Raw genomic sequence first — 67,817 nt, 5'->3', positions numbered from 1 at the left:
AGTAGATGGTGGGGGCCAGGGGCTGGGGGAGGGGTGGGGAGTCAGTGTTTCATGGGGACAGAGCTTCAGTTTGGGAAGATGGAAGACTCCAGGAGATGGATGGTGGGGACAGTCGCACGACAATGTGAGTGTGCTTAATGTCCCCGAGCTGTGCACTTAAAAATGATACATTTTATATTTTACCACATAAAATTTTTTTTCTCTCTAAATGCATCCCTACAAGCAAGCATTTCCCGTACCGTGTGGGATGCTTCCTGGTGTGTTCACTATTCGCATCAGAGGGCGACCGACACCCCGCCAGGAACATGACCCCGTCGTGGCCCCCCTTCAGTTCTCCTGTCGCTGCGTCCTCCACTCCACGGAGATCCCCGGCGTCCCCAGACCAGGAAAGGGCGGTGCGCTGCAGTGTCTCTTCAACAAAGAGTCAAGGATTAGGCCCCGTTGAGTTTCCATCCTGTTTGCCTTTGATTTTTTTAAAAAAGCCTTTCATTTTAACTATTAGGCATTTCAGGGCAGGCTGCACAGTGTCATCTGCATTTCAAAAAAGCGCCGCTGTGAGGATTTGTTTTCTTCCTTTTTTCTGTTTCCTTGTTCTTCTCCCAGACGTCGGTAATCTACAACCGTCTTTTGTTTTCTTCAAGGTCCTCTATCATATTATCTCACATTGTTCCAGGCAGTAACTTTCTTCTTTGTCTGCAACTCGTCCACAGGACACAGCGCTGACCGCCCCACCCCCCCCCACCCACCCCCGTCCAGTCCCCCCAGGGTCCAAGCCAGCACTCAATGTGGCACCGAGAACCCAAATTTCTCAGGGTCACCCCAGCCCCGTTTCGGGTCCACGCAAGACACACTGAGCGGAAATAAGGATTCTGCCTTTCTAAGTCCCCGAGAAGCTCGGCAGCCACTCTCGGCCGCCAGCTGCAGGAGGACCCCAGAACTGAAACACCGGGCTGGCTCCTGGCTCCAGGCTGGGCCCCAGCGGGAATCGGGCTGCACACCAGAGGCACAGTGACTGTCGCCTGCGTCTCACTGGGCGGGTGCCCCTCAGTTCCACCGTGTGGATTCGAAGGATTGTTTATTTCTGTGTCTAATTGTCACACGGGGGCAGTTTTCAAAAATTGTGGTAAAACACACATAATCTAAAATTACCATCTAAGCGCACAGCTCAGCGGCACTAAGCACATTCACACTGTCGTGCAGCCATCCCCACCCTCCATCCCCAGAACGTTCCATCTTCCCAAACTGAAAGCCCGTCCCCGTGAAACCCTGACTGCCGTCCGCCACCCCCGCCGGCAACACTGGGGCCGTTTTGAAGCTTGGGTTCAACTTTCCATGTCCACACACGTCTGTCGTTGGACAGAATAGGCCGTCATGGATCTGGTTAAGAGATAAAAACTGCAAGCATGTAGTGTTTTAGTTGAGTCACATTTTATATTCGCCACGGTTCACGGGTCAGCTTACGACACGAACCGTGGTATATTTAGGCTTTTAATTCTTTGGAGAAGGAGCAGACGACTTCTCTGTACAATCTTACTAAAACAAAGTGGGACGACGCCGGGAGGTGTCGGTCTCTCTACCATCCAGAATTCCATTCTGTAGAATGTGAAACTGATCGATAAAAATTGAAAACCCCACGACTGCATGTCAGAGCGACAAGAGCTGGAGAATGGTCGAGTTTCCAGCTGATGACGAGCACATCTGGAAGACGGACGCGCTGCTGCCCTGTTCGCGCCCCCGAGTGCACCCCTCTCCCAGGCTGCCCAGGTCTGTGCGTCTCCCACCGTTTGGGACATCAATTGCCGACGCCCTCGGCCTGGCCGCTGAACGGCCCCACGTCACCCATCAGCGCTCACCAGGACACACTGCCTCGGTGGTACAATATAGCTGTGAACGTTTCCGTAAACAGTCCCTTTGTTCTTTCTTTTCTTTTTTTTCTTTTTGTATGAAAATCCTAGGCTCTGATACCTGCTTTCAACAGCGCCATACATCAGAATATAAGGGAGTGAGGGAAACAGAGGAAAGATAATAGAAATAAACTTTTGTTTGGATACAGAGTGCGTTTGCTGTATTCTCAATCATGCTGCCACCCGCTCAGTAATTTGCCTCGTCCTCGGGGGCGCGCGAGGTGGCAGCAGTAGCTCTCAGGATGGAGAGACGGCCTGGCCGAGGGCGGGCCTGTGGTGGGGGCCTGTGTCCTTCTGTAACTTGACCGCAGGAGCTGTGATTCACATCTGCACGTGTAACCGAATGGCAGGGAAACACAGACAGAGGCACACGTGGAACTGGCAGGATCCGAATGGGCTCCTGGGTTGTGCTGGCAGCAGTGGCCTGGATTTGATGCTCTTCTGTCTGGTTACCCTAGTGTCTGGGATCTAGCTACTCTCTGGTATCTAGGTGCTGTATTATCTCGGTGCCATGGTTACAAGATGTCACCGCTGGGGAGGCTGGAGCAAGGGTGCTCTAGTACATACAGAACTGCCTGTACATTTCTTTGCACCTTTCTGTGACTCTAGAGTTACTTCAAGTAAAAAGTTTGAAACTGCATTTAAAAAAATGAAGGCAGTGCTCCAGAAATCAGTTCTCTCCCCAGGCCGGCGGGGCTGCAGGTGGACAGAGGCGAGTGGACACCTGTGTGACCACACGCCATGGAGAAGGCCTTTGAGCCCGCACGGCGGGGTGGGAAGCAGGAGGCCTGGGGATACGGGCAGGTCCTTCCTCTCGGGGGCTGCGCTCTCCTGATTCTGCGTCCCCCTCACACTCAAGTCAGGACCGGTTCCCATCTGTCCAGGAGACTTGGGGGCCTCTGAGCAGCCCTGGCTACCCCCAACCCCAGGTTCCTCCCAAGCTCAGCGTTCGCAGGATGTCCGCCTGTGCCCAGACCCACGAGCGGGCAGCTCAGAGGGCCCGGACTGTGGGGTGTCCCTGATGGGGCCCAGCTCCGTGGGGACAGAGCCCTGTAATGCATCTAACACCCCGCAGCACGTTGTGTTTCTGCAAACCCGTGTCAAGGTCGGCGTCCCCTAGTTGGAGACAGTGCGCTGCACGTGTCCTTCTTAGGATAAAGGAGGGCGTTAACATTCTACTAGCAACCGGAGGTTCTGGAAGCAACAGGAAAGCGCCGTCCTGAAAACGCAGCCATGGTGGAACCCACAGGACTCCAGGTGAGAGGGAGGCCACCGCTGTGCCCCTCAGGAGGGCAGTGGCTTAAAAGGAAGTGCCCCACCGCCACAGTGACCCCGACACCCCCATGCTGGCTCTGGGTGCCTGGAAATTGCAAGGACTCCCTGAAAGTACCTGTCCCATCGGGGCACCGTCTCTGGAATCGGGGAGGCTGTCGCGGCGCGACGGTGCCCTCAGAGCTCTCCAAAAACAGTGCCTGTCCCCAGGATGGAGGTGGCGAGTTGAAAGGAAGCTTTTAAGTGCTGTTCCCATCTCCTGAAGCCAACGGTCCCAACACAAAGGTGCCGGCAAGGACAGGACTGGAATCCCAACGACCTTGACAAGATAAAGACACCCTTCAGCAGTGGTGAGTCCAGTGTACAAAGAGAAAGCGGGTGTGGGGCTTGAATCGGACCTCCAAGTCCACGTGTGAAGACCTGAGCCTCAGGACCTCAGACCGAGACCTTGTTTGGATATAAGGTCGTTGCAGGTGTAATCAGGGGGCCCTGATCCAACACGATGGTGTCCTTACAAAAAGGGAACATGTGGACACAGATGCGCACAGGGGAGCGCTCTGTCAGCCTAGGGCAGGGTCTCCGCCCCCCCCCCCACTGCTGCATCTGCGGTCACTGTGGGGTGTGGGGCAGCCTCGCTGACCTCCACCCACTCAATGCCAGGAGCCCCGCCGTGTGACAGCCACAGATGTCCCCAGACGTCGCACAGTGTCCCCTGGGGGCAGGACTGCCCCAGTGAGACCCATGACTGTGGGTAAATCTCTATTAAAGGTGTCTCAGGTGATGTGCTGCCTTGTTCAGTTTAAAAGAACATACAGTTTCCTTTAAAATGGTCCTAGAGAGACGCCACCAGCGATTAAAAGAAGTATTTCCTTCTGAAATCCAAGGAAAGGCACATACTTTTTTTTTTAATATGAATGACCAAACATTTGAGTATTTTTTTTAAGGACACAGAAATGTTACTTTTTGTTTTCAGATCCTGAGATCTGAGGTTTTCCTTTAATTTTTTTTTTTTTCAGAGTATGATTCCCGTTAAAGTTCAAAATCAGGACAAAGTAGACATTTCATTTAGGATTGCAGACACAAGTGGTATCCTTTCATTTTTAAAGGTCATAAAATATGAGTAAAACATACATAACGCCAAAACGAAATAATTTTAGGAAACAGAAGAGCCCGGTTATCAGTGATGTGAAATATGCCAGAGGTGCTGACCCGAGGAGATCTGAACAAAGCATGGGTGTCAGTTCATCACGTCTCGAGTTCGTTGTTTGTGACAAATGTACTGCACAAGGGGAACCAGGTGTGGGGCTCCCAGTTCCTATCATTATTTTATCGTAAATCTAAAACCCCTCTGAAATCTACAACTTATTCCGAAGCAACAAGGAAAGTGAGTTTGGTTTTGAGAAATGGGCGCAGAGGTGTGGGGACAGTGGGCTCAAGGGGAGACTGGGTGGCCATGGGCTGATGGACGGTGTCCAGGTGCCCTGTGTGCGAGGGCAGAGCACCGGGGAGAGGCTGGGGTCAGCTCTCCGTTCCAGGAACCACTCAAGCCAGTGCCTGGTCCTTCCGAGGGTGGTGGCCTTTACGATACCTCGTGACTGCGGCGGAGGGAGCCATTGCTCCCAGGGTGGGTTTAGCGCCCGCAGGGCAGGGACAAGGCCCGACTGTGGGGGGCGGGGGGAGGAGCCAGCAGCAGACGTGGGGTCGGCCAGGTCCCAGACCCCGTGCAGCCCAGCCCCGTGGCCACCTGGGGAAGGCACACACCGAGCCGATGACAGTGCCTACCCCGGGCTCTCCCCTGACCCGGTGAGGGAAGGACGTGGACAACGGGCATGTCTTCTGCAATAATAGTAAAAATCAATGCCTGTGTTCGGTTAAAGGGCAGCCGTAACAAAGCACCACGAACAGGGAGGCTTAAACAACACCTGAGATCGGGGTCCCAGGATGGCTCCCGCCGAGGGACCACCTGCACCCCACCCCCATCCCCGCTCTCTCCCGGCTTCCGGGGGACACGGCGCCTCCCAGTGTGTCTGTGTCCAAACGTCCCCCCTCATAAGGACACCAGTCCTGCTGCGTTAGGACCACCTGCTTCCGTGTGACCTCCCCTTAACTAACTACTCCTGCAAAGACCCCGTTCCCACACAGGTCCCACTCTGAGGTGCCGGGTCAGGACTTCAACTTCTGAGTTATTTTCGGGGGGCACAGTTCAGTCGATAACAAAACCCGAACTCTAAGGACGCGAGTCCACATGCGACCGAAGCCAGCGCCGGCGCCCAGACCGTTCTCTCCCCTCCTTCCTGGGCACGCGGCATGAGGCCCCGTTGTCCTGGCAGCCCCACGTGGCCACGTGACCTCTCACGTCGGGACAAGGCACAAGGGCATCTCGCTTGGGATCTCAAGGGCCGGCCGGGCACTTGCGCGCTCCTTCCCGCTGCCTGGACCTGGCTCGGCGCCCATCCTCACCTCCCGTGCTGGGATACCTGCTCTACGCCTGCTCCCCCGCAGCTGCCCCGTGGATTTGAGGGCGCCGCTGGGACAGCTTTGCTCTCCCATGGGGGCCCCACCCCTGGCTGTGCGCATGACAGTGATGCCGAGGCCCCAGGTCCACCTTGACCCCCAGAGCCCAGCCAGGGGTCCCGCCCCTTGGTTGTCAGCTTCTGTGGCAATGACCCCATTTCCAAACGGCAGAGAGGCTGGGGCAGCTCAAAGATAGACCTGAAACCACATGCCAGGACCAGGAGAGAGGCTTGCGTGGGCCCAGAGGCTCCCAAACCCCAGGCCCTGCACTGCAGGGACTGATACCGCTGCAGTGCCCGCTCCCCGGTCCTCCAGCTCGGGCACCAGGATGCAGCCCCTCTCTCGGCAGGATTCTCAGAGCCAGCCTGCAGGGGCCCAGGTGGCTCCCTGCCCCATCTAGTCTCCCAGGGCCCATGCTCTGAGGCCCGGGCCTTGGTCTGGGTCCCTGAGGGAGGCTTAGGGGTGGAGGGGCTCTCTGTGTCTACCCCCTGGCCACGCCCAGCATTCCCCAGCTCACAAAAGCTTTGTATACAGTTTGTCTCAAGGCCACGGAGATGGCTGCTGAGAGCCCAGACAGAACATTCACAATTTCCAGAGCAGGTGTTAGAACACAGCTCCCAGAGGTGTCCCTACCCTGGTTCCAGGACCTGTGGACATGTCATCTCACATCGTGAGGGTCCTCATAAGAGGGAAGAAGGAGGGTCAGACGCAGGGAGAGACGGGAGATGCTGTGCTGCTGGCCGTGAGGATGCAGGAGGGGCCGCGAGCCAGGGATGCGGTGCCTCTGGAAGCTGGAAAAGGCGGGAACAGATGCTGCCCTGGAGCCTCCGGAAGGACCAGCCCTGCCCACACCTGGATTCAGCCCCGTGAGACCCGAGTCGGACTCCTGATGTCAGCACTGTGAGAGAACCAAGCTGTGTGGTTTTCAGCCACCAAGATTGTGGTGACTTGTTCCAGCCGCCATCGGAAATGCCCTACAGTGAGAAGCCCCAGAAAATCAGCCTCAGGGTCACGCAGAGCTCCCTCTGGCTCCAAGGACCTAATGCTTCAATGACAGCCTGTCCTAAACAATAAAAACACAGTATGCTTATCAAAACGCTTTACATGTTCCTGCCCTAGTGGGGGCACCAGGAGGTGCTGCAAAAGTGCCAAGCAGCCATTTGAGGAGGACGCCACGAGTGCAGGACCCCGGGTGGGGGACTGAGAACCACCATCCGGCCGGTTCCCACGCGGCCGCCGCACACAAGCAGGTGTAGCTCTCAGCCCAACAGGAAACTAACAATGCTTCTTGTCCAAGCGTTCCCAAGTTGTTCTGTTAACCATCCTCTCAACAGCTCCCAGAGTACTTGGAAGTAGACCATGAACTGAAACCCTGACCTACTTCCTAGGACCGGGAGCCAGGCTGCAGTGCAGAGGACGGAGACACAGGCAGTGCTGTCGCCCAGGAAGGGTGTTTGCAGAGCTTTGCTGGGAAAGGGCTTCATCACCCTATTGCAGAGAATCATCAGGTCCCCAAGAAAAAGGGGCGTTCCGTAAAGATGAGCGGGAGGCCGATAAGAAAAGAATTACAAATGGCCAATAAACTTGTGAGAAAGGTATTGTTACCCTGCGTGGGAAAGTAAAAATAGGGACTAACTCCAAATAGTCAATTTTCAAAAATAATACCAAGAATTGGTGCCGATGCAAGTGGTTAAAATGGCATTTTATGTTAAATATATTTAACACGCTTTTTTAAAATATTGATAATGTAATATTCCAGAAACCATTGAATCGTACACTCTAAGTACGTGAATTGTATATGTGAATTATGTCTCAATAAAGCTGTTTTGTTTTGTTTTAAAAGCAGTATTATGCTATGGTCTCAACCTTTTAATTTATATATTTTATTTTTAAAATATATACATATCCATTTTATATTTACACATGTTTGTATATGTGTAATTAGTTTAGTGAATATTTTCTGCTCTCTTTTCTGAGTTCTCTCCAAAGTTTCTACCACTTAAAAACTTTGTAATTTAAAAAGTGATTTTATGAAACCTACAATAACAAATGCTGGAGAAGGTGTGGAGAAAAGGGAACCCTCCTACACTGTTGGTGGGAATGTAAGTTGGAGAAAACTCTAATTCAAAAAGATATATGGGGGTTTCCCTGCTGGCGCAGTGGTTAAGAATCCACCTGTCAATGCAGGGTACACGGGTTTGAGCCCTGGTCCGGGAAGATCCCACATGCCACGGAGCAACTAAGCCCACGCGCCACAACTACTGAGCCTGTGCTCTAGAGCCCATGAGCTACAACTACTGAGCCCGCATGCTACAACTGCTGAAGCCCGCGCACCTAGAGCCCGTGCTCTGCAACAAGAGAAGCCACTGCAATGAGAAGCCTGTGCACTGCTACAAAGAGTAGCCCCCGCTCGCCGCAACTAGAGGAAGCCCACGCGCAGCAACGAAGACCCGACAGCCAAAAATAAATCAATAAAAATTTTAAAAGAAAGATACATGCACCCCTATGTTCACAGCAGCACTATTTACAGTAGGCAAGACAGGGAAACAACCCAAATGTCCATCGACAGATGAATAAAGAAGATGTGGTACATATACACAATGGAATACTACTCAGCCATAAAAATGAACAAAATAACGCCATTTGCAGCAACATGGATGGACCTAGAGATTATCACTAAGTGAAGTAAGTCAGACAGAGAAAGACAAATACCATATGATGTCACTTATATGGTGGTATCTAAAATATGATACAAATGAACGTATTTACAACAGAGAAATAGACTCACAGACATGGAAAACAGATTTGTCGTTGCCGTGGGGGAGGGAGGGATTGGGAGTTTGGGGTTAGCAGATGCAAACTATTATGCATAGGATGGATAAACAACAAGGTCTTACTGTATAGCACAGGGAACTATATTCAATATCCTGTGATAGAATATATAAAAGAATATAAAGAAAATAATATAAAAAAGAATGTATATATGTGTATAAATGAATCACTTTGCTGTACAGCAGAAATTAACACAACATTGTAAATCAACTATACTTCAATAAAAAATAAATTTAAAAAAAATTGCTTTTATGGACCCTTGGTACGTATGATGCGTTGATCTTCCTCCCAAAAAGCCATCACCCCAGTCTGACCATGAAAAACATACCAGCAAACCCCAAGAGAGGGGCGTCCACATAACTCCTGACCCGTTCCCCTCACGAATGCCCAGGGCTCCAAACAAGGCACATCTGAGAAACTGTCACAGCCCAGAGGGGCCCAGGAGACGGGAGGCCTGGGCGTCTCGGGGGACCCTGCAGGGTCCTGGGGCAGAGAGCATGTGGGCTTCAACGAACCCTGACACAGCAGTCAGTGTGGGATTGTTAGTTGTGAGCGACGGACGTACCAGGACACGGTAAGATGCTGTCTACAAATGGGGGGCACTGGGGGCAGGGCACATGGCAACTGTGCACCGTCTTTGCAACTTTTCTGTGACCTAAGACTGTCTGAAAAAATAAAGTCTATTAGTAATAGTAAGAACAATAATAAAAGGTCCAGAAAATTCTTTACAAGCATGGCGTTCCTTGGCCTGTGAAGCAGTCAGCCCGGTTTGTCCTGGGGGCGGCCAAGGGATCGTTCTCTCATGGGCAGTGGGCGCCCGGCTAAGGCCTGCGCTGCACGCTGCACATCCGGTCCCCTAGAGCCACTAATCCTTCCACCCTGGACCAGGGCCCGCCCTGACCTGGGGCTGGGAGTCGGGGGTCCCTTGTACCCGTAGGCATCCACACGCCCCCACTCCCACCCCGCCCCAGCCCCAGGCGGCACACGGAGGCGTCCGTCTCCCGCAGTTTTGAAACTATTTACATTTTCACCTCCCGGCAGATGATGGGTTTCACTCGTGTTTGGAAGCAGGTTTCTGTGATGCAATTTGCGTACCTGGTGCGCTCCTGGGGGCCAGGAGCCCGGTCCTTCCCGCCCAGGCCTGTGCAAAAGCTCTGCTGTACGTCCCGAGATTCCCACGCCCGCAGCTGCTCCAGGGTCCGGCCTCCCGGGCTCAGGGTCTCCCGGTGCGGCGGGCCCTCCCGCGTGCGCACCACGGCCTCACCCGCGCCTCTTCGCTGGGCCCTGCAGGAGCGCAGATGACCCCCTGCGGCCGGCAGTGCTGCACACAGATGTGTGTGTGTGCCAGAGGGGCTCTGTCCGGAGAGGCTGCAGGTGCAGCGAGTAGGAACCCAGGCTGTCGGGCGAAAGGGGGTTTCAGAGAGACGACCGGTAACTTTAGTGAAAGCGTGAGCCGCAGCACCTGGGGCCCGCTCACCAAGAACCTGCAGCCATCCAGCGTGCGACCCCACTGATGGGAAACGTCCAGGACAGGCAGGACAGGCAGATCCACAGGGACAGGGAGCGGGTTCCTGGTTGTCAGGGGCTGGGGAGGGGGTGGGGGTCACTGCTGATGGGGACGTGGGGGGGGGCCTTCCTTTGGGGTGATGGAATGTTCTGGAATTAGATAGAGGTGATACTTGTACAACAAATGCCACTGAACTGTTCCCTTGAAAATGGTTACTTTCACTTTCTGCAAGTTTCACTTCAATGGAAAAAAAAGAACTGCAGGCACCACTTCGGGGTGGGGGCGGGGGCGGCAATTTGTCCCGTAAGCCGGGGCATCCGAGACGGGCCCTGCTCTGCCGGTCGGAAGATGTTCTCCATAGGCGGGGCCGTGACATCCCCACCCAGGGCTTCACAGAGACAGGGACCACCCGCCCCGCCCCCCAGTGGGAACAGACACCACCTCTCAGCCCAGAAAGCCGTTCTGTGTGCAAGCGGGACCCAGACATCCAGATTCTTCCCCCACCTGCAGCCCCAGTTAAGGAAATACAGACCCCGGGTGGGGGTGAGGATATATTAGGAGACTGGGACTGACATACACACACTGCTATGCATAAAATAGATAACCTGCTGTAGAGCACAGGGAACGGTACTGAGTAGGCTGTAATGACCCATATGGGAAAAGAATCTTAAAAAGACTGGGTATATGGATATACGTATAACTGATTATTTTTGCTGCACACCTGAAACTAACACAACACTGTAAATCAACTATACTGCAATAAAAGTTAATTAAAAAAAAAAAGGAATACAGACCACAGTGAGGAAGGGGGTGCAGCCTGGCCCTGAGGGGGCACGTGGTGGCCAGGTGCCTAATGCACACCTCGGACCCCCGGTCCCCAGAGGTGCACCAGAGCAAGGACCAGCCGGCGAGGCAATCAGCCCTCTGGTGTGAATCATTGCTAGTCGCTGGGGTGCGGACCCTCCACGCACAGCCCCACGTCCCTGCTGTTTTGCACTAATTATGCATTCGCCGGAGGAGAGGAAACGCCAACGCCCGGCCTCGTGTTTTATTCATGGTTCCTGGCTCTGTGTAACCATTACAGGATTTTAGCAGGGAGGCCAGGCCAGCACAAGGAGCTGTGGTCCCCACGCCGCCGCCAGGCTTCTCTGGAGGTCAGGGGAGGGACAGCTGGCACCTCCAGGCTGCAACCCCACCGCGGGTTCTGCCCCGACAACTGGAGGCTCTGGTTGGAAATGTGCAGTGCCTGGTAACTTCTGGAACAGGCTGATGGGGGACAGAGGGCTGCTTATTAAAAAAAAAATAAGACTCACCGCTTCCTGTGAGTCTGCTCTCCAAGCATCTCGGAAGTTGGGTCTGCCCTCATTTCTTTTCAGCGCCTTTCTGTAATTTTGCATTTTCTATAATTTTGCACCAGGCAGCTCGGAGGGTTGGCCTGAGCTGGACTGGGGGTTCCAGAGCCCCCCTCCCACCTGGTCCCCCAGATCGGAGCTACGATCCTTGGTGGTCAGATAATCGCCCCCTGCCCTCAGCCCAAGCCCACCCTGCTGCCAGCCCCTGTCACAGCTGGTCACTGCCTGCACCGTCCCTGTCACTGTGCATGGAGGGAGACCCCGTGCCCCCGAGGGAAACACACCAATCAAGGGTCAGGACGCTGCTGGGCAGGGGTGTGCCCAGTACCCACAGAGCTGGCCGGAGGGGCTGCGAGGACCCCTCCCCCGCTGCTCCCCTGAGAGCCCCCCAGTGCCTGGACGACAAGGGTCTCACTGTGACCACCATCGGCCAAGAGCTGTCACCCCGCCTTGTTCAGAGGGTGGAAAGGAAGGTGTCCCATATTGTCTCCCCCAAGCGACGCACAGATCAGCGACAAAGACAGCCAGCCAGGAAGGGCCCTGGGTCCCCGCTTTCCACAACGGCTGCAGGGATGGCAGACAGCAGGCGGGGACGGCAGAAAACTCGGGACGACAGTCCGCATTGTGCGCCCTTCTCCTCACCGCGCCACAGGCCGCAGCTTTCTGCAACCGTGTCCATCCGATTTCGGGAGAACCGGACACCGGGGGAGGGTTCAGCGGCCCATTGTGCCCCCGCCTCCCCTCCACACCCCCCCACGCCTGGGGTCCCGCTGAGCATTGGCCCGCACGGCGTGTCCGGGGTTGGACGCCCAGGCCTGGGCCTTGTCCCCTTGTCACACGACAAGCTGAGCAGCGGCGGGTCACCCCCTCCTCCCAGCAGGTCACTCGGTCCCTCCCGGCCCACCTCATCCCCTCTCAGCCCACCAGGGTCCCCCTCCAGGTGCCAGTCTGCCCTCCCTTCCACATCGGATCAGGGAGCTCTGCCTGCTTGCTGTGGGTCAATGTTCAGGGGCTGTTCAGGGAGGATTGAATGTAATCTGCAGGAAAAGTTCCAGAAGGTTAAAGGAAGCAACATTCTGCTTGCAGCCAAAGGGAAACAAACTCAGAACCCGGCACGGAATTTCCTGCCTGGAGCAGTGGGCAGGGGGGCTGCTGGGGTGGGGGGGGCGGGGAGCAGCGGCTCTCAGGCCTGCACATGGGGCTTCCTGGGCAGGGGAACGGGGTGGGCAGCCAACCTGCACAGCCCCATTCATTCGTCCCCTTCACTTTGCAGATACGGACCACCTCTGCCCGCAGGGCCCAGGGCCATCCTGGGGCCATCGAGAAAGGAGACAGAATGTCCCGCCAACCCCAAACCACACCGCTCAGCACCACCACACCTCTCTCCCACCATCCAAGCCAGACAGGAGAGCTAAGCCCTGGCCAGAAGGAAGGAGACAGAGACCCAGAGGAAAAAATGGACCAGAGACAAGGCAGCAGGTGTCAAAAGACACACAACCATTAAAGATACCCAGCGGGGGGCGGAGAAAAAAGGATCGCATCGCCCGTGATCGCACACAAGTTAGAGTAACCACCCACCTCTGGGCTTTTAAAATAGGCCAAGATGAAAAAGGAGGTCCACCCGGCCTTGCCCGGCCAGCAGGCATGCGGACCTGAGCCGCCCTCCTAGAGGGCAATTAGGTGACATCTGTCCAGAGCCCTCGGGGGGCGGGGGCTGCCCCCTGGGAAAAGTCCCAGCGAGCGTCAAGCCACGGCCCTGACCGGAAGGAGGACGGTGCAGACACCGTAAGTTCTGTCCCAGGAGAACAATCCACGTGGGGAAAGGGCCATGATGGTGAAACACTGTTACGCTTTAAACGGGTTACAGATCAGCAGGCAAAACACCTCTGATCGGGAAAAGAAAAGTGGATAAGCATGTGCACACAGGCGCTCAGATACACACACACGCACACGCACGCACACACACACGGACATGGCGGGGCCAGGGGCTCACACCCCACGGTGCCAGTGTGGGTCCTGGTAGGAGAACTTTGGGTGAGTTTGTGGCTTCGTCCGGAGTGCTTTTCTGTGCTTTTCACGCCTTCTCCGATGCTGGTGTGCCATTGTCACAAGCAGTAAGGAGACAAGAAGTGTCTGTAATGGGCAACGAGCCACAGGGAGACCCGGGAGTTGGCCAGCCTGCAGGCGAAAGGGCAGGCATCCAGGAGCCAGCTTTGCACCCCGGCCTGGCACTGACACTAACTCCCTGTCAGAGCAGGGGTTATCACTGCCCTTGCATGACCCTCCTCTGGGAAACGGTGACAACTGTAAAATCACAGACTGTCGGGTCTGCGGAGACCACGTATAATGACGGCTTCCAGTCATCCATCCGGGCGCTGAAGGACGTGACACACAGGCACAGGCTGCCCAAAATATAGGCGTGTATTTTCCAAAAATTAAAAACTGCTTTTTTTGTTGTTTGTTTGTATGGTAAAAATACCTCCTGTGTAAAAACTTTGTAAACATTCAGAAAAAGGAGAAAGGAGACACTCCCCCAGACCGGATGGATGTCACCATCTCGGGAACACTCCATCAGGGAGTCTGTGTGTTTTTATAAGAACAGGATCGTATTTTTTATGCTGCTTTATTTTTTTTTCTACTGTTTATTTGGAGCTAATGACAGAATCACATCAACGTGCACAGACAGCACGGAGAGGCCCGTCTACCCATCACCCAGCTTCCCTCCAAGGTCAAAACCAGGAATCTGATGTTAAGATGCTACATAATGTCGAGCATGTGTAGACTTCTTTGTATCAGTTGTATCACTGCATCTCCTGTGTAGATTCCTGTAACCATCACCCCAGTCAAGATCCATGCCTCACCGCCCCCCCCCCCGCCCCCAGCACCACGATTGTTCTCCGTCTCTGTCATCCTGAGAATGTTCTATAGATGCAACCATGCAGCTTGGAGCCTTTGGAGCTTAGCGCAGTACCCAGGAGAGGCCTGCACCCATCCCCATGGCCGAGGAACGTTCCATGCCGTGCATGTCCCAGCCGGCACGGCCAGTCACTTCTTTAGGGCATCTGGGTTGGTTCCCACTGGGGGCTTTCGAAAATAAGCTGCCCTGCGCATTTGTACACAGATAGTGTGCAGGACGTGAATGTTCATTTCTCTGGGATGAACGCCAGGGATAAACACAGCAATTGCTGGGGCGCGTCCTAAGTGTTTTACATGCTGTTTGGCGAGCTTGACACCAGCATATCAAGGACAATATCCCTCACCGCTGGATACTCTCGTTTACAGTGGCTGCTCGGGATCCCCTCCACACAGAGGTGAGTTCCTGGGTTCCTTGGAGCTGAACATGCAGGTCGCTGGCGGGGATGCAGCCCCAGACACACGGTGCCCACTGACTGCTGTGACTCTCGGACTACGCTTTTCTAGAAGTGGAACCACTGGGTCAAGGACTGGTGCTCGTGTTGTTATGTGGGGCCACGTGCCCTCCAGCGCATTGAAACTTTTTCTATGTTGCCTTTTTTTTTTTTTTTTTTGGTAAATGGAGATATAATTGACATAAAACATTGTGCTAATTTCAGATGTACAACCTAATGATTCCATAAATATTGGTGCATATTACGAAATGATCACCACGATGTCTAGTTCACCTCCTTCCACACGTAGTTACAAATGATTTTTTCTTGCTTTTTTTGGCCATGCTGTGCCACATGCAGGATCTTAGTTCCCCCTACCAGGGATTTAACTCTCGCCCCCTGCAGTGGAAGCTTGGAGTCTTAACCACTGGACTACCAGGGAAGTCCCAAATTATTTTTTTCTTGTGATGAGCACTTTAAATACCTCTATCAGCAACTTGCAAACACAGGATACAGTGTTAACTACAGTCAGCAAGCTGTAAGTTACCTATCTTGTAACTAGAAGTTTGTACTTTCTGACCCCCTTCACCCAATTCTCCACCACACCCCCTCTGACACCCACCCATCGGTTCTCTGCATCTATGAGCTTGGGGGTTTTTTTTAATTTATTTATTTTATTTATTTATTTATGGCTGTGTTGGGTCTTCGTTGCTGCGCGTGGGCTTTCTCCAGTTGCGGCGAGCGGGGGCTACTCTTTGTTGCGGTGCACAGGCTTCTCACTGCGGTGGCTTTTCCTGTCGCAGAGCACGGGCCCTAGGCGTGTGGGCTTCAGTAGTTGTGGCATGCAGGCTCATGCAACTAAGCCCGTGTGGCGCACGGGCTTAGTTGCTCCGCGGCATGTGGGATCTTCCCGGACCAGGGCACGAACCCGTGTCCCCCGCATCGGCAGGCGGATTCTCAACCACTGCTCCACCAGGGAAGCCCTAAATCCTATTGTTTGAAGCCACCCAGTTTGTGGTCATTTGCCACGGCTGCCCCAGAAAACCATACACCCAGTCACCTGCAGAGCTCTGGACGCACAGTGCAGGAGGACGACTGGGCCAGGGCCAGGGGACGCCGAGTGGCTGCAGCACGTGGGGGCACCCTCCAAAATGCCGCTTCAGAGCTCCCCCCGACAGGGAGCCCGCACGCAGGCCTCTCTCCAAACCGGCTCTCCTACAGAGGGAGACACCACAGAGGCCGGTGCCCCACATCTGCATTTATTATGAAAACAGCAGATAAGAGCTCAGTGACCAAATGTAGCATCTCTGCCACAACGCAGGGCAGCCAGGCTGGCTGGGTGCTGGCGCACGGCTGGTGGAGCATGACACGGGCAGCCGCTGTGCAAAACAGGATGGCGGGCCCCCAAAATTAAACATTGACTCACCACGTGAACCAGCAGTCCCACTTCTGGGTCACCTTTGGGTGTATGCCCAATAGAACTGCAAGCAGGGTCTCAAAAAGATATTTGCACACCCATGTTCACAACAGCGTGCTTTACGACACCCAAGAGGTGGAAAGAACCCAAGCGTTCATCAATGGATGATGGATAAACAGATGTGGTCCATACACACAGTGGAATATTATTCAGCCTTAAAAAGGATGGAGATTCTGGGGATTTCCCCGGTGGTCCAGTGGGTAGGACTCCATGCTCCCAATGCAGGGGGCCTGGGTTCGATCTCTGGTCAGGGAACTAGATCCCACATGAATGCCGCAACTAAGGAGCCCGCCTGCAACAACTAAAGGAGCTGGTGAGCCACAACTAAGGAGCACGGCTGCCTCGACTAAGACCTGGCACAACTAAATAAATTTAAAAAAAAAAAGATGGAGATTCTGACACCTGCTACAACGTAGATGGACCCTGAGGACACGATGCTCAGTGAGAGAAGCCAGACACAGGAGGACCCACAGGGTGTGATTCCACTGATGGGAAACGTCCAGAACAGGCCGATCCACAGACACAGAGAGTGGCTTCGTGGTTGTCAGGGGCTGGGGAGGGGTTGGGGGTTGACTGCTGATGGGGACGGGGCTTCCTTTGGGATGATGGAATGTTCTGAAGTTAGAGGTGATGGTTGCACAACCTTGTGAATGTACAAAATCCCACTGAATTTTTTGCCTTAAATGATTAATTTTATGTTGTGTGAAGTTCATCTCAATTAAAAGGTTGCCTTCCTAATTTCTGTTCTTTGTATCGCAGAAGTCAGGCATGGTCACTGCTAACTAAAGCCATCGTAAAAGTCTGTAGCCCGCCAGGAAGCTCGCACCTGTGTTCAAAGTTCTCTCCGGGGAGAGAGGTCTGTGCAGACAATGCCGTTTTTTTTTTTGTTTTTTTTTTTGTTTTTGCGGTACGCGGGCCTCTCACTGTTGTGGCCTCTCCCGTTGCGGAGCACAGGCTCCGGACGCGCAGGCTCAGTGGCCATGGCTCACGGGCCCAGCCGCTCTGCAGCATGTGGGATCTTCCCGGACCCGCGTCCCCTGCATCGGCAGGCGGACTCTCAACCACTGCGCCACCAGGGAAGCCCGACAATGCCGCTTTTATGTGACAGTGAAAAAGTAATGTCAGTCACGGCTGTGGTCCCCAAGCTGAGGGCAGCTCACGTCCACCCCTGCTGGCTGCGAAGGACCTCAGAGCCCACAGAGTCAAAAGTGGCTGCTGCTGAGGGTCCCAGGCCCACCCATCCTTCTGGGGGGGCCTTCTCCAGCGGGATCGCTGCTCTCGCGTTTGCAAATCTTAGCCTCGCATCTGCTTCAGACCCAGAGGGGCTGCTGGGTCCCTGCCCCAGGCCCGAGAAGGGGAGAAGGAGACCCGTGGCCTCTCCCAAGCCCCAGCTCATCCCCCTGGGCACTGCCCAGACATGAGGCACTCGTGGGAGACTGGGACGCCAGCCAAGCCCCAGGCCCTGACCGCTGTGTCTGAGCCGCTGCAGGGCTCGGGACTCTGCAAGTGACTCCATACCAGCCCAGGCCGGGGAGGGTGTGTGTGTCCCACTTCACAGCCAAGAACACCGAGGCTCACGGAGGTCTCAGCAGGCCCCAGCCCCAGCCAGGGCGGGGCTGAGATCTTCTCTGTCCCCACGTTCCTCCCAGGGCCCCCATGCCCCACCTCGCTGTGCTCAAGCCCACAGCCTCCCGAGGCCCCCTGCCCCCAGAGCTCGCAGCCAGGGCCCTCGCACGGGGCACCTCGGGGAGGGGAATCGTCTGTTCTCCTTAAGCCTCCATCTTTAAGCCGGCCGTTGCCTTGGCAACGGTCTGTGGCTGACCTTTGTGCAGGAAGAAAGGGTGACCCTCCCAACGCAGCCCCCCTCCCTGCCATCCCCACCTCCCGCCCCGCCATGGTTTAAAGGCATCTGTCTAAACAATACATTATAGATTTCTCTGCCGGTGCTCACGGCCTGAGAATTTCAATCTAGGTGCTCCACCGTGTCCCAAACTTGAGGAGGAAACGGTGTCCTGGGAGAGGGCGTTAGAAATGCATGCTCTGGGCTGGGGTGGGCCTGGGAATCAGCAGACGCCGCCCGGACGGCCCAAGACACAGTCGGGCCAAGATCGGCGCCCCAGCCTCAGTCTCCCCGTCTGTACACTGGACACGGCAGGACCCAGCAGGTGGAGGTGACTGGCTGGCCGTGCTGGAGCCCGTAAGGGGCAGTTCCCCGAGCAGAGCCACTGCCACGCCAGGCACAGGGACGCGCTGGTCAGTGTGCAAACCAGGCCCCCCTCTATTGCCCAGGACAGGGCTGCAGCCGGTCAAGGCCCGGGGTCATCACTGGGCCCGGTGCTCCCTCAGCGGTCACACAAGGGCTGAGGGCGGGAAGGGGCGGCTGGCTCAGCTGGGCCACCCCCACACACAATGGAGAGTGGCTTCGGGTACCAGGACCCTCGCCACCAGGCACAGGAACCAACCCCCAGGCCCCTCCCTCCAATTCCTTAAACAGTGAGGGAAACAAGGAAACGAGGTCAGGGAGGAAAAATTTTCCTCCAAGTTCCTGTTGGCAGGATTTCTGCCCTGGGCTCCTGCCCCCAGCTCCAGACAGCCCTGTGTGCCTGGCCCTCCTGATGGGCCCACCATCGGATCACGTCCCTCCCCTGCTCCAAACTCTGCCATGGCTCCCCAGGGACCTCGGGGGGAAACCAAACTCCTCCCTGAGGTCCCCCAAGCCCTCACTGGCCTCCCCACACCAGCCTCCCCCGCTGCCCATCACACCAGCTGCCCAGAAGACCTGCAAACACACCTGGCTGTCCCCCACCTCAGGGCCTTTGCACTTGCTGTGTCTTCTGCCTAAAGTCACCTCAAGACACTCCTCTCCTTTCAGCTCAAATGACACTTCCTCTCAGAAGGCCTCCCGTTCCTTCCCTTAGAGCTTGTTGACACAGACAGGGAGAGATTGAGGCAGAGAGAGATCCAGGCAGCTTTTGGAGCTCATAGACTGCCGGCTCCCTGAGGACAGGCACCAGCTCTGTCTTCATTTTTATCGTATTATCTTTTAAAATTTCATTTCATGTTCAGACACGATGCACGTGGATTCTGTGCCACACACTTTTCCAGGCGCTTTACAAATACAGACTCACTGGACCCATAACCACCCAGTTACCCCAATGTCTGAAGGTGGAAACTGAGGCCAAGGGAACAGGTCTCTCTTTTCCTGCCGCTCCCCTACACCCAGAGCACACAGTTGGTGCTCAATGAATGCACACGTATTATGTGTTATGATACCAGTCACTGGATGAGGGGTCACTCTATTGACCTCATCTTCACTTGATCACATCTGCAAGGACCCTATTTCCATACACGGTTCCATTCCACGGGTTGGGACTTGGACACATCTCTCTGGGGACACGATTCCACTCATAACAGCACGTCAGTAGCTGTGGGCCCTCCCTCCTCCGCCCCACTCTGCACCGAACCCTCAGCCTCTCAGCCTTCCCTGCGAGGTCTGGGGAGATGCCGTGAGCGTGCCGAGGGCAGTGCCTGGGGCTCCACCGTCTGAAATATTGGGACCTGACATTAAGAGGGGCCCCTCTTAGGGACTACCCTGGCGGTCCAGTGGTTAGGACTCCTCACTTTCACTGTCGAGGGCACAGGTTCAATCCCCGGTCGGGGAACTAAGATCCTGCATGGTGCAGCCCAAAAACAAAATAGAAGGCTCCCCCTTAGATCCAGAGTCAGGCCAGGAAGCCCTTCCTGGGGGCCTGGGACGCTTGGGGCCAGCAGAACCCAAGGGTGTCTGAGCCCTTTCCTGAGTCCCTACGGCCACTCCTGGCATATGGCAGGCGCTCACAGATGGGGCCGCCCCCGAGCTTCGGGACACTGGGAGCAGACATGAGGCAGCCCCTAGGCCCCCGGGGGTCCTGATCTGGTAGCATCAGCTCACCCTCAACCCCAGACTCCGAGGAGTCATGCGGCTGCCCGCCCAAGGCCACAGAATGGAGCCATCCGAACAGCCAGAGCGTGGGGTTCGGGCAGCTGCTGGGCTCAGGGGGCCCGGGAGTGAGGCCGCTGGCCTGGCAACATCGTCCCCAGCCCCGGCTCCTCCTGTGTCCCTCTGTGTCTGTCCCCCTCTGGGTCTCTGTGTCTCCCACCCATTGTGTGGCCTTTGGCCCCCGTCCTCTCTGGCCTCTGTCCAGCAGTCTCCACTCTGTCTCTGAGATCTCCTTCAGGAAAAGAAGGAGATGGATGCAAGGGCAGGGACTTATGCAACCCCTCCTCCTTGAGGACTGGAACGCAGGTCACCTGGTGCCCCAGGCAGAGCGGGGCAGCTTCCAGGGAGGGCCTGGAACCTGCCAGCTGCCTAGCCAACGGACAATGGGGCTTTAGTGGCCCCACCTTTAGGCATCAGGTGGGTGCTACCCACCCCCAGGCCGGGCTCAGGGACTCCATCCCCTGCCATCCCCACCTCTGAACAGCAGGTGCGAACTCACTCCTCTGGGACCACCCCTCCAAGGTCGGGGACCAGAGGAGGAGAGTGGCATTCCTGGACTTCTGGACAGAAAACCGAGGGGTCGTGGACGCTGGGACACCCCCTCCACATGCCCAGCTTGCCCTCCAACAAGAGCGGTGGTGAGACCCCCATCTGCGGGAGCATGCAAGCCAGGACCCCCTGCGCAGTTGCCTTTAAGTGAAAAGCAGGTCCGGGCACAGGTGCCGTCCCGGCGTGACGTGAACACATTAGGTGCTGTTAAAGCCCTTTGGCCAATGGAGACACCGGGGTCAGGGCAGGGTCACCCGGAGAGACTCGGGGTCCATGCCCCTGACCCCGCATGAGGCTTTTTCCCGGAGCTGCAGATGCCCTGACCCGCACTATGCTTTTGGCCTTGGTGGGCCTTGACCTTGTGTGAGGGTTTCATGCACAAGGCAAGGGATGATTAAAGGGTTTTCAAGAACAGCATCCCCTAGGGCTTCCCTGGTGGTGCAGTGGTTAAGAATCCGCCTGCCGATGCAGGGGACACGGGTTCGAGCCCCGGTCCGGGAAGATCCCACATGCCGCGGAGCAACTAAGCCCGTGCACCACAACTACTGAGCCTGCGCTCTAGAGGCCGCGAGCCACAACTACTGAGCCCACGTGCCACAACTACTGAAGCCCAGGCACCTAGAGCCCGTGCTCCGCAACAAGAGAAGCCACCGCAATGAGAAGCCTGCGCACCGCAAAGAAGAGTAGCCCCCACTCGCCGCAACTAGAGAAAGTACGTGCACAGCAACGAGGACCCAACGCAGCCAAAAATAAATAAATAAATAGATAAATAAATTAAATTAAAAAAAAAAAAAGAACAGCTTCCCCGTCATAAACTCCAACAGAGTGGGAAACAGCCCAAGTGTCTCTCAGTGGTGAAGAGATAAACACCATGTGGTCCCTCCACACACGGGAACATCACTCAGCCATGTAAAGGAGAGAAGCCCTGACACTCGCTACCACGTGGACGGACCTTGAGAACACGATGCTGTGAGAGAAGCCAGACACAGAAGGACGCACAGTGTGTGATACCACTGACTGATGGGAAACGTCCAGAACAGGTAAATCCACAGAGACAGAGAGTGGGTTCCTGGCTGTCAGGGGCTGGGGTGACTGCTGATGGGGACGGGGCTTCTGGAAGGATGAAAATGTTCTAGAATCGACTGTGTTGATGGACACATAACCTTGTGAATATAGTAAAACAAATGAGTCATACACTTTAAATGAATGAACTGTAAGGTACATATCTCAATAATGTTGTTAAAACCGTGACATGCCCTCCTGCCCTGTGTCCCATTCCTCCCGGACTTTGGAAGTCCACCCCAGGTAAGGCACAACTTCGCCCTCACCCAGGGCCACATGCAAGGAGGCCTTGTCTGGAAGCCTTGCAAGCTAGTGAGCTTCCCGTCTCCAGAGGCATGCAAGCAGGGAGCAGCAAGCTGCGGGCAGGGCTCCCTGCCCTTGGTGATGAATGGCCTCTGACTCAGGCCCAGCATTGAAAACCCTGGAACTCCTGGCTGCTAAAACTACCTGGGATCTCAGACACTGTGCCTGGTGTAGGGGCCCCAGGGGTGAGCCCTCTGCTGAGATGGCACCTCAGGGACGTAGCCTCAGGGCCTGGTGGGGCCGCTGCCACTGCACATACATACATGTACGTTCACATGCACACATATAACTGTTTGGGGATTTTCCCCTTCTTTTCTTCAAGTGAAGGAGCCTGTCATGGTCACGGGGCAATGGTGACACCATGGATTTCACGGCGCTTTCATCATCGCCGGCCTGGCTCACAAAGGCCCCTCTAAGCCGTCTCCTCTATTCTCTACGTGGGAGCCTCCTCGTTTCCTATTAACTACAAAAGTCTCAATCCCATTAGGGTGGGGGCAGAGGGACAGCAGGCCGGCCGGGGGCCCTGGGGACCCTCATTAGGCCAGCGGTGTTCCCGCAGGTCTGAGGGTCTCTGACAACCCCCCTCCCCACCTCAGCACCTCCGGAAGCAACAGTAGGACGCTGAGCCACCCACAAGGGCCACTCCTTCCGGGCAGGAATGCCGGGCGGGGGGCAGAGGGTTCTGGGCATCTAGGGGTTCAGCTGACATCATTTCGTGCAGCTGAGAAGTGTCTCTGGACCCCGACTTATGCCGCATCCCCTGAACCTCCGTCTCCTTACTCGGAAAATGGGGCCAATGCCACATCCCCCAGCTGTCGCCCACCCTACCCTTCCTATCCGAGCCGGGACCCTCCTGAGGATCAACTGGCCTCGCCGTGTGGCCGCGGGAATGTCCGGCCATGCCCTGGAATTCGGATTAACCCTGAGGGCAGTGGGGAGCCTTGGATAGAGGCAGGGGAGGGTCACGGTTTGACTTGGGGTTTTGAAAAGTGCCCTGGTTGCCCCAGGAAGCAGGCAGTGTGGGGTAGTTAACCGCCCTGACCCAGAGCAGAGTCGTGGATGAGGGAAGGGGCAGATGCCGTGTGTGTTGTACAAGATGGGGACAGACGCGGGGGTCAGGGAGGGGGCGGATCCCTGTGGGACCCCGGCCTGGGTGTGCTGGCCCACAGGGAGGAAGGAACGAATCGGGCTGCCTACATACGATATTCAGACACGAATCTCATCAGCGCTCTGACCAACACGGAGAAAAGGACAGGACAAAATGGGAATATCCACGCACGGGAACGTCACTCAGCCACGAAACGGGGTGAAGCCCTGACACTCGCTACCACATGGACAGACCCTGAGGACACGACGCTCAGTGAGAGAAGCCAGACACAGAAGGACACACAGGGTGTGATTCCACTGATGGGAAACGTCCAGAACGGGCCGATCCACAGACACAGAGCGTGGGTTCCTGGTTGTCAGGGGCTGGGGGAGGGTGGGGGGGTGACTGCTTATGCGGACAGGGTTTCTTTTGGGGTGATGGAATTTTCTGGAATTAGACAGAAGTCATGGTTGCACCACACTGTGAATGGACTTGAAAACACCGAACTGCACACTTTGAATGGATGAAGTACGTGGTACGTGAATCACACCTCAATTAGAAACAAGAGAATCACTGGGTCTTCTGGGTAAGAATGTACCGCTCACGCCATCAGTGTATGAAGCCGTCCTTTTGCAAACACATTTGCCTCCCGTACTCGACCGTAACTTTCTGGAGGCAGTGGGGCACAATCCCCCAGCCTCTTTGTAATAAATATTGTTGAACTGAAAGTGAGAATGGGGTCGACACATGGGGGAGGGTGTGCCCAGTGGGGCTGCCCTTCACCTGATTGGCCAAGGGATGTCACACACGGGAAGGGAACAGGCCTGTGCAAAGGCCCTGAGGCAGGCACAAGATTCATTTGTTTCAAAGAACAGGATGGCTGGGTCGGAGTAAGCAAGGAGGAGGGGCGGCCTGTGGGGCCAGATTCCTTACTCTCAGTGCCGTGAACCCGTATAGAGAAGCGCCTGGGGAGAAGGTTCAGGGGCGGAGCAGGGCGGCTGAAAGACGCTGGAACCCCAGTGCCACCCCACAGCAGACGGCATGCTGGGGAGGGATAGAAGCCAGTGCTTTGGCGGGGACACCTCCCCACAATGAAAACAAGAATGGCTGCCAGGGCAATGTGGCCTTCCTGGGGCCCAGGACATGGGAAATGGCCACTAGATGGGCTAATCATACCGAAGGAGGGACCCAGGTGTGCTCATTACACAGAAGGGGACCACAATGTGCTAACTTCACAGAGGGAGCACCGCAAACGTGCCAATTGTACAGAAGAGGAATCCCAGATGTGCTAATTACACAGAGGGAGCGCCATATGTGCTAATTACACAGAAGGGGACTCACATGTGCTAATTACATAAAAGGGGTGGCAAAAGTGCTAATTACACAAAAGCGGGTCCCACATGAGCTAATCACACAGAGGGAGCCCCACGTGTGCTGAGAATGACCAAACCCTCTGTGCCTCAGTTTCTTTTTCTGAGACATGGGTCTTCCAAGAGGAAGAAGCTGTACAGCAGAAACTAACAGCATCGTAAACAACATGGTAAAGCAACTATATTCCAAAAAAAAAAAAAAAAAGAGGATGAAGCCAGAAGCCACTCCTCAGGCGGCAGGTGGAGCTGGCAGAGGCAGGAGGTGGGCACGGGGCAGGCTTGGGGTTCCAGCCGAGGGTCAGATCCGACCCTGAGGCTCTGGAAGACAGGGGACAGCCTGGGGCCGGTGGCTGACACCTGAGCCCACTCTGGTTGTCCACAGCTTGAACCCTGCGGCTCCGTCCCTGCCAGGCCCCACCTGGACCCCACCCAGCTTCCCCCCTGGCCCTGCTGGGCCCCCACTCCTGCCTGTGCCCAGGCAGCTGGAGGGAGCTGGGAAACAAAGTAACTTAGACCATATCACTCTCCTGCCCTCACCCACCATGGCTCCCCAGTGCTCTCTGCACAAAATTCAAGTCCCTCCTACCCTTCGTAGCCTACAAAGGCCTGGGGTGGAGGCAGCCCTGCTCTGCCTCTGACGCCCAGCCTGTGGTCCACCGTGGGGCGGGGAGAAGCTGCGCGCTCTGTGCAGGACACTCACTCTGCCCAGTATCCCTCATGCCCCAGGTTTCAGCTGCAACGCCACCTCCTCAGAGAAGCCAACCTGGGTCCTTGCCTGGGCGTGAGGAGGGGGTCCTGAGGACCTGAGAAGACCCACCCAGCCTCAGCAGCGCCCTAACTCAAAAGGACCCTCGCAGCCCCTGCACGCTGACGGGCACCGCGCCGCTGCCAGGCTGCGGGCATTCGCTGTGAGCTGCCGAGTCTGAACTGTGCGGCCGGTTTACACACCGGCATCCGCGCGGCGGCCGGGTCAGGGGGTCAGGGGTCAAGGTCGGACGGGTCCTCACCGCGCACGCGCTCTGGACCCCGCCCCTTCTGCTCCCGCGCTTACCCCTCGCAGGCTGTCCGGGCCGCGCTTCCCTCTCAGGGCCTCTGTTTGCAGGGCAGGGGGCTCGAGCGCGGAGTGGTCGCGGGCGTCCACCCAGCAGCGTCCGCTCAGGGCCTCCGCAGCTCCGGACCGCGTGTCCGCCCGCGCCGCGTCTCCACCGGCCTCCTTGCTCCACCTAGCGGCGGCCGGAGCCGGAGCCACGCGGGGCCCAGGAAGGGCGCGGGCCGCCAGGCGCACAGCCGGGGACGGGGCCCACGGGGCGCGCGGGGCCCCGGGTGCACAGCTGGTGTCGGGGCCCAGGGAGGGCGTGGGGCCGCCAGATGCACAGCAGGGTCGGGGCCCAGGGGGGTCCCCGGGGCACACAGTGGGGGTCGCCCCCTGCCAGGTGCACAGGCCGGAGCAGGACTGCGAGGGTGGGGGGCGGGGTTCACAGCCAGGAGAGGTGGAGCTTCATACCCCACCCCTTACTCTGAGAGGGAAGAGTCTCCCACAGTCTCTTGTTACAAGGTGGGGAAACCGAGGCACGAAAGGGACAGGCATGCCCCAAGGTCACCCAGACCTTTGGTTCAAACCAAAGTCCACCGACTCCGGACCCCATTTATGTCCTTCCTCACCCCAGAAATTGTGGGGGCCCTGGAGTCCCCAAATAGTGGGGTGAGGAGAGGGGTACGTGGATGGGGGTGCGGAGGTGGTGGCTGAGAGTCCACTGCACAGGGACGGACGATCCCCACCACCGTCCTGCCTGGGACAGTAGGACAGATCTGAGCTGGGACCAAACCCCAGCTCTGCGCCGTCAGTAAACTTGGCCAGCAGCCCCCACCTCTCATGGCCTCAGTTTCCGGATCATAGGGTAGTTGATCATCGTGTAGTTGTGAGGGAGATGAGGCACATAGTAGGCACTAAATAAATGTTGGCTGTTGATTAGCATTGAGTCATACTGTCACCAGGCTCATCCACGCTCCCTCTGCTCCCCGCTCCTTACCTGCTCCTGCCACACGGGTCTCCTCTTGCTCTTCCAAGGCCCTATGCTCCTGCTGCCTCAGGGCCTTTGCACGTGCTCCACCCCCGCCCAATGCCTGAGAGTCCCCTTACCCTGATTAACTCCAGCTCAGTTTTGTCTACTTTGGTTCCCACTATGTCCCCAGTGTTCCGCCTGGGATCAGGCACACAGTTGGCACTCAAGAAATGCAGGAGGTCTGATGGCCCCAGGCTCCCTCCCCCCATTTCATTATTCCCGGGAAACCGAGGCCCAGAAAGGGGCAGCAACTGCAGAGCCCTCTTGGCACCAGGCGCAGGTGCCCGGGACCTGGTGGGGCAGGCTGAGGAAGCCACCACATCCCCCACCCCGACCCCAGCCCCCGAGGAGGGCCAGGCTGCAGAGGCAGAGACCAGGCCAAATTGAAATTGATCGTGGGGAACAGCTCGGCAGGGTGGAACAGACACGCGGCCACTGGGGAGCCCAGGGGCGCCCGGGCGTGCGAACGCATCCCAGCCAGCGGTGGAGAATCGTTTAATCTTCACTGAAGGCTCCTAGCGGCGGCCTCCAAGGAGCCGGAAGGCTAAGTCGCCACAGCTGCCAGAAGCGGGGACACCCCCCTCTCCTCATGCCTTCACCCCGTTCTTCCTCAAGCATTTAACAAGCATCTGGTTATTCAGTGTCTTAGTTTCTCCTCAGCCAGCCCTGCCGGGTCAGTAGAAGCAGAAAGAGGCAAAATGCTCCTCCATGGTGGCCCAAGGTCAGGACTGGAGCCAGGGCTGAAGTCAGCAACGTCCTGAGCTGCATCTATTGAGCGCCTGCTGTATGCCTAGCCCTGGGCTCAGCCTGACTACTGCGGTTCCTCATTTTATCTTCACAACAACCCTGGTGTTACTATCCCCGGTAACCACCGGGGGAGGCCCAGAAAGGAAGACGGCTCACCCACACCCACGCCCACGGAGTGGGACTCACCCTGGGGGGTGGGGAACTGAGATTTGAACCCAGGTCACAGAGCTCAATGGCCAAAGCGTTTGCCACTGTTTCTGTGGCCCTTGTCCAGGTGGGGAAACTGTCTTAAAGACAGTGGGAGTTATGGAGGAGTCTAGAGCAGGGTACGGCAGTCCGGTCAGAAAGCCCCTCCCACACTCCAGGCCAGGGTCTCCTGGGGCCATCCCAGAGGGGACACGGGAGCCACCCTTAGCCATCCCCCAGCCATCCTTAGCCATCCCCCAGCCATCCTTAGCCATCCCCCCCCCCGAGGCACAGAGCCAGTTAGGAGCCCAACACCCAGCATGGCTGTGGGATGCCTTCCAATATGCCCAAGCTGCCTGTGACCTTCCTATTTTCAGGCTCAGAGAGGGCAGCTGCTGGCCTCTGGTCACCAGCCTGGAGGCAGCAGGGCCTGGGGGCTTCCAAGGGCTCTGCCTGCCCTCAGTTTCTCCCACGGGCCTCTGTGGTGTGGTGACCAGACACGTGGCCAATGAGGCAGCCGTGTTCCCTGAAGCCCCTGTGACCCTGACCCGGAAGCCCCCCCTTGGTGCCTGGGGCGGGGGTCACACCCTGGCCCATCTCTCAGGGTCGCTCCCAGTGAGGGCCTCAACCCTGGGATTAGGGGGCCGGGGTCAGAGGTCAACAGCATTTGCCTCAGCCCCTTTCAGGCCTCGAGCAGATCCGTTCTCCCTGCCACCTCGAATTTCCTGGACAAAGGCTCGGTGGAGGGACTGGCCAGAGGGCCGGGCCGAGCACCCCTGGGAAAACTGCGGCAGCTCAGGGAGGGTGTCTGCCCCCCAGCCGCTTCTGCCCACACGGCCCCCGTCGATCCCCAAATGACCCATGAGCAGCCCGGCGGGCGTGCCCATGCTACAGATGAGGAAACTGAGGCTGGGAAGGGACTCAGCTGGGCCACTGGGCCGGAAGCCTCTCTGCTGAGGGTCTGGTGGGGTTTTGTGCCGGCCTCACCCGGCAGGAGCCACAGCTCTAGTGCGGCACTAGAGACGGCGTCCGGGCCGGCGCGCGGGCGGGGCCTGTGGCGGACAAAGCCCGGCAGGCCGGGCCCGCGGGGGAGCGTTCCGCTCGTCAGCAACGGTTCCACTTGAGTCCATCCTGGACAGGCTGGAATAATCCCTCCCGCGACCGCTGCTGGGCCGTGAAGACTTGAAGGGGCCCCGCGGGCCTGACTGACGGCCAGGCCGGTGCAGGGGGGCGCCGGGAGCCCGCCAACAGCCCCCAGTGCTGGGAACAGCACCAAACCACCACTGATGATGATGTGGGGAAACTGAGTCACGGGAGGTGCACACAACCTCTCACATCACACAGCCTCGCCGGGACCCCCCCCCCCGCCCCCACCAGCAACACAGCCTCACCTGTGACGTGGAGGAATTTGGGGGCCTGGGCCCTGCTGAGTCATGGGAACCACCCGCCTCCTGTTCATTCCCGAGCACCTGGGTGGCAGGTACACACAGGTGGCTGGACTGGAGCCAGGCCAGGGTACCAGGGAAGGCCCCGCTGGCTGCTGCCGAGGCCGGTAGACAAGGCTACCTGCCACGTGCCTCCGACTCTCTGGCTCAGGCCTGGAAGGGTTTGTGCAGGAGGGGACAGATCCTGGGAGGAGGAAGCAGCTGGAGGAAGGCCCAGGGGCAGGATAATTAGCAGACTCGTGGAGCGTGAGGGTCGGATGGGGTCTGCGGGAGTGTGGGGACCAGGCTGGGGAAACTGAGCCTAGGGGGAGGTGTCCTTGGGGGTCAAGGTTCCGCAAAGAATGCTGGGAGGGGGATGGGGACCAGTTGGGCTAAAATCCCTCACGGGGCTCCCTTGTCACCCTCAGAAGGAAAGACGAACTCCCTTTCCGTCAACCTCCTGCCACACCACCCTCGGGCCTTCCTGGGCTCCGGCCTTTACTGCTTCTACCCAGAGTGACTTCCGCATTGGCCTCCTCCCTCTTTGGTCCCCAGAGCTGCTCCCCAGTGGGCATTTCTCTCCCACCAGACCCCTGGCTGCACGGGCCCCAGTCTCCTTCCCTCCTGTTCACTCTTTGGCCTCAGCACTGGGCTTGGCAAACAGTAGGTGCTCAATAAAGCCATTCTGAAACCACAAAGGAATAGGAGCCGCTTAAAAAGGCCTGGGTTCCAGGGACCCTGGACTCATAGCCCTGGGATCCGGCTCCTCCCCTTATGCCCTGAGAGGCTCCCTTCACTCTGGGTCTCTGGTCTATCTGGGCCTCAGTTTCCCTTGCTGAAAATGGGTCCTGGCTTCTGCAGAGGAAGACCTCTCTCTCTCTGCCTGCCCCGCCCCCCGCCCCCCAGGAATAGCTCCCTTGCAACCCTCGAGGGGCCTCGCTCCGCTAATCCACCAGCCAGCCTGCGCCTCGGTTTCCCCTCCCGGCTGCCTAATCCCAGGATTGTCGGAGGCCGGTTTTACATACATTTAGAGGCTTTTCATAATAGATTTACTGGGCCCCAGAACGGCCCTCGCTGGGTGATTAGCTTCTCCTTAATTGAAAACTCCCTTCCCGCTCCCCCTGCCCCTTTGGGCCGAGCTCAGGCAGAGGGGTGGGGCCAGGGGGCACCCCACAGCTGTGCGGGCCCCACGGGGGCCTCCCCCTGTGCTCAAATGGGGTCTCCCTGGTATCCACCTTGACGGGGGCTGCCAGTACTGCTGCCACCCCCGCCCAGGGGGGCTGAGCCTGGATTCAAACCTGTTCTGTCCCAGCCCCACGTCCATTGCTACCATGGCTTGCGGGGGGTGGTCTCCCCAGTGCGGATGGGGGGGGGTCTCACTCAAACCTGGGCCTGTAGGACCAGGTCGTGGGCGCCCACCCTAGGGCTCAGAATTCAGGTCTTGGACCCAGATCTCGCTCCCTGAGTTTCCCAGGATGCGCCCCACCCCACCCCGCCCAGGTCCGCAGCAGGCTCCAGGGGCGCCAGAATGTTCACAGATAGAATGAGGGATGGTCAAGGGGCAAGAGCCAATGACGCATCCCCACCCCCCACCCCAGCCGGGTGACTTAATGCCGCCTGTCACGAGGCTGTGGGCCGGGTTATTTATCTGGTGTATATATGCATTTTAATGTAAAGATCTGCCAGCCAGCACAGCTGACTCCTGCGGTGCTCCCACTGCCCCCCTCATCCGAGAGAGGCTCTTCCCCAACACCTCCCCAAACCCGGGCTTCCCCCAAGGAACAAATGCTGGAGGAGGCCAGCACCTGCATCGCTGTTGGAGCAAGAGCGCTTGATTTGGAGTCCATGTACAAAACACACTCAGTAAGGGCTTCCCTGGTGGCGCAGTGGTTGAGCGTCCGCCTGCCGATGCAGGGGACGCGGGTTCGTGCCCCGGTCCGGGGAGATCCCACATGCCGCGGAGCGGCTGGGCCTGTGAGCCATGGTCGCTGAGCCTGCGCGTCCGGAGCCTGTGCCCCGCAACGGGAGAGGCCACAACAGTGAGAGGCCCGCGTACCGCTAAAAAAAAAAAAAACACACTCAGTAAGTCATTCAACAAATATTCGCTGAGGGCTGGCTGACATTGTGCCAGATGCTGGGGCCATGGTGGGAGGGGAGAACCAGAGGTCCTGCCCTTAAGGGTCATCAAGAACCCCCAGGCAGAGTCCCCTCTGTGTGCCATTATAGCTCCATTTTCCAGACTAGCAAACTGAGGCTCTGAGAACAGCGGTGGTTCATCCGTGGTGGGTGGCGGGCTGCCTCCCTCCCCACCCACCTCGTGCTGACGGCGGGGTCCCAGCTGTAGGGTCCGGGGCTGGCCCGCCCCTCCTCTGGCCTCAGCACCTCATCTGTAAAATGGGTCTCAGCTGGGTCTCATCTGCTCGCAGAGAGGTCAACTGAGGCCCAGAAAGGAAAACGCCCCCTCCCTCAGGGGGTCCCAGTGGAGAGAGAGGGTGAGTGGAGGCTGGGACCCAGACCTTGCACCACACCACACAGCTGGGGAAACTGAGTCCCAGGGGAGGAGGCAGCTTAGCCAAAGCTCTCAAACCGGGCCTGTCCTCCCTACTCCAGACCGGAGCTCACACCCCGACTTTGTAAACAGGGAAACTGAGGCCCAGAGCTGGCCCTCCAGGGTGAGATGAGCGCAGGGAACCGCGCCGCTGGTTTTGGGGCCCATCTGGGGGGAGGAAAGGAGGGAGGGGGGAGCACAGTGGGCAGGGCCTCACGGGAGGGGTGGGGCCTTGTCCTGGGTACCTGGGGGCCAAGCAGGGATTTGAGCAGGGGAAGGAGTGCGGGGTCCAGGACCTCGGCCTCTGTGGCGTTGGGCGGGGGGGCGGGGGGCAGACGTGCCAGGATGCACCGCCTGTCTCAGGGGCTAGGACTTTTCCGGTGGGGGCAGCCTCAGCCCCTGCTGCCCTTCCCCCACCTGCCTGCCTGCCTGCGGGTCCCAGAGGCCACAGGAGGCTTTTAAGCACTTAGAGCTGGAAACCGGTGTGAGACAAGCAGCTGGTCCTCTGGCCTATCCCAGCCCGGCCCGAGGGCCCCCACGGGTCCAGCACCACATCTCTACGCCTCTTCCTCCCCGCAGGAACCCCGCCAGGGCTGGGGCAACTCCCCTGAGGCCTGCCTCAGATTCCCGGGGAGGGTTCAGTAGATGGTGCAAACAAACCCTGGAAGCCACGGAGGAGAGTGGCCCGGCGGGTGCGGGGATCCGGGGGTACCATAGACAATACCCCCCTCACCTCCCTGCACTGGGAGGCCACACAACCTGGTGTTTCCTGGAGGAGGGGCTTGCAGGGCGGCCCCGACCCTGGCTGCTGTCGGGGGACCCAGGCCTCCCCCATCACCGGCTGCCCCCCCCTTCCCCAGGGATTGCATTGTCCATTAGGGCCCATCGATCACCTCCGGGCCTCAGCCTCCGTTTCCGGATCAATGGGGCAGGTGAGGGGCTGTCAGGTGGGCGGCCCCAGAGGGAGGGGGGAGGGGTCCCGCCCCGGACACCCCCACCTCCACCCCAAGTTTCCTGGCTCCCATAAGTGAGCCGGTAAGCGTGGAGAGGATGGATGGGATGGGCTTTCTTCTCCAGCAGAGAAGGCACAGAAGGGTCAGTGGCCTCTTGGACACCTCCCTGAAGGGAAGCCGGGGTCCTCGGGCTCAGCAGTTCCCCACCCAGAGTCCTCTCCTCCTCCCTGGCCTCCAGTCCTGCCCCAAAGCCTCCCGTGCCCCCCCCTGCCCATCTCCTTTGCCCCTGCCCCCCTCCCCACCCAGGCTCCATCAAGATCAGGCGAAGAAATGCCTCAATCGCCCAGCAGTCCGTCTGTGTCCTGCACCTGCCCCGTGCCCAGCATTTGAGGCCCCTCCCTGTCCCAGGTCCACACCCAGCCCCAGCCCTAATCATCCTCACAAGTGTTGTTCCTGTAAGGACCACCGCCAGCAGCTCCGGGGGGAGGAAACTGAAGGTGGGAGGGGCTCCTGGCTCCCCCCGCCCCCACCTGTCTCAGCCACACCAGCCACACCAGCCCAGCTGCAGCCACTTGATTTCCGACTTGTGTGTCATCGCATGTGATTTATGGCTCCTCAGGGGCTCCCGGGCTGTGAACCGGCTTTTTATTTGTCTGTCAGTGGCCGCCTGGCCACCTGCACCCTGGTCCACACTTCCCCATTACCGTGGCCTCCTCCCATGACCCATAAGCCCGCCAAATATGGGGAAGGCCCACCGGGGCTGGCCCCACTGTCCTCGCCCTGATGCCACAGGCAGAGGGAGGGCCCTGCCCTGGCTGCACACAGTAGGTGCTCACTGTTTGCTGGGGGGCGCTGGCATTGACATGGGAAGTGGGGGTGGGGTGGGGCGGCAGCACCTAGACTGGGGACGTGAGCCCCAGAGCCCCCGGGATGGTGGCCTTTCCTCCGAGTGACATGACCCACTGCGTGACTGTGGTCAAGGGACTTGACCGGACCCCTGAAAGCCAGGGTGGTCCCCATCAGTCCAGAGGGCAAGGCGTGAGCCCCCTTGTCACGGTCACGGCGGGGTGGGGGTGGTCGGGGATCCAGGGTGTGGCCTGGGGCTTCTCCTGAGACAGCGGCATAGATTAGATAGGGACTCAGGGGCCCACAGGGGAAGGGCTGTGGGGTGCTCTCCTGTGACTGTGGGCATTGATGCCCCTAAGCCAAGGCGGCCATGAATCTGAGGGGGCCCCGACCGGGAGGCCTGGGTCCACCCGAGAGCGACCGTCAGGATATGGGGGAAACCTCAGGACCCCCCTTCCCACCTCCCTGACCCCCCGCCCTTGGGGATCCTCTGGGTATGCACAGGACCCCTTTACCGATGGCTGCCCTGGGGGTGCCCCACTGTGCCCAGTGCAGCCCCAGGAGTGAGGGGCCACTCTGCACCTTGGTGGTGGCCACCGAGGCCGTGGCTGGTGACCAGTGACGGACAGCGTGGCCCCTGAGAGATCCAGGCCCCAAACGCAAGCATGTGTCGGTACAGGGGTGTGCACAGGTGGGCGCGGCCATGGGGTTCCTCCACACACGTGTGTGCACGCGTGTCTGTACATGTGGCAGATGACAAGTCCCAGGGGAGACTCCTGACGGTGGGACTCTGGGGACTCCCAGCCGGTGGGGAAGACGGACAAGTAAAGAATCAGATTTGTGTTGTATGAAAGGAGAGAAGGTTAGCACTCCCCTCGACCAAGATAGAAGAGGCCCTTGGGCCTGACAACACGCATATGGTTAAGGCATTGCCACCTACTTCGTGGCATCTAACCACTGTTTTTGACGTGTACCATAATGTTCATTGCAGCACTAGTTACAATAGCCAGGACATGGAACCAACCTAAATGTCCATCGACAGATGAATGGATGAAGAAGATGTGCCACATATATACAATGGAATATTACTCACCCATAAAAAGAAACGAAATTGAGTTATTTGTAGTGAGGTGGATGGACCTAGAGTCTGTCATACAGAGTGAAGTAAGTCAGAAAGACAAAAACAAATACCGTATGCTAACACATATACGTGGAATCTAAACTTTAAAAAAAATGGTACTGATGAACCTAGTTGCAGGGCAGGAATAAAGAGGTAGACATAGAAAATGGACTTGAGGACATGGGGTGGGAGGGGGAAGCTGGGGCGAAGTGAGAGAAGCATCGACGTATATACACTACCGAGTGTAAAATACTTGGCTGGTGGGAAGCAGCCGCACAGCACAGGGAGATCAGCTCTGTGCTTTGTGACCGCCTAGAGGGGTGGGATAGGGAGGGTGGGAGGGAGACGCAAGAGGGAGGGCATGTGGGGACATACGTAGGCATATGGCTGATTCGCTTTGTTGTACAACAGAAACTAACATAGTATCGTGAAGCAATTATACTCCAATAAAGATCTAATAAAAAAAAAGATACATGTGGTAAATTAGATGTAAATAATGCCTGGTAAATAAATACACATTATTGTGAAAAAATAAAAGAAGAATCAGAGATTGGACAGCAGGGGGATGGGGTGAGGGCCACTTGGCCAGGGAGGTCTAGAGGGGACATGTACCCCTTATGAAAGGGCGGGGGGAGAGAGTCAAGCAGTGGTCTGCAGAAAGGGCACACCAGATAGGGGGAACAGCATGTGCAAAGGCCCCGCGGTGGGAATAGAGCTATTTTTATACTTACCCATCCAAGGTCACCTTTTTGTGTTAAAATTTTGTCTCAAAAGTCCTCAGAATAGCTAAAAGGAAAAAACCCAAATGTCCATAAAAGAGTGAATGGGCAGAAAGTCATCCCTCCACACACGGGAACATCACTCAGCCATGAAAAGGAGAGAAGCCCTGACGCTCCTACAACGTGGGCGGACCCTGAGAACACGATGCTCAGTGAGAGAAGCCAGACACAGAAGGACATGCAGTGTGTGATTCCACTGATGGGAAACGTCCAGAACAGGCTGACCCAGAGGTACAGAGAGTGGGTTCCTGGTTGTCAGGCAGTGGGGAGGGGGATGGGGCTTCTTTTTGGGGTGATGGAATGTTCTGGAATTAGCGGTGATGGTTGCACACCCTGTGAATGGATAAAAATTGTGGAATCGTACTTTAAACGGATGGATTGTGTGGTATGTGAACTATATCTCAATAACATTTTTTTAAATAACAAAATCAAAGTTAGCTGCTACGATTCTGCCCCACGACCCCTGCATTTAATCCTCGCCTTCCAGCTTCCTCTGTCCCCGTGGTCGAGTTGGGGTGTTCGAGCGAGGGGTCTCAGGGGGGTGGACATAGGGGGGCCTCCTCCCTCTCTGAGCCTCGGGGTCCTCTCCACAGAGTGGGGGGATCCCTCGGCTCTCCCTCCGTGGTGCTCGGCAGGGGCCACCCTCCGTCCCACTGCTGCTGGGCAGGGCAGGCGGGGTGCACACAGGGGTCTTTGTGCCGCTTCCTGGCCTCATTAAGAGGCAGCCCCCGTCGCTGGACCCAGCACAACCGAATTAATTAGCTGAGAGCCTTCCCTCTCAGCTAACTGTGCCCGGGACACCGCAGTCCCTGCGGGTGGCACTGAGGCAAGGAGCAGCCCTGAGGCCCCAGTCTCTCCGCCCTGTTCTGTGCCTCTCCGGGGCCAGGCTGGGGTGAAGGCCCCTGGGAGCCCAGAAGACTCTGACACATGTCTTTTGGAAAGCCAGGAGGGAATTCGAGGTGACAAACCCCCACCCTTGCCTGGAGCAGTTGGAGAAACTGAGTCACCCCTCCACAGAGCTTGGCGACCAAGATGGCACCGAATTTGGCTGGATCCTAAAAGACCTGTCATAGAACCCAAGGACCGCCCCCAAGTGAGGACAAGGGTACAGGAGGTCTTGACTGGCCCTGGGGTCCAGGGATTCCCACCTGCTCCGGTGCATCGGGTGACAGACACTTAACAAGCCCCTGCTGTGTATTCAAAGCCAGCCCCATCTCTTCCCTCCATCCTCCCAGCTGCCCCAGGGGAGAGGGGCATGTTCCCCTCTCCTAGGAGTGGTATGAAGGGCACAGCACCCCATAAGATGCTCAGTTCGGGGCCAGGCACCCCAACGATACACAAAACCAAAGGATCACAACCGGCCCCGGGGTCTCCAGACATTCCTTAAAGACACCCCTCCCCAGCAGATTCCAGACCCGACCTGCAGCCCCAACACAGACACGCAGCCTGGATGCTTACGCTTATTTTATTATAAAAAAATACAGAATCCAAAGTTGATTGTGATGGGGGGGCGGGGCCCGTCGCCAGCTCCAGGCGTGGCAATGCCGCACGCCCACGACCCCTACAAAAGTCCCCCACTGGCGTGCCCGAGCCATCTCCCGGCGGCCACACGCCATATATATTTATATATAATATATATAAAACACAGATCAGGAAAGGCGGGTAGAAATATGAAATCTGTATAAATGCGCTGTTTACTTCATTAGAGTGTTTTGGGGAGGGGGTTTCTCTTTTTTGGTGGTGATGTTCCCCTCCCCCCCCGTTTTGTTTTGTCCTGTTTTCCCTTTTCTTACAAACATTATTAGTCATACAGTAGAGGGAAGGGGGTCTCACAGACAAAGGAGCTTATTTTGAAGTGCGACTTCTACGCTAAAAAGTCTACCCCAACCCCCCCATCAAAATAAAAGCCCCCCCCCCCCCATGAAGGGGTGAGAGAAAAAGAAACATTCCAGTCCATCCTCAGGAATACAGTAAAAATAAATCACAGTATATACTTGCTGGCTCTATTTACAGAAATATAACGTCTTCTCGGTCTTGGGGGCGACTGTGTGAGGCTGGGGGGACAGGTGGAGCCTACGTCATCTCTAAGACGTTGTAATGCTATGATTTTGAGGGTGCCGGGGCTCCATGGTGGCTGCTGGTGAAACCCCGTGGTTTTCTGCTCTAGGAGACAATCACCAGGAGGGAGGAGGGTAGAGCTGGCAGGACAGGGGTCTGAGGGCCCCGGACCAGAATCGGGGGGACTCACCACCCACCCCTTCTGCCTCAGGCCAGCCTGTCCCATGGCACCTGGGGTTCCATTCCATGGTTGCCTCCACCCAGGACCCAACAAATGGAGTGACCAGGCCAGGGGTGCCCCAATCCCCCTCCCCTCAAGGGGGCCAGGGACCCCTGACCCATCTGTCTATTCTGTTTCCTTCCCAAAGTCACAGGCGACAGCAAGGAATAAATTAAATTAAAAGCTCAAGTCTTTCTGATGCAACCATGAAAAATACACTTAAAAAGCAAAAACAAAAACCAACGTCACCAAGAGATCCCAGGGTTCAGCAGGTCCCCCGGACAAGACAGCATGGCCAGCTGAGCAGACACCCGGCCCCTCTGGCACGGGGTGGGGGGACCTCGGCTGCCCTCACCCCCCTCCAGCCCTGGGGCGGGTGGACGGCCCCCTGCCTGGCGAAGCAGCACCAGTCAGCGGCGTCTCTATTTGGTCTCGGAGGCGGGCCATCAGGGCGGGGCCAACGTCCCATTGGGCACTAGGAGCCCAGGAGGGTCCACAGCACGGGGACGGTGCTGAGGAAGAGCTGGCAGCTGCGCAGGCCGCTGCATGAGTTATTGCTGGTGAAGATGGGCTCGGGGGCCTCATACAGGGTCTCATCTGGGGGGACAGGGAGACAGGGGGGTCAGTGGCAGGCCTCCCACCCCCCACCCTGCTTCCTAGACCTCACCACGACCTGACATTGTTAAACATCTCCATTACGGGACTTCCCTGGCGGTCCAGTGGTTAAGACTCCACACTCCCAATGCAGGGGGCACGGGTTCCACCCTTGGTCAGGGAGCTAAGATCCCATATGCACTGAGCAGACAAAAAAAAAAAAAAAATCTCCATTTCACTGCACCTCCAAGGGCACAGAGATTTCTGTCCACCTCGGCTGAGGCTGTGCCTCCAATGCAGAGCATGGCAAACAGAAGGCTCCAGGTGAAGTGACGAGGCTGCAGGACCCCCCTTCCCTATGTTTCAGGAGCTCAGAACACGAACCCGTTGGTCCGTCTCAGAGAACTTCCGTGATACCCGCTCACTGGGTGAAGGGGTGTTCGGCCTCAGTGAAGCCCAGCCATGGACTTCAACCCTCATTCTTGAAGGTCTGAAATGGCCCCATTTGCAGATGGAAAAACAGAGGCTCAGGCAGGGCCTGTCCCAGCCATCGCTGAGGTTGTGGGACTTCCCAGGCTATGCCATGACCGCCTCCTAACTCCGCTGATGACTCACTGGGTTCTGTGAGTTAAGGACCCTACATGAACCCCCACCAAGAACTTACTGGTCGGTCGCACGTAAACCTTCAGCCGCAGGCAGGGTCGGTCCACAGCATTGGGGGGCGTGGCAGCTGGAAGAGAGGGGTTGGGGGTTAGTAGGGCAGGAGGCTCTTGGTGCCTGAGACCTCTTGGGGCTGTATGCCCTTCCCCACACCCGTAACCCAACCCTGACCCCAGGTTGGGGAATCCACCCATAAAACTCCTCATCATACATCAAAGCCCCAGACACAATGCCCATGATTTCCCAGAAGTCCTCTTGCACTCTTCCCCTACCTCTCACTTTGCTGAATCCTAACCCCAGAGACGGGGGTCAGGTGAGGTCTCAATGACACCCCAGGGCTCCATCTCACCCCAGGGCATCACAGGGCAAAGTTCAAAGGTGATAAATAAAAATAGGTGTGTTTCCAATCAGCAAAAAAAGGGAATTCCCTGGCAGTCCAGTGGTTAGGACTCTGAGCTTTCACTGCCAGGGGCACGGTTTCCATCCTTGGTCGGGGAACTAAGATCCCGCATGCCGTGCAGCACGGCCAAAAACAAAACAAAATAAAAATCAAACAGCAAAAAAAAAAAATCAGTGTAACTAAATGATTGACCAGGGATCAAATCCCTGCTCTCAGGGTGCCTGTCGGCAAGTCACCCCCTATGTGGACCTCATCTGGCCCATGGAAGGTGCTTTGGAAATCATTCTTTCCATCTGGGTGACGCCAGAAACCCAGTTACCCCTGGGAAGGAGGCAGCTTCCGGCCTCACCTGGAGAGCGACCCACACCGCCGAGTCATGTGCAGGCCGAAGTGCATTGGGTCCTCACACCTAAAATTCCACCATAGGGCTCCCAGCTTCTTGGCCCACTTGGCGGGCAGGGGAGGTACCAGAGCATCAGCCATGAGTCAGGAGGGAGGAGCTCAGGGACCAGGACAGGGGCAGGGAGGGAGGCCTGAGGCCCTGCGGGTGGCGGGGCTCACACACGTGAACAGGCACGGGCACCCACACGGCTGCGGCTGGGCCTGCCCCCGCCTGTGCTCTCGGCCGGTCCTCTCTGCGGCCATCACCTCTGCCCGCCCCCCAGAAGCCCCTCGTGCTGGGAGATGAAGATAAAAAGCACGTAATAAAAGTAACATTCATCACAGAGATAGGACGAATAATTACAATAATTATCTTTATGAAACTCCCGTCTCGGAAAGAAAAATGTAATTTTTCTTATATTACGGAGACTTAATTTAAGCACCTTCTTCCCCTCCCCCACCCCCTTCTTCCCTGAATTAAAAAGAAAAAATCCAAATAGAGCAGAGAAAGGAGGAAATGGGAGCCTTGTAGAGTTTAATTTGACTCAGCAGGAACCGGGGTGGTGAGGCGCTGGGTTCCTCTCCAAAGCCCCGGGGGCAGACCCCCCTTCCCACCTGCTCCCCATCAGCCCCCAGGACGCTGAGAAATGGGACCCCACAATCCGTTGAAGTCTCACTGCCTCGGGAGAGGCATGAGTCCGACGCCAAGGTGGGCTCCCTGATACCCCTCTCGGCAGGGGCGATGCCTGGACCCCAGTGTTCCTGGTTTAGGTTCTCAGACTACAGTCTGCCAAGGCCCCACTGAACGGGAACTTGAACCCAGCCCCAACTCTGCCGCCTCCCCAGACCCTGCCCTTGGCACTTGATGGGAAGGTAAAAGGGGCCCCTTGGGAACCCCTGATGCCCAGGACAGGTGGGGGCAGCCTAGCCGGCCCCCCGGCAAGGCTCACAGCGGGGCACGCATGCGCAGTGTCCCAAGGCTGCCACCAGCCGACAGTGAAAAGCTCCTCGGGGAATCTGGGCAAGGGTGGGTCGCTGGGAGATGGGGGGGTGGGCCCGGGAGACCCCTGCCATGTCCAGGGTTGGTCGCCCTCACCCCCTCCCTCAAGATTCCACAGGCCTCAGTTTCCCACCTCCTGCAATGGGGGGACGGCACCCCTGGTCTCAGTGTGGGACAGGCTGACCACATGGTCCCAGTCCAGAGGCCCAGAGGCTTATCCAGAGGCCGAGGTCACAGGGGGGCTTGCGGAGAGGAGGGCGAGACCACCGGAGCGTGCGCCCGGAGACAGAGGCCAGCGCGGAGGAGGGCCCCCCACCCCCCGCGCCCCTGCCCCGCCCCCACTCACAGATGTAGTAGTACTCATGGCCCGGGCGGAACTCGAAGCCCAGCGAGAAGGGCGTGAAGAGCTGGAACTTCTCCGAGAACTTGAGCGGCCCCCCGGGCGCCGCGGGCCGGTTACACTCCCAGCGCTTGAAGCCGCGCTGCCGGTGGTCGCAGGAGGCGTGGCCCTCGCCGTTGACCATGTACAGCACATAGTGCTCCATGCGCTCGGCCGGCGGCAGTGGCGCCCCGTAGTGCGGGCAGTAGATGTCCAGGTAGTCGTTGATGCTCACCTCCACCGTGTAGCCGCCGCCGTCGTCCGCCGCGCCCGCGTGGAACCTGGGGGCGGGGCCGGCGGTCAGCACGGGGGTAGGGGCGGGGCCCGAGATGCGGATGATGGATCAGTGCAAGGGAGAAGGGGAGGGTCAGGGATGGGGTAAATGGAGAGGGGTCAGCGGTCAACGCGTGGGACGGGACGGGGTAGGGGACAGGAAGCACGAAGGCGGGTGGGAACGGGTCAGTGCAGGTAGAAAGGGGTAGGTCAGAGATGGGGAAGGGGGAGGGGTTAGGGGACCGATGGGCAGGCACGTTACCCACAGACAGGTGCCACGGTCCGAGCCCACGGCCCCCTCCCTGGCACAAGCCTGCCCCACCAAGGCCACAGCAGGCTCCTTGAGACTGGGACTAGCGCTGAGCCCACGAGGTGGGTGCTGGGGAAGAGGGGCTGCCCCCAGGCATTCTGGGTAACCACATGCAAACGAGCAGGCGCCACGTGACTCGGAGCCCCCCCAGTCTCTCCACCCCCTGCAGAATCCACATCTGGGCCCCTCAGCCACAACAGGCCTGGCACAAGATGTCCGCCCCCCCACCAGGAAGCCCCTCTCCAAAAACCTTACTACTTGACTTCGATGCCCCCTCCTCCAGGCAGCCCACCACGCCATCCCCAGATGCAGTCTCCTCAGCTTTCCTTTGCAGATTTGCCTGCCAAGAAGGCCGAGGGCAAGACTATACTTTCAGGAATCATTTCTATAGTTCGTTACTAGAAAGGTTTCAATATTACTCAGCCATAAAAAACAATGAAATTGAGTTATTTGTAGTGAGGTGGATGGACCGGGAGTCTGTCATACAGAGTGAAATAAGTCAGAAAGAGAAAAATAAATACCGTATGCTAACACATATATATGGAATCTAAAAAAAAAAAAATGGTTCTGAATAACCTAGGGGCAGGACAGGAATAAAAACGCAGACATAGAGAATGGACTTGAGGACACAGGGAGGGGGAAGAGTAACCTGGGACGAAGTGAGAGAGTGGCATGGACTTATATACACTACCAAATGTAAAACAGATAGCTAGTGGGAAGCGGCTGCATAGCACAGGGAGATCAGCTCGGTGCTTTGTGACCACCTAGAGGGGTGGGATAGGGAGGGTGGGAGGGAGACGCAAGAGGGAGGGGATATGGGGATATATGTATATGTATAGCTGATTCACTTTGTTATAAAGCAGAAACTAACACACCATTGTAAAGCAATTATACTCCTATAAAGATGTTTAAAAAAAAAAAGGGGGGGCTTCCCTGGTGGCGCAGTGGTTGAGAGTCCGCCTGCTGATGCAGGAGACACAGGTTCGTGCCCCGGTCCAGGAAGATCCCACATGCTGCAGAGCGCCTGGGCCCGTGAGAGCCTGCGCGTCCGGAGCCTGTGCCCCGCAACAGGAGAGGACACAACAGTGAGAGTCCCGCGTACCGAAAAAAAAAAAAAAAAAAAAAAAAAAAAGAAGGCCGAGGGCAGTCAGTGTGGGACATAGGCCAAGTGTTCCCAGCCTCTCTGGGGCAAGCTCTGCCCCTCCTCTAGCCTCAGTTTCCCCAGAGGGGGCAGGGTTTGGCATAAAAGATGCTCAGGCCCTCCTTCGCTCAGTCCAACTCAGGGGTGCCCTGGGTTCAAGACCCCCAGCTCCATCCCTTCCATCCTGTGTGACATCCTTCCTTCTTCCTCCAGAGCCTCCAACTCCCTGGTCACCCCACCAGCTTCCCCACCCCTGACACCTCCACCCCCAAGCCCTGCCTCCCAGGCTTTGCTCTGGAGGTCTCCCCACACTGTCATGCAACCTGCACCCCTTTCTCTGGGGGGAGGCCCCTGACCCAGGCTCATCTGTCAAGGATGGAGGTCAGCTGAGCGAGGGACCAGCAGCTCCCCTTCCATCACCGCCTCGGGCTACAGCGCCAGGAGCCCCTAGACCTCCTGGACGTGGCCTGGATCGAAGCGGGACAAGGGGGCCTCCCGAGAGGGGCTTATTAGCACATAAAAGGCCTGAGCATCAGAGGGTTGGGGGGCGGGCTCCCCCAGCCTCCTCTACTCCCTGTATCGGCCAGTAAACTGAGGCCCAGTGTGGGTCGGAGGCAGGGAGGGCTGCTAGGATCCCAGCCACGCCTCTGCCTCCGTGCCCGCCGTGCCAGCCGCCCCGGCCCACGGGAGGGAGCCAGGCAGCCCCCACGCCGGGTGCGCTAATTCCCACAGCTGGCACCTGAGGGGGCGGCTGAATTATCAGATGGCATCGGCTGGCCCCCCGCCACCCGTGAGACTGTGCCAGGCGGAGGCGAGGGGTCCTGGGAACTCAGAACTGGAATGACGGAGACAGGGGACCAGCTCACGGTGCCTGAGTCTCCCCCGCCGTCAGCAGGGACCAGCATGATGATTCACGTCTGTGGCTGAGGTCAAGGGCCGCAGAATTTCCGCATGGGGAGCAGGGGGAGTGGATTCACCTCCAGCCCCTTCCCTGCTCCACTGGGTTCGTCCAGGGACGGGGAGGCCACCCCCTCTCGCAGAGGTGAGAAGGCGTTTGCAGAATAAATGTGTCTGGCCTCGGGGGTCAGCTGGGGGCCGAGGAACCTCAAATGTGGTTCAGTCACAGGTTGGAACCCAGCTGGGTCTCAGCTCCTCTTCTCAAAGCCTCAGATTCCAACTCTGTGCCGTGGGGATGGTCCTCGAGGCTGATGGGAGAACTCCAGCTCTGTACACAGCAGGCACTGCATAGATGCATGCGGGGCGGCCCTGGGTCGGGCTGGGACCCTGCCCGTCCCTCAGGCAGCTCCACGGCTGGCCAGGCACGGGCGTCTCATTGACCGGCCACGTCCTCCGGCCCCTTGGGCACAATCGATGCAGAAGCTGCTCCAGGCTTTTTGAAAAGTCATTTTCGCTCCTTGCCGGCCCCACTGAAAGCCCCATTGATCAGCCGATCGATGGCAGCTGTGGCCCAGCAGCCGCCCAGGGACCCAGCCTCACCCAGGTGGGCCCTGCAGGGGAGGCTGTGACGCAGAACCACGGGCCGTGGGGGGAGTCCTGGTCCTGGCCTCCGGCCCTCAGTGTTCCCTTTTGTCCCTGGCACGATGCCGAGGGGTGTATACTCAACCTGAAAGAGAACGTGACTCCACGCGTGGTCTTTCTGGAGAGAACGGACTCCAGAAGGTGGGCTCCCCTTTCCTCCTGCCTGTCCCATCAGGCTTGCCTCCCCCCCCCCGTGACACCTGCACCATCAGGTCCCCCCAGCTCACTTTCTGAAGAACATCAGAGACTGAAGCTGCTTTGCTGCCTCAGAGGCTGGACGCCTGGGACCCACTAGGGCGGCCAGACTCCTGGCCTCCCAAAATCCAGGGCTCACTTTTCTGAGTGTACATCAGACCCCGTGACCCACTGTCTCAAAGCCCTCCATTGGCTCCCCCCACACACAACAAAATCCACAGTTCTCCCAGGCCCACGAGGCCCCGTGTGGTCCCCATCCATCCCCAACCTCATCGCCCTCTGGCTCCCCTAGCTCGCTCCCTTCCAGGCACACCAGCCTCCGGGTTGCCCCTGGTCCCACCCCAGGGCCTTTTCTTTCCGGCTGCGTTGGGTCTTCGTTGCTGTGCACGGGCTTTCTCTAGTTGTGGCGGGCGGGGGCCACTCTTTGTTGCCATGCGTGGGCTTCTTTTGTTGCAGTTGCAGAGCACGGGCTCTAGGTGCGCGGGCTACAGTAGTTGTGGTGCCTGGGCTCAGTAGTTATGGCTTGCGGGCTCTAGAGTGCAGGCTCAGTAGTTGCGGAGCACGGGCTTAGTTGCTCCACAGCATGTGGGATCTTCCCGGACCAGGGCTCGAACCCGGGTCCCCTGCATTGGCAGGCGGATTCCTAACCACTGCGCCACCAGGGAAGCCCCCACCCCAGGGCCTTTGCACATGCTGTTCCCGCTGCCTGGCACATTTTTCCCTACTTTTCCCAACTCATCTCGTTTGGACACCATCATATTTACACCTTTAAGCAGCCCATTGTCTGCCTTCCTTGGATCCTGGGGGTTGGCCTCCTTCTCTGCCCTTTTCCCTGTAGCCCGCACAGGCCCTGTATACCGTGGCGCTCGATATATGTTTGCTAATCAAACAAAGGCCAAAGATTCGAGGTCTTTGAGGTGCTAGAGTCATGGGGAGCAGAAAGCTGCCCCCAGGTGGGGGAGTGAGGACCCCAGACAGGCGGGTCCCCAGGAGACGCCTACAACCCCCCACACACCTGAACTCTGGCTGCCTAAATGGACCATTTTTCTCCCTTCCCTGCTCTAAAATAGTGACGGCCTTGCTGTGTTGGCATTCCCGTTCCAAATCGGCGCCTCGCCCCTGCTCAGGGTGCCGCTTATGCAGGGGAGTGGGCCCCCCCCAAACGGGGCCTGGTGAGAGCAAGACAAAGCCTTCATTTCCTCCGTTAGCACGGAAGCCTGATATGCAAATGCTCCACTCGATAGAGATAGAAATTCTCACTAAGGGGTTAACGACTGACTTGGGATGGTTCCCAGACAGAGGGCTCCCTGCCCCCGCCCCACCACACCTTCACCCCCAGCTGCTCACCCTGCCGGCCCCCTGCCAACGTCCACCCTGCAGGCAGCCCCCCCCAAAGCCCAGGTGACCCTTACCCGCCACCGACCCACCCACCACCCCTTCCCCAGCAACACCCAGCCCGCAGCTAATCATCTCCAATCGGGCGACTGTCAAGTCATTAGATGCTAATAGCAAAAGCCACTAATTAGGAGTCTCACCCAAAATGGGGGTGGGGTGCTATGCCACCTTCCCAGACTGGAAACTGAGGCACAGGCAAGGCGGGCAGGGGAGTCTGTGTCCCCCTCACTCCCTGTGGCTCTGCCTCTATCTCCCTGCTCTGAGGCCATGCACAGCTCCTACTAAAGGCGCTCAGACCTGCCAACAAAGATCCCAGGAAACAGCCCCAAGGCCCAGCGTGGGCCGAGCTCGCCCATCCCCGCCTGCCACCCCCAGCAAGACCCCTGAGGCCTCAGTGTCCTCCCCCAGCTTTTCTAGGGGCCAAAAGACGTGTCCCCCATCCAAGGCCTGGCCACCTTCCTCCTGCTGGCGGGACGTGGGGAACACCTCCCAGAAAATGAGGGCCCCAAGGTGGTGCAGGATCAGCTGAGAAAGGACGATTATGGCCTTGCGTGTGGATGGGTAAACTGAGGCACGGGCCCCAGAGCTGAAGCAGGAGGTAAACAAATGGGGCTGGGTGGGCGGGGAAAGTAGGGTGAGGGCCTCAGGGCCACCCCACCCCTCAGGCCTTGGTCTGAGTCAGGAGGAGGCCCAGGTGCACGGTCCACGGGGCACACCTGCCTCGGTCACCCCACCCTCCTCTGCCCCCCGGTGTGCACGGTGTCCCTGATGCTCCTCGGCCAGCCCCAGACGTGGCTGCCTCTTGGAGGGGGTCACCCCACTGGACCCGACTTCCTCATGACCACAGATGAGTCACTTTCTCTGGGTCCATGAAACGGGGGCCTAAGGGGGAGCCCGACCCACAGGGTGGGCAGATTAGGGGGTGCATGGCTGGGTTGGGGCGGGCGAGGGGCAACGTGGCCCAGGCGGTGGAACGAGCCCCTCGAAGCCAGGGTCCCTGAGTGGGAGGGGGTGTGGGGACAGGCACCCCCCCACACCCAGGGCCGGCCGGAGCAGAGCTCGGACTCTGGCTTCTGTGCTCCCAGCCTTCAGCTGCGCGTCTGCCACGGGGCAGCCACAAAGGCGGCTCTGCCCCTTCCCCGCATGGCCCACCAGGTGGGGGACGCAGCCAAGCCCCCTCTGGATCCATCTTCCAAAGAGACAATTTCCCCAAAGCAGCACCTTGCGGGGGGCAAGGCTGGCCGAGTGCCAGGTCCCGAGGAGGAAGAAAGGGGAAGGGGAGGTGTCCCGGAGGAAAGCTGCTGCGAGGCAGGACCCCCCAGCAGGCCCAGCTCGGGAGCTGCAGAACCAGCCGTCGGCCCTGCAAGAAGCCTGTCTTCCAGAGCCCCGTTCACGCACCTGCCGTCCCGAGGAAAACCACCTTTGAACCCACGACCTCGAGGGACCCGTGAACCTCACAGGACGTCTGCTGGGGGGTCCCGAGGTCAGAGACGGCCGCCCCTTCCCCGGCCCAGCTCCCAGGCAGGCTGGAGGGCCCCCCCGCACCGCCCTGTGTCCTGAGCTGGTCCCCAGCCTCGGGTCCTTCCTCTGCAAACTGAGCAGCCTGGGGAGGGGAGAGGCCCACTGCAGGGAGGGACCAGGGCTGGGGACAGGGAGCCTGTGGACCCCAGCTTCAGCGCCCAGGCCCCCCACAGGGTGGGGACATCTCAGAACCAACCCCCAGCCCCGCACTGCGGTTCCCCCCCTAACGTCGCGACTGCTGCAGATGTGAGGGCCTGGTCCCCGAGGCTCCCCCATTTGCCCACAGGGGCTGCGTCAGTTTCCTCTCCCCCTCGGGGGCCTCTGATTTCCTGGGGTCACGCCCATGCCTCGCCCGTCCACACCGCGCCCTGCTGCCATCCACAACCCACCAGCCCACTTCCTGGAGGAGGCGCGGGGGCTCCGAGCAGCCAAGCTGCCCACCCGAGGGCACAGCCGGGCTTCCCGGATCCCCGAGTCCGAGCCCCGGCCCCCCACGGCCCCCCAGACCCATGGGTTCTCACTCTCCAAGCCACCCCCCACCCCACCCCGCAAGCCGGCTGGTCGAGCCTCTTCCAAAGGAAACAAAAAAGCCTCATGCGGCAAAATATGGCATCGCCCCCTTCAAAGCCGGTTCCCCAAAGGCCTGGGCGAGGCTGGCAAGGACAGGGTGCCTGACATTCCCCGCCATGGGGAAGATGCTGCCCCAGTCGCCATCTTCCCACCCGGTCGTTTGAGAGGGGGACCGTGGCTGCTGTCCACACCCGAGGGCAATCAGAGCCTCCACCCGGGTCTGCACCACTGGGTCCACTCGGGCTACAGGCCCCCAACCAGGTGGGGGCCCCGGGGACGGCGGGTGTCCTGCCGGTGCCAGCTCTGAACCTCGATGGCCCCTCTGCACCGAGGACGGCACGGTGCCCATGGGACCTGGCCGCGTCCCCCCAGCAGGAACCCACCGGGCTGGCGGAGGGGGCGGAGGAGGAGTGGCCGGGTGGGCAGGGAGGGCAAGCTGTGCCCCCACTGGTGTGGAGTGTCTTGTGGAGTGTCTGCCCCCTCACCGGAGCCCCAGGGACAGCCAGAGCCGGGCCGCACACGCAGACACTCTAAAGACATGCATGCATCCCACATACAGATGCACCTGCTCCCCAGGTGCCAATCTGCACACACAGATATACACACGCACCTCAGACACCACGTACATTCCACACCCAGACACACTGCTGCAAACATGCATGCACCCCGCACACGTGTGTACTCCAGGCACACTCACGTGGGCGTGTGCAAACGTCCAGGGCCAGGGTCGCTGTGCACACGTAGGCACACGAGCGTCTGTGTGGCAGGGTGACGCATGTACTCCACGCACACAGTTCTGCACCCCCCAGGGCCCCAGGACCCCCGAAAATCATGGGCAAGAACACGCAGCTACACGCAGTGACACATGCAGACACACCCTGCAGCCCAAAGAGACTCCTGGGTGCCCCCGGGTCCCCCACGTACACAGATGCACCCGCAGCTCCACGCTCGGCCCGTGAGCAGCCAGCCAGGACCCCTGGCCCAGTCCCACCCGGGCCGCAGACAGGTCCAGAGACACCCGGCAGCCAGCCCGGGAGTGCCCGGCCCAGGCAGGGGCCGGCCGGAGAGACGGCCGGACAGCCGGCTGGTCGGGGTGCCGGGGCCAGGTGGCTAGACTGCGCTCCGCCCTTTGGCTGCGGCGGAGGTGGGTGCAGGGCTCCCTGGCAGCGTCCGCCAGCCTCACGTGTGCAGGAAATACACGGCACAGCAGGAGAACGCAACTGGGGAGACATAGCCACATACACATTACCTCGGCGCGGGTACCAGGCCCGGCCGGGCGAGGGTGGCCGGCCTCACTGCGGCGCCACCTGGGCCTGGCGGTCCCCCACCTGAGCGCACTCATCCCCTCCCACCCCCGCTCCTCTGCTGGCTGCCTGATCGCCCACCACCCGAGCCCGCCCAGCCCTGGCTCCGTCCCCGTCCCCACGGTGCCTTTTGTGTGCACCCCTGTCTCCGGCACGGCCCCCGTCCCTGCGTTCCCCGTCACCTCCGCCTGCCGCCACCACCAGTCTCTCTGTTTCGACCCTATCCTTGTCTCTCCCCACACAGGCCCGTCTCTGCCCGCGGGACTGCCTCCTGCGTGGGGCCCGCTCAGTGACTCCACACCTCTCCCCGCACCCCCCGACCCTGGCAGCTGCCCCCGGGACTGGGCGCCCTCAGGAAATCTCCATTTCGGGTGCCCTCGGACCCCAAGGCCGGACAGCACCCCTCCTCCTGTGACTGACACATACCCTGTCACTGGACGCAGATTCCAGTCCAGACACCCCTGGACATGAAACCCCCTGAGGGGCCCCCGGGCCTCCAAGTCCCCCTTTGGAAGAGCCCCTGAACCTCAGTGATGGATGGAGCCCCAATTCTGGACCCAACCGGGCTTCTTGGGCAAGTGGCTCCCCAGGGCCCCAGACCCCATCGCAAGAGGTCGGGGAGGTCATCTCCCACCAAGGATGCCCCAGGCAGAGAAGGGGGAGGAGAGATAGGAGAGGAAGGCCCTGAGAGCCAGGGTCTGCTCTGGACAGCAAGGCCGTCCCCTCGGACGGCTGGTCGGAGCGGGGCTATCAGGTCAGCAACAGGAGGCGGCCGAGTGGCCGGCCGGAGCCCGGCCCCAGGGGCTACCTCCTTCCCGGCCGAGATCCTGCCTGCGGCCCAGTGGCAGGTGGGGCAGCAGACGGCCCCAACGACCCCTTTCTGTCCCCGTTCGAGGCTCCTCGCGTGTCTGGCGTTTGCTAGAACAAAGGACAGGCCATGCCGGGACGGAGATTCCGGAGCTGAAACCAAAAACTTGGGCCGGGGAAGTGCTGCCCGCTGGGCTCCCTGCTCGGCCGCAAGGAAGAGCCTTAATCAAACCCACATGTGACCAGTGGGGCGGGCCGCATGTGGGACCAGCTCCATGATGGCCCGGCCAACCCTCCTAGGCCCGGGGTCTCTGCCCTCGGCCCCGGGGCCCAACCCCACAGCCAGGCAACGGACGGGGGTGTCTGGGCGCGCTCCCTGCCCCCACCCAGGACGCTGACTGCCCTGGTCCCAGGCCTGCCTCAAATATGGCCCTTTATGCAACTTTCCGGCGGAGGATGGAGAACGGTGGGGGACAGTGAGGGGACGGCGGGCTGTGGAAGGCGGTGCGGCTGGCGCTTGAAAACCAAGAGAAGGTGACTGGTAGCAGAGGGTCATGGGGCGGGGAGGCCAGCGGCTCTGCCCCCACGTGCAGCCCGGCTGGCCTCGATGCGACCGTGACCCTGACCGTGGGGCTGACCGGGAGCAGCAGGACCCCGAAGCCCCATCTCCCACGGATCCCCGGCCCGCTCCAGCCTCCCAGACCCTGGGCGGCCCGAGGCGTCTGCAGCTGTCCAGGATGTGGTCAGCCACCAGCAAACTTTTCTCACTCGACAAACAAGGGCTTCTGCTGCCCCCCAGATGGCACTCAGTGCCTGACACCGAGGAGGACTGCAGGCAGGCGGGCGTGGCAGGCTGGGCACAAGGCCACCTGGGTCCCTGCCCCAGCTCTGCTCCCCTGGCCGTGACCTTGAGCCAGCCGCTCGGCCCCTCTGTGCCTCAGTTTCCCCACCAGCGCCAGGACAGGAGAGGACGCCACCTGGTCAGGACTCCCAGGACAGACCCCCAGCCCCCTTGGTGCCTCAGTCTCTCTATCCCTGCAAAGCAGGAACCAGGGACCCCCTGCAGCGAATGTGGACGCCGGGCCGTAGGGAGGGACATTCTAACTTCCCCAAGTTCATCTGGGGACCCGCCGGCAGAACGCACTCCTGGACCCCTCCCCCGAGGGGCCACGGTCCCCCACCTCCGGGCGCGGCTCAGTGACAAGGTTCCCGGGAATCCCCACCAACTCTAAAGCCAGCGGGGGTCCCTGGAGAGGCCAGAAGATGCTGTGCCCCAAGTCCGGGGAGGGAACTCAGGGCCGCACTGCATCTGAGGGTGCCAGAGGGGATCCCCAAACTCCAGGGCGGGCCGGCGGCGCGCCGGGGCATGCAGGGCGCCCAAATCTGCAGGCGGCGGGGCGCCCTGGGGGTAGATGCACACGGAGCGCGAGTCCCCCAAACTCTGGGGGCCGGAACTCCCTGGGGGCGCCCGTGGGAAGCGGCCGCCCCCACTCCGGGGGCAGCGCGCAGGGTCGCCCCGAGCCCGGGGCGGGAGACCAGGCTGGGATGGGGTCGTCCGGAGTCTCCCGGCGCCCGGTCCCCGCCCGCGGCCACGCTCACCTGGGGTTGCTGCGGTTCCAGTAGACGGCGTAGCGGTCCGAGTTGGCGCGGGCGGCGTCCTCGGCGCGCGCGAAGGGCGGCGGCGGCGGCAGCGGCAGCAGCAGCAGCAGCAGCGGCAGCAGCGGGCGCTGCGCGGGCGCCATGGCCCCGGTCCGGCCGCCGCGCTCGCCTGGCCGCCGCCTGCCAGCCGTCTCCGCCTCCTCCGCCGCCGCCGAGCGGGCGGGCGCGGGGCGGGCGGGAGGAGGGAGCGCCGGCGCTTGGAGATCCCCAGCCGCCCCCGCCTGAGCGCGCGCGACCTCGGGCGCCGGAGAAGTCAGGCGGCGGCGGGCGGGGCGCCGGGGTCGCCCCGGGCGCCAGCCCGGCCACTCGTACTCTGAGAGCGCGGGCCGTCGCCGCCGCACCGCCGGGGAGGGGCCGGGACTCCGGCCTTTGTCCCGCCCGAGCGCCGGGAGGGCCGCGGGCGCCCCCTCCTGCCGTGCCCCAGCCGCGCGGGGGGCTGGGAGGGGGGCTCCAGCCCCCGCCGCGCCCCTACCTCTCCACCCCCCGCCCCGCCCCGACTTTCCGGGACGCGTCCCCCGCTTCGGGCTGCCTGCACTCCCGTGGTCCTGCCCCCCGAAGCCTCCCGGCCACCCCAACTCTGCGGGGCCCTGCATCTGCCCCTGTCATCACGAGACCGGGCCGGGGTCGCTGAGTTGCTCTCAACCACTTCCATTCAAGCCACCAAGCGGGTCTCCAGAGCCTGGCCTGGCGCCAGAAGCAAAAGACACACAGATTGCTCACCCCCATCTCCCCTCCCTCATTCAAACCCAGACCCCAAAATCCTAAACCAGGCCCAGCCAATGCCGTACCACCCCGCCCAGCCTGGTGAAGAGTTTTACCGGCAGGCTGACCAAAGTCCAAAGCCAGTGTCCACTGCTGCCACCCAGGGGGACCGCAGGGCAGTCACTTCTCCTCTCTGAGTCTCTGTTTGTTCATCTAGGAAACAAAATAGGAATCCTGACCTCAGCCCCTAAGGGTGCCAGGCATAGTAGGTGCCCAATACTCCCAGCAGCCCAGAGTTGGGTCCAGGCCAACAGCAAGTGGGAGCACGGGTGTCTGACTGGGGTGGAAGATAGGAGAGGCGTCAGGCGGAGGGTGCAGCTTCAGCAAAGGGCTAGAGTGCCTGATGGGTTCGGGGCACTCAGTGACCACTCCCGGAGGAAGGGGGCAAATTGCTGACTGTGGAACTGGGAGACTGTCCTTCAATTCTGTCCTCATTCATGCCATAGGCTCCCTCACCAGACTCTGAGTCTGTGGAGGTACGCTGTCACCAAGTGCTGGCAGGAAAGTGCCAGAGGTGCCCAGCCAGATTCCACTTCTCTGGCTTTGTTCACTCTCCCAGGCCTGGCGCAGGGTCTGGGAGCCAAGAGCTGGAAGGTCCCCATGTGAGGGATTATCCAAACTCCTCGCAAGAACCTTGAGAGGCCAGAGACCGGCAAACTAAGTTTTGTCCCAGCCAGGCGGGGTGGTAAATGCACCCGCCCCAGCTACGCATTTCCGATATGCTGTGGCCATGTTCCACACGTGCCCTGAGCTTCCTGCTCTCCTACCGGCACTCACCCCTCTTTGCTTGGGCTGCACCGTGCCTGGGAGGCCTTCCCCGCTCTTCCTGTAAAATTCTGGTTCCTCCTTCAAGGCCCATCGTCCTCCCTGTACTTCAGTCACCCCCCAATCCCCGCCCACAAGGTTCTCTGTTCTCTGCCCTCCAGGGAGCTCTGCCCATCTGTTTGGGGTGTTCTGGCTTCTGGGTCTTGTCCATTGACTGCAGGTGCCCAAGTTTGAAGTCCCAGGGCTGGCTGAGGTGGCTCCACAGAGGAAGGTGGGAACCTGCCCCCAGGTGGTGGGTGGGGCAGGCCCGGGAGGCCGAGGGAGGACCAGAACTGGCCCAGGGTCACGTGGCAAGGCCCCAAACAGACCATCTGGACACCGCTGGAGTGAGGGCCTGGGGCTCCAGCCACACAGGCCAGGCTCGGCCCGGGATGGCTGGTCTGGCTCTTTGGGAAGTGATGGGGCCACCACTCTGGAAGGCGTGGGGCCTGAGCCCAGGAAGAGGGGCTGCGAGCCCAGGGGTGCCAGGCCTGGCCGGCAAAGGGGTCCACCCAGAAGCTCTCTCTGCCCTGGGACGAGAGCACCCCCCATGGCATGGGACCTCATGGATGGGTGAGGGTCTCTTCTGTCACACCCAGCAGGACTTGGACCCGCAGGGTTGCAGGGGTGTGGGAGACAGAAGGGCACAGCAGGTGAGGGGACATCCGGCAAAGGCCCGGATGGGTCGGCTCATTTGCATGCAGGGGCCACCGAGGCGAGAGCCGCCGCCGCCGCCGCCGAGCGGATTTGAGCAGAAGCTCCGTTTTCCTTCTGTTCTTGTCTCTCTCTCAAGGTCAGAGCCCGAGCAGGGACAGGAACAAAGGCGCACGTCCCCCATTCAACCTCCCTGCGCCCGCTGTGCTCCCGGAGGAGGGGCCCCCGGGGAGGGGAGGGGAGGGCAGAGCTGCTCCACGGTCCGGCCCCGGGCAAGGCGGGGACGGGGGCGCGGGAACAGCTGCCCAGCTGCCCTCGCGGACCCCTGCCCGATGGGTCCCGCTGTGGGCCCCCAAGAGGCTCTGTCGCCTCGCCTCCCAGAGTGGGTGGCCATCCCAGCCTCCAGGCTCTGCTAGCAGGGGGGGTCAGCTAAGGTCAGGGGTCGTTCTGGAGTAAGCTTCTGCTGGAATCAAGGGTCAGTGGTCAGGCTCACTTTGGGGACCGGGGTCAGTCTTAGGTTCAAGGCTCAGTCAGGGTCAGGGGTCACTCAGAGTCGACTGTCAGCCCCAGGCCCAGACCCAGGGCAGGCTTTTTGATGGGGTCTGTCCCCGTCCACTGCAGTCTGCACTCCTGGGCTCAAAGGTCCACCTTAGACTCAGGGAGGGTTTTGTCCGAACCAGGCCCAGACCTGCCCCTAGTCTGTGCCCAGCACCCCTGCTCCAGCCCCCACTGCCCACCGCCCACCAACCCTGACCGATCACCCCTACCCACTGTCCCCTGCCCAACCCCACTGGCTCCTGACCCACCACTGGTCACCCACCGCCCACGAGCTCCAACACATCACACAATACCCATCACCCTCTGCCCACTGACCCCCGGCCCAGTGCCCACCACCCATTACCTGTCGTCCCAGCCCACAGGGTGAACTCCCAGGGCTTGGCATCAGCGACCAGTGCCCCCTCAACCTTCAAAGGCCACAGCGCTTTGGAGAAAGCTAAAAATATGCAGGCAAAAATTTCTCATTACAGAAAATATTGGACCCAGTCCACCGCCCACTCCGGCTCGAGTGCTTTTCTAGAGGCGGGATGGGGTCGCCTGGGAGGGCGGGGGGTGGGGGGGGCCTTGGCGGGTCTGGGGCTTCACTGAACCAGTTCAGAGCGGGTCTCAAGGAGAGTTCTCCAGGCTGTGACTGAGCATAAACAAACTAACCTGTCCCTTTCTCTTGCTGGTAAATTAAAATTCCCACCCTCGTGTCCACTGTCCAGTCAGGCCATTGAAACCTCAGCCCGGACCTCAGATTCCTGCAAGCTCCACAGCCAGGGCAGCGCCGGACCAAGCAGGCGTCATCCCAGCTATTCCACCCCACTCCTCCCCCTGCCCCTCCCTCCTCTCCACCCTCCTCCCCCTCCCAGCCCCAGGGCCCTGGACACAGAGCCCCTCCTCCCAGTGGTCACCTGGCAGTCTGGGGGCTAGACCACTGCTGTCCAAAAGAACTTCCCACAAGGATGGACAAGTCCAACACAGGCACCACCGGCAGCTCCACATGGCTACTGGGCACATGAAATGTGGTCAGTGAGATTGAGGAACGGGACTTCAGACTTCACCTACGTTTAATTAATGTGGATATAAATAGCTAGTCATGGTCACCATACTTGTGGCACAGCTCTGGGTGGAGCCGTGCCCGAGTGGGCACCTGGACCGCCACTCTTGTCCGGGACCAGGACATCAAGGTCTGTGTGGAGAAGGGAGGTGGCGGCTCAGACAGCGCAGAAAGGAGACGTGGGTGGGGCTGAGCCCCCGGGTAGGATGGGGGATCAGGGGAGGGGTCCTGGGAACCCCAGGGAGGGCACAACTCCCTCGCCTGCTGACCCCAGGGGAGCGGGGGCCACGTCCGAGGGAGAGCACGTCAGAACCAGCAGAGGGGCTCCCACCTACAGGGAAGACGCCTGGCCTTGACCAGCTTCCCCGCCCCCTCCAGGCCCCAGTCCCCAGATGGAGAAACGAGGTTGGGGGCGAGGCCGTCTAGCCGCACAGCGACCCTCCCGGGAGCCAGAGACCCCCAACGTGGCCCCCGGGCCGAGGGGGCTGCTTTGCTGCGTGTCCAGTGGGCACTCCCAGGGTGGGGGCTGGGGGACGGAGGTGGTGGGAGGGCCCTCGAGGGCGCCGGGCTGTTGGTCCGCGCACCCTCACCCGGCGCGGGCTTGGGACCCGCTGCGGGCGACACCCGTGTGCGCGCGCGCGTGTGGGCTTGTGCCCTGTGTCCGTCCCGCACGCCTGGCGGCCGTGTCGCCTGTCCTCGCAGCCGTGTCATGCCTGTGCCCGTGTGTGAGTGCGGAGAAGGTGCTGGAAGGCCTCCCGAGCCGGTATGCACACGCACACGCGGCCCTCCAGCCATCCGGGCCCGGGGGCCTTTCATCTCGCGCTGACAGGCCCCTCTCCCGGCTCTTAGCCACCTACAACTTCCCGCTAATAGTCCATTAACCTTGGCGGGGGCTGCCAATTACTCGGCACTAACGCCGGGGGCGCGGTGCGCGCGCGGACGGCGCTGACAGGCGCAGGGCCCGGGAAGCGGGCGGGGCTCCCCCCAAACCGAGGGGGGCGGGCAGGAGGCGCGGGGCTGCGGGGGCACGCGGTGTGTTCCCGCCTCCGGATGGCAGAGCGCCGGGTCTCTCCTGACCTCATTATAGTAATTAATGTGCCTTTTGAAGCTCGAGAAATCGCTCAGAGCTGTGGGAAAGGGGCGCAGATCACGGGGTGGGGGCTGGGGGCGGGCCGTGGACGGTGTCTGAGCGCCTGTTAAAAGCGTGTCCCCCCAAAAAAAGAAGCGTGTCCCAGCGGGTCAGACACGGAAAGAGACAGAGTGACAGAGAGGGACAGACGGAAACCCAGGGAGGCTGAGTGAGAGGCGGTGCAGATGGAGAGAGACACCAACAGGGAGATGAGCAGAGGTTCAAAGACAGAGACGCAGAGACAAAAAGACAGAGATGCATGGAGAGAGACCCACAGGGGGAACAGATGGCAAGAAAGGGCGGCCAGAGCCCGGGGCTCAGGGGGCATGACATCTCAGGGCCTCCCAGGGACTATGGCCTCACTTTCTCAACCCTCCCTGGCTTCTGGGGACCGGCTCGCCACTCCGTACAGGACCCTCCCAAAGAATGGGGGTGGCAGGGGCAGTGAGGACTTCCTGGAGGCGGCAGCTGGGCACCAGAGCGGGGAGAGGAAGTGTGAGCGGACTTGGAGCAGGGTCGGGGGCTGCCAACAGAGATGCCCAAGGAAGCCAACTGGGGGCCAAGGCAGAGGACCCCGGCTGGAGAGAGGGGTGGCCAGCTGACCATGACAGCTCTTCCGCAGGAACCCGGGCTCAGGCCGGGCCAGGAAGATCAGCAGGACTGCAGGGTAGACGGGCCACAGGGGCTGATGGGTCTTGAGTGGGCAGCAGGCTGGGACCATCCCATGGTGGCCATGGCAACAAGGTGGGGTCAAAAAGGCGTGCGAAACAGGGCCCCCGACTTCGAAGTAGTTCCCCACCTGTACAAGGATTTGCCTCAGGCCACCCCAGACCACAGGCCAGCATGGTAGAGGCCGGGCATCACAAGGCTGCCCCCTGGTGGCAGCTCCTCCTAATGACAGCTCCTGCTAACGACACGGCCTCGGTGCCTCCGGCCAGCGGCCCGGGGAGACCTCAGGCTGTGGGCAGCCACAGGCCAGCCCCACCTCTCCCACTCTCCAGGACCACAATGACAGGGTGCGGGCGGGGAACAGGCCAGAGCTGGACTCCGCCTAGAAACAAGGCCCACAGAGGAACTCATCAAGCCCCTCACCAGGGTTGGGGACTGAGGTACCCCGATGGGACTCAGGTGCCCAGTATGGATCTCAGATGGCCAGGATGGGGATTGAGGCACCCCAATGGGGTGCAGGTGCCCAAGAGGGGGCTCAGGTGGGAAAGGAGGTCAGGTGCCCAGGATGGGGGTCAGTTGCCCCAGTGGGATTCAGGTACACAGGATGGATCGCAGGCGGCCAGGATGGGCAGTCAGGTACCCCAGGGGGGGTCAGGTGCCCAGAATGGGGCTCAGGTGGGAAAAGGGTTAGGTGCCCAGGGTGGGGGTCGATTGCCCCAAGGGGATTATGGTGCCTGACAGGGGTTCAAGTTCCGGGGATGGGGCTGACGTGATCAGGACGGAGGCTGAGGTACCCACCCCCCATGGGACTGGGGTGCCTAGGATGAGGGTCAGGTGCCCCAGTGGGACTCAGGCACCCACGATGGATCTCAGATGGCCAGAACGGAGGCCTGAGTGCCAGAATAGGCTTCCTGGGATGGGAGACCAGGTTCATCAGTGATTCCACAAGAGGCTGATGGGGGAGAGGCAGGGTGGGCACAGGGAGCCTCAGGCTGCAGAAAGCTCCAGACCCGTACACTACAGCCTGGGGTTCCTCAGGAAACACCCCCAAAATAGTGGTGTGAGTGTGGTGAGGCAGAGAGCATGGCCCTTAGGGGCCCCAGGCTGAAGGCATTATGGACAGGGGAACCCTGAGCAGGAGCTTTGCTGGATGAATAGGAGTTCTCCCTAGGCTCAAAAACAATGACTGGCAGGGTCTTTTTCCAGGCAGGTGGGAGTAGTTCTCCCCCATCTCTTTGTCTCCTTTGTGGGATTCCTCACGGGACCCTCTGGACACCTGAGGATGGGACCAAATGGTCACAGGTGGGAGAACTAAGGCCCACATGGAGCCCAGGTCTGCTGCCCACCCCCCACCTGTGAGCCAGAGCGCTGGGTCTGGCCCACTGTGGAGCTGGGTACCAGCTACAGAACCACTGGCTGCCTTTATTGTCCTCAGCCCAGGGATATGGTGCTCCCAGACAGGCCCCCCAGCCCACCCGCCTACCAGGCCTCAGCTTGGGGCTGCCGCATCCCCACCAGGAAGGGTGATCGGCACAAGTCACAACGTGGCCAGGGGACCTCAGAGTTCTGCGTGCTGCTGCCGGGGACCCTCTGGCTTCCAGCCGGTATCCTGGGCGGTCTTGTCCGGGGACAGGGCTGGGGCGGCTTCTGGCAGGCCGGGCAGGCCCCACACAAGCTCTTTGGCGGCAGGAGAATCAGCAGGGCATTCCAAGCACTGGGAGGGGCCCTGTCTCTCGTCCTTCCCACAAGGCCGCTGGAAATGCTGCCTTCCCGACCTGTACATCTGGAAACGAGAGGTAGGAGGTGAGAAGTGTTGGGTGGGGAGCCCGCCCCACCCCCGCCCCACTGTGCCTGTGCCTCTAACATGCCCAGCCCCCACCCCCAGCCTGCAGGCCCTGCCGACTCCCTACCCGGGAGAGTGGGGTGCCCCAACCAGGAGATGCCGGGACCAGAGGGATTCCCAGGCCATACCTGCACCTCCCTCGGGGGGCTTGGAAAGTCAGAATCGTCCTGTGGTCTCTCAGCTTCTGTGCCTGAGCCCCCGATAAGCTGGGGTTAAACAGGCCATCCCTCCCCGCTCAGGCCCTGTCAGTGGCCCTGAGCCCAGTGGCCACTGGGTCACCTCCGTTGTCAGCCCTCTTTCTTCGTCTCTGCCATTGCCTCTGCCTGGGATGCTCTACCCCTGGCTGGGGCCGTGGAGAGGCCGTCTCTGACCCACCCCCCAGCTTTGGTAGCACCTCGCAGTTCATTCTCCACCTCTGACACTGATCTTGACCTTCGGGGTCAGGCCCAGAGCAAGTGCCCACTGACTCAAGCACTGCAGCCCATTCCCATCTTAAAGAAATGGGAAACTGAGGCTGGGAGATGGACGTCCCTGGGACGAGGCCACACAGCCTGCGACGGCAAAGCCAGGCCCGGCCACTGTTGTGTGCTGACCGCACTGAGGACCTCACCGGCCGACAGTCTTCCTAACTCTCTGGCCTGCTGACCCCACCCCCCAACCCAAGGAGCCCCTGAAGGTGTGTGGAGGGCTGCCTTACCATCTCAGGTTCCTTGTTTCAAAGACCGTCTCCTCGTCGCTGTCCAGCGATGCCATCTCGGTGGGGTCCTCGGTGTTGGCCAGGAGCCCGTACCTCCTCTGCTGCGGCTTTTTCAATCTGGAAGCAGACCCAGGCTCGCTCAGCGGCCCTCTCATGGCCCTTTGCTGGAGCTGCTGACACCCTGCCCTGCTTCCCACCTTCTCCGATAAAGCTCGTCTGCTCGACTCCCAGAGTCTTGCTGTGAACTTTCCGGTTCCAACTGCGTTTCTTCTCATAATGGTCACAATCGTTATGAGTTGCTGTGCACATCGCCCCTGGGCGAGGACCCCTGGGAGGGGGGCGCTGTAATTCCATTTTACTAATGAGACGACTGAGCCTTAGAGAGAGTTTGCCAAAGATGTCAAGTAGAAGGCTGTCACGGGCAGAAGCCCCGGCTCCTGACCACCACCAGGGAAAGCACGGGACCCTCTGTGGTGGATGTGGCACGTATTCAGATGGGAGACGAACATTGTGTACCCACAGCAGTGTCAATGCAAGACAGAAAAGGCCCCTTCAGAGCATCTGGATATGATCAGCTCTGCGTGACCAAGGCCCTCTGGAGATCAGCCCCAGAGAGGAAGCCAAACGGGGAGGACGGGCCTGAGGAGGGGGTCACGGGCCTGCAGGAGGCAGGGCGTATGCCGCGGGGAAGGCAAGGGGGTCCTCAACTCTTGGGGAGAGCGTGGGCAGAACCTAAACACTGACGATCACGGCCAGCTCTGGGCTGAAGAAACAGGAGGAGCAAGGTGCGGGGGCAGGCTCCCGCCGGGCCCTGGTCAGGCTGTGGGCGTTAACTACAGGAAGGAATGCGGCCAGGCCCGCGTGGCAGATGCAAGTTGGGTTAGTGGGCGCTGCGCTCGTCGTCACCGGGCTGGGGGAGCCGCAGAGGGTCCCGGGAATTCCCGGTGCCCTCATCATCCCGCAACCTCTAGTCTCGGTGGCTGCGGCTCGAAAACCAACCCCAAACTCCCGAAGAAGCGGCTCGTCACGTGATTGCATGACCCCACCCACTCACCACCCACGTCCCCACCCACTCACCACCCACGTCCCCACCCACTCACCACCCACGTCCCCACCCACGTGACAATGGCGAACCGCGCCGGAGAGGCGGGGCTTTCGCGCCGCAGCACTTGGGGCGCGAGGCGCGCGCCCATTGGCCGCGCCAGGGCGGCGGCGGCGGCGTGCGCCTGACGCACCTGAACGCCCGGATGAGGAAGTAGAGCACGGCTAGGACGATGAGGCCCGTAACCACGTAGAGGGAACGCAGAAGCGGCGAGTCCGGCGAGCCCAGCGGCCAAGGGTGTGTGGTGTTGTGCGGCGCGCCCGGCTGGCTCCCGTTCGTCACGACGGGATGCGGCAAGAGCGTGGCCTGCGTGCGGCGCAGTGACGGGGGCGCGGCGTCCGCGGCTCCCAACAGCTGCACCGACAGCAGCAGCGCCGACAGCAGCAGGAGCCGCAGCGGCAGCACACGCAGCCCCATAGCCCGGCGGAAGCGGTAGCCGCGCCCCGCCCCCGCGAGGAGCAGTCACTCACTGGCGCCGGGGCGGGGCCAGCCAATGGCTCGCGGGGGCGGGGCCTGGCTCCCGGAAAGGCCCGGCCCGCCACCGCCCCCGGCCGCTCACCTCGCTTCACCCGAAGCGGGGAGGTACCCCGCGCCCCGCCGGCTCCGCGAGCACCCCGACCCCGAAGGCTCGGAGCCGCAGTTCTGTGTCCCCGGCCCAGAGCGTGAGCACCGCGGCCGCCCCGCAGGGGGACTACGATGAGGGGACAGGCGCGACCGTGCCCTGCGGGCCTCCCTCCCACTTGGGCCCTGGAACTCTCGCGTCCCCGCCCCCGGTCGCCCTGGGCTTCGATGACACCAGCACGGTGGCCCGCTGTCCCTGGCCCTCCAGGAGGGGAGACCTGTCCCGGCTGTGAGCCTGGGCATCCCGCCTTTGGCGGGGGCCAGGAGGGACCAGACACACCCCGTGGGAGAAGGCGGGGGTACCAGTGACCGGGACCTCACCCTGCTGAGACTTGAGGTAATTCGCCCAGAGTCCAAGGCAGCTAGAACCGGGGCTCAGCCCCAACGCTCTGCACCCCAAGACCAGGCCTGGAGGCAAACAGCCTGGGAAGGCAGGCCGGCTCCGGGGGCGGACAAGCTGAAGGTGCCCGGGGTTACTCTGGCAAGGCCTCTGCCTGGCTCCGGGGGATGCGCCGCCAAGGGACCACCTCCTCCACGGCTCCCTCTGCCCGAGAGAACTGCCCCGGGGTGGGGGGGCAATGAACTGCCGCCTGGCCTTTCGGGTCTGGATCCAGCTCGTGGCCAGAACGAAGGCCCCAAGAGGAGGCTATCTCTAGCGAACTCCCCACCACAGCCCCTCCGGCCAGGCCTCAGGCTGAAGCTCAGTGTCCGCCCTCCACGACGCACCCCACACCAGACTCAGATTTGTGGGTGTACACACCATCCCTTTATTCAAATGCACCTTCCACATTTGTCTTGTCACATCACGAGTGAGGACTGGCCGCCGTGCCAGCACCACACGCCCATCCTCCTGCAGCACCTTGAAGCCCCGCACCCCAACCTCGCCAGTGAAGCACCTGCTGGAAAGACGGGAGAGGTGAGAGGGGGACACGAGGGCTGCTCCAGCAGGAGATGAAGACGCTGCCCCCGACAGGGGTCACACAGCCAGGACGGGGGAGAACCCACCACAAGGGCCAGGGCCACAGGGCCACATGTCTCCCCCGCCGAGAAGCACTTACAGGTGACGGACTGCAAGGGCAGACAGCTGTGCCGCTGGCTCTTGCTCCCGGGTGAAGTTCCTCCTGGGGCAGTGACCCCAGGTCGTTGTTGCTCTCGGGTCACCCTTCCGGGTCGCACTGGCTTCCATTCAACCTGCCAAAGCAAAGGAGTGTTAATCCTGACACCCTGGCTGAGCTCACAGCCGCCCCTCCCCGACTCCCCCGAAACCATCCACAGCTCCTAGGAGGGTCTCAAGCTAGTCATCGGGGCCAACCCAAGAGGCCCCGCCACGGGCCAGCGTGCCCAGGGCGGGCCTGCGCCTTTCAGATGGGCCAGGCCACTTTGTACTCTTAAGCAGAGCCAGCTACCCACTTGGGATGGAGCTGCTTAGAAATCGGCGCGGGCTCTGAGAAAAAACTCATGGCAGCAACAGACATCAGAGAGAGCTAGTTAGGAGTGTGACTCAAAGAGGTCTGGAAAAGACAATCAATTGATGAACAAAAAATTCCAAAAGGCGGGGCGTTTGGTGGTCTCCAATCCTGCTCAACTGCCCGGGCCGCTCGCCTGGCTGCAGGCGGGGAAGGGCAAACGGCCGGGGTCTGCCTTTAGTTCTAGCTTGAATTTTTTTTTTTTTTTTTTTTTTAAAAAGGAAAAAGAAAAAGCAAAAAAGTCAAAGGAACATTCCCCGGGTACACGACTTTACTTTCAAATGAGCTCTCAACAAGAGGAGGGATGCGGACGAGCAAAAGGAGTTACCTCGAATTACAGGACTATCTCCACATATGAGCTAGCCCAGGGAGCAGCTTGCGTCTCAGAGGTTTCTGTTGGGCGCACAACACTTCTGTCCTCCGAGGGGCTGCAGCTTCCATAGGCTAGCAGAGAACGCTCAGAACTTGTAAAGCAACAGCAGAGCTAGCTAATGAGCCGGTCAGTCTGTGGTCACCCGGGGACCCTGCCTGTGTCTGCTCTCTGGCCTGCTTCTAGACTAAGGAGTTCAGGGTCAGCGTCGGGCGCCCGCGTGTCCACCGTCCCTGCTAGGCTGCCCGCCCCATCGAGCCTTCTGGCTGCCATGGCCAGAAGCGCTCCGGGGCTGCCCTGCGGTCCGAGAGCCCGCTCCCATCACCCACCTGCTCGCCTAACTGGGGCCGGTGGTCGTTGGCTGTCACAGGGGCCCAGCCAGCGTCACTGACCCTGCCTTTCTCCTCTAGCTGTGGCAGCCTCGGGCGGGACTGCGGACCTAGTCCTCTAGCTGCCCTCTCCGCTCAGGTCTGCCTGCCTCGAGCCCCTGCAGGGCGCGTGTGGTGCAATCAAAGGGAGATGGTCAGAGCGAGGTTCATTCAGATGGTCTTTTAATCGGCTTCGTGAAGCCAAAGAAAACTGCGTACAAGAATTCCTTCACCACTTCAGATACAACATTGACGGGATATGCGTACGTCTTCCGGCAAAAAAGGACAATATAAATACACATTTTCAAGAACCTCTCGGGGATGTCTGCAAGTCTACTGTGGGTCCCACACGACAGGTGGGCGCCCGGGCCGGGCCAGGGCAGCCCGGGTGCTCTGCTGCCACCCGCACGGTTCTACCACGCTACACTCAGAAACGTGACACCGAGTTGGAAAAAAGCTACAACTTGCTCAGCTTCCGACAAAGAGCAGATTCAGAGTCTGTTCAATCTCAAAGAGAAGTGACTCGGGGCACCCAAATTCATGGGGCCAACCCCACTGAAAAGAAAAAGAAAAAAGCAACACAACCGAAAACAAAAAAACAAAACTCTCACAACCCCTGGTGATTTTCTAAAAAAAGAACTCTTGGCTCACGGTAAAAAGGTAAAACTGGAAGTGCTCTTCAAAACGTTTTTAAGACTCTTAAAAACAGACAGCGCTTCCTTAAAAAGCAAAGTGTAGTAACGAGGCCATCTGGGGGCCAGAAGCAGTCAGGCTGTGTTTGACAAGATCAGAACCAATAAGACTACAAAAGTGGGTACAAGGAGGTGTGATCACTACACATTAACGATTCAGCGGAGCTCCCAAAATCTTTAAATATACGGCCATTGGAAGGACGATCTCGAGCAGGAAGGATTTTTACTCGTTGTGTGTAGCTGAGAACAAGAAGCAGGCACAGTGTAAAGGCGCTGAAGCACGCGACGAGAGGCAGCATTCCACTCCCGGCCCAAACCTGGGGGCTCAGCCCTGGGGGCTCGGGAGCGACCAACCCCCCCCATGGCCGAGGGTGGCGGGCACGGCCCACATGCACGGATGCGGCCTGCTCTGCTCGGTGGGCCCTCGCTCTCCCTTTCCTCCTTGGTCAGCCTGGTTTTGCCTTTACGTTCTGTGGCAGAAGTGGCTGCTGGCACCGAGACCCAAGAGGACAGTCTCGTCCCTTACGGGGCAAACATAGTGACCGGGTCTGAGCACTGCCCAGAGGGCACTGAGGCTCACTGAGCTCCCACCACAGGCCCTTGGAGCGCCGCTTACCGTAACTGTCGTAGCTATCTCTGTAGGACCCGCCCGAGCTCCGGTCACCGCAGCTGCCACTCTGACTCCGGCTGCAGGAAGGACACAGGTGAGCGCCGGGGGCCACCTCGGGGGACTCTCACCAGTCCCCGTGCCAGCGTCCCCACAGAGCCCCCCAGGCCCCCCGCCCGTACCTGCTGTAGTAGTCTCTGGAGCCTCCATAGCCCCCACTCCTGGACTCGAACCGGCTCCCCCCGTAGCCGCGGTCCCCTCCTCCTACAGACGGGACGGGAAGGAGAAGTGAGTGTCAGCTTCTGCAGCAGTGCCCCCACCTTGTCCCTGCAAGTGGCACTCACCTCTGGAGAACCCACGGCCCCGACCTCGGCCCCCGCGGAAGAAGCCCCGGCCCCCGACAGAGCCACCTCGGTACCCGCGGGATCGGTTATCAGACGATTTGCCAGCCTGGTCGACCCGGATCTGCCGCCCATCCACAGACTGGAGACCAGAAATGGACACAGTTAGCCTCTGCACCTCCCGCCCTCGGTCTGCAGCCCAGACCCACCGAACCCCAGAGCAGCCGGCCCTCACCTTCCCGTTCATGGCCATCATGGCGTCCTTGGCATCGTCGATGTTCTCAAAGGTGACAAACCCAAAGCCCCTCGATCGCTGGGTCTCCCTGTCCTTCACGACCACCACTGTGCAGGGGAGAGGCCCGCGGTCAGCACCCAGCCCTCCCCGTGAGCAACCCCACTCAGCCACCAGTCTGGCACCAGCCTCACCTTCTGAGATCTGTCCATATTTTGAGAAGACCTGCTCCAGTGACTGCTCGTTGGTGTCAAAACTCAGCCCTCCGACGAAAAGCTTGCCTTCATCTGATGCCATGGCGGCCTGTGACAAACATCATCAAAAGCCTCAGAGGTCCTGCAGGGGCTTTGAGACTCAACGCCCCCCCCACACTTTACTTTATACAAATAACGTATGTTTCGGGGGGAAACGCTGGGAAACTATTTTTCTGCCCTTTAACCATCCCAAGCCCACACCCAGGACTTAATTCAAACAAACCCTTAATTCCTTTATCACTTTGGGTCCCTGGCCGCTTTTGTGTTTGGGCCAACTCCGCTCCCCAGACTGGGGGGGGGGGGGTCCCTGAAAGCTGGGGCCACACTGCGGTTCTGCAATACTCAGTGTTGCCTGGCTGTGGAGCCCCAAAACTCCAGGCAGGGGACGCCCTCACGGGACGTTTAGGGCTACACCCTGAAAGCAGGCATCGGCCACCATCGTCACTGGCTGAGTGCACCTTGGTTTCTGCCCGTTGCAAACAGCGAGGGGTTAACTCCTAACCCGACCGTCGCGGGGCGGGCGGAGTGGCAACGTGCTTGGTCCACTGCAGGGCGCTGTGCAGGCGGGGCGGGAACTCTGCGCCGGGATATCAAAGCGGGGCGGTGCTTATACCGACCCTTTACAGGCTGGTAGCCTACGCTGAATGGCTCCGAAATACAGGCCAGAAGGCGCCCGGCAGCACGTAACTGGGACCCAAACTTGGGGCGTTCGGGCTGGCACCGGGGTTGTGTCGCCCTCGCACTACTCCAACGGGAAATCGGGGAGGAGCCCCAGCCTGGCCCCACCCACGCGCGCATGCGCCCCACGCCACTCCATCCGGGCACTCGGCGCTCCCGCCATTTCGCAGGGCGCAGCTTCGTGCTCGCGGCCGCCATTTTGCGGCGGTGTCCCGCTCGCGAATACCCTGGCCCACGGGGGATGCCCTCCGACCGCGGTTCGGCCCGGTCTCCGCTGCCCCTCGCCGCCGGCGGGGCGGACTACACCCCGGGCCCGCCCCGGCACCGCCCCCGCCCAGGGGCGTGCCGCCGCCGCCCCGCCTCCTCCGGCCGGCCGCAGGCCGCCCGCCGCCCCGGGCCCGTGGAGCCGGTGCCGCCAGGGCCCTCACCACTGAGTCGGGCAGGTCCCTGGCGCAGGCGGGAAGACGGCACAGCACAACGACCCGGGTCTCCTAACGCGCGAAGTGACGGGGGGGGCGTCCTGCGCCCGCCTTATGTACTTCTTCGCTAGGCCCCGCCCCCGAGCCCGCCTCTCCGCCCCTCACCGGCCAATCCGAAGCCCTGGAGGCCGTGGCTCTGCCTCATATTCATGAGCTGGGGGCCGGGCCTGTACCGGCCGCGCCCCCTCCCGCGAGCGGGCGCGGGGCACAGTGAACGGCGGGGACGCGCATGGTCCGCAGTTCTCCGCCCGCGCGCGGGAGGCGGGGCCAGTGCTCGGCGGGGCGGAGCTGACCCACTTCCGCGCGCCCGCCCCCCCCCCCCCCCCCCCCCCCCGGCCTGTGGCGGAGAACAAAGGGGTTCGGGCGGCTTCTGCCAGTGGCCCAAGCCTCCTGGGAACCTTCTGGGAGTCGCTGCAATCCAGACCTTTGCGGTGCTCCCGCAGTCGGCGACTTACTGACCTCATCCAGGTCCCCACACCCACCCGAAATCAAGTTCTCGGACACCTCAACTTCATGTGAACCCCGATATCAGTCATTATGTACTTGCCAACATAACCGACACCCCAGAACTCTCAGAACCCCAACGTTCCACTTCGTGTGATCCGCCCCAAGGCCCGCCCAAACCCTAACACTGAGGCAACTCCATTTATGTGGACCCCAATATTCTCCACGATCCCAATTCTTCCTGCTTCCCAACTTTGGGTCACCCCAACTTCACCCAACCCAGTTTGCCTACGAATCCCAACCCGCAACCACACCTAACTCCCACCCCAATCCGGACTTCACCCAGTGTGGTGCAGCACTCACACGCCATAGTCACCT

General features: G+C 60.0%; 3 protein-coding genes, 1 non-coding gene and 1 pseudogene across 11 annotated transcripts; 2 read left to right on the top strand and 3 right to left on the bottom strand.

Annotated features, from left to right (window-relative positions):
- Positions 1-30,975: 30,975 nt before the first annotated feature.
- Positions 30,976-51,985, bottom strand: EFNA2 (ephrin A2). Of its 2 annotated transcripts, XM_032629146.1 has the most exons (5): positions 51,568-51,970; positions 40,881-41,194; positions 38,758-38,823; positions 35,174-35,228; positions 30,976-31,033 (listed from the first exon to the last, which is right to left on the bottom strand). In XM_032629146.1, the coding sequence occupies exons 1-4, from the start codon at positions 51,708-51,710 to the stop codon at positions 35,197-35,199; spliced, it is 555 nt and encodes a 184-aa protein (XP_032485037.1). In that variant the 5' UTR covers positions 51,711-51,970; the 3' UTR covers positions 30,976-31,033; positions 35,174-35,196. The 2 variants fall into 2 exon arrangements, with proteins under 2 accessions (XP_032485037.1, XP_032485036.1); XM_032629145.1 differs by lacking the exons at positions 30,976-31,033; positions 35,174-35,228 and adding an exon at positions 36,668-38,096 and having other exon boundaries at positions 51,568-51,985.
- On the top strand, positions 34,163-34,288 carry LOC116752434. Its single transcript, XR_004349504.1, has one exon. It is a non-coding gene; the product is annotated as a U6atac minor spliceosomal RNA (small nuclear RNA).
- On the top strand, positions 41,857-41,950 carry LOC116752444 (annotated as a pseudogene).
- A 6,585-nt stretch (positions 51,986-58,570) lies between the features above and the next one.
- FAM174C (family with sequence similarity 174 member C) lies at positions 58,571-61,366 on the bottom strand. 2 transcript variants are annotated; one of them, XM_032627763.1, is made up of 4 exons: positions 61,021-61,366; positions 59,786-59,902; positions 59,217-59,278; positions 58,974-59,028 (listed from the first exon to the last, which is right to left on the bottom strand). In XM_032627763.1, the coding sequence occupies exons 1-3, from the start codon at positions 61,302-61,304 to the stop codon at positions 59,266-59,268; spliced, it is 414 nt and encodes a 137-aa protein (XP_032483654.1). In that variant the 5' UTR covers positions 61,305-61,366; the 3' UTR covers positions 58,974-59,028; positions 59,217-59,265. The 2 variants fall into 2 exon arrangements, with proteins under 2 accessions (XP_032483655.1, XP_032483654.1); XM_032627764.1 differs by lacking the exon at positions 59,217-59,278 and having other exon boundaries at positions 58,571-59,028; positions 61,021-61,359.
- Positions 61,367-62,251: 885 nt separating this feature from the next.
- Positions 62,252-67,077, bottom strand: CIRBP (cold inducible RNA binding protein). 6 transcript variants are annotated; one of them, XR_004349307.1, is made up of 8 exons: positions 66,945-67,062; positions 65,779-65,887; positions 65,588-65,694; positions 65,356-65,494; positions 65,194-65,275; positions 65,021-65,091; positions 62,567-62,699; positions 62,252-62,407 (listed from the first exon to the last, which is right to left on the bottom strand). XR_004349307.1 is itself a non-coding variant. In XM_032627761.1 (7 exons), the coding sequence occupies exons 2-7, from the start codon at positions 65,879-65,881 to the stop codon at positions 62,695-62,697; spliced, it is 507 nt and encodes a 168-aa protein (XP_032483652.1). In that variant the 5' UTR covers positions 65,882-65,887; positions 66,945-67,062; the 3' UTR covers positions 62,252-62,694. The 6 variants fall into 6 exon arrangements, 5 of the variants coding, with proteins under 5 accessions (XP_032483652.1, XP_032483651.1, XP_032483650.1 ...); XM_032627761.1 differs by having other exon boundaries at positions 62,252-62,699; XM_032627760.1 differs by lacking the exons at positions 62,252-62,407; positions 62,567-62,699 and adding an exon at positions 63,879-64,644 and having other exon boundaries at positions 66,945-67,077.
- Between the last annotated feature and the right edge of the window lie 740 nt (positions 67,078-67,817).

The sequence above is a fragment of the Phocoena sinus genome, chromosome 3 (assembly GCF_008692025.1).
Source record: "Phocoena sinus isolate mPhoSin1 chromosome 3, mPhoSin1.pri, whole genome shotgun sequence".
Classification (NCBI taxonomy): Eukaryota; Metazoa; Chordata; class Mammalia; order Artiodactyla; family Phocoenidae; genus Phocoena; species Phocoena sinus.
The sequence above is the reverse complement of the archived record's forward strand: the minus strand, read 5'-3'. Positions and strand labels throughout refer to the sequence as shown.

What these genes read in the sequence shown, in the direction of transcription:
- CIRBP (XM_032627757.1), bottom strand. Translation starts at nt 65,881, where the DNA reads ATGGCATCAGATGAAGGCAAGCTTTTCGTCGGAGGGCTGAGTTTTGAC. An exon ending in GGGCCGTGGGTTCTCCAGAG is followed by an intron (nt 65,276 to 65,355) that starts GTGAGTGCCACT and finishes TCCCGTCTGTAG; the next exon opens with GAGGAGGGGACCGCGGCTAC. An exon ending in TCCAGAGACTACTACAGCAG is followed by an intron (nt 65,092 to 65,193) that starts GTACGGGCGGGG and finishes TCCTTCCTGCAG; the next exon opens with CCGGAGTCAGAGTGGCAGCT.
- FAM174C (XM_032627763.1), bottom strand. Translation starts at nt 61,304, where the DNA reads ATGGGGCTGCGTGTGCTGCCGCTGCGGCTCCTGCTGCTGTCGGCGCTG. An exon ending in TTCCTCATCCGGGCGTTCAG is followed by an intron (nt 59,903 to 61,020) that starts GTGCGTCAGGCG and finishes GTCTGCTTCCAG; the next exon opens with ATTGAAAAAGCCGCAGCAGA.
- EFNA2 (XM_032629145.1), bottom strand. Translation starts at nt 51,710, where the DNA reads ATGGCGCCCGCGCAGCGCCCGCTGCTGCCGCTGCTGCTGCTGCTGCTG. An exon ending in TGGAACCGCAGCAACCCCAG is followed by an intron (nt 41,195 to 51,567) that starts GTGAGCGTGGCC and finishes CCCCGCCCCCAG; the next exon opens with GTTCCACGCGGGCGCGGCGG. An exon ending in CCATGAGTACTACTACATCT is followed by an intron (nt 38,824 to 40,880) that starts GTGAGTGGGGGC and finishes CCTCTCTTCCAG; the next exon opens with CTGCCACGCCCCCCAATGCT.